Source organism: Peromyscus eremicus, chromosome X (genome assembly GCF_949786415.1).
Source record: "Peromyscus eremicus chromosome X, PerEre_H2_v1, whole genome shotgun sequence".
NCBI lineage: Eukaryota > Metazoa > Chordata > Mammalia > Rodentia > Cricetidae > Peromyscus > Peromyscus eremicus.
The window spans coordinates 13805849-13877937 of NC_081439.1; the positions used below are offsets into that span (position 1 = coordinate 13805849).

General features: G+C 42.2%; 2 protein-coding genes, 1 long non-coding RNA gene and 1 other non-coding gene across 6 annotated transcripts; 1 reads left to right on the plus strand and 3 right to left on the minus strand.

Moving 5' to 3' along the window:
• Positions 1–7647: 7647 nt before the first annotated feature.
• LOC131899794 (uncharacterized) lies at positions 7648–9149 on the minus strand. Its single transcript, XR_009376124.1, has 3 exons — positions 8789–9149; positions 8584–8697; positions 7648–7743 (listed from the first exon to the last, which is right to left on the minus strand). It is a non-coding gene; the product is annotated as an uncharacterized LOC131899794 (long non-coding RNA).
• Positions 9150–25130: 15981 nt separating this feature from the next.
• Trnaa-agc (transfer RNA alanine (anticodon AGC)) lies at positions 25131–25210 on the minus strand. Its single transcript has one exon. It is a non-coding gene; the product is annotated as a tRNA-Ala (tRNA).
• Positions 25211–26353: 1143 nt separating this feature from the next.
• Positions 26354–28156, plus strand: LOC131899005 (spindlin-2-like). 2 transcript variants are annotated; one of them, XM_059250336.1, is made up of 2 exons: positions 26354–26479; positions 27302–28156. In XM_059250336.1, exons 1-2 carry the CDS (start codon positions 26458–26460, stop codon positions 28102–28104), a joined length of 825 nt encoding a protein of 274 aa, XP_059106319.1. In that variant the 5' UTR covers positions 26354–26457; the 3' UTR covers positions 28105–28156. The 2 variants fall into 2 exon arrangements, with proteins under 2 accessions (XP_059106319.1, XP_059106320.1); XM_059250337.1 differs by lacking the exon at positions 26354–26479 and adding an exon at positions 26929–27173.
• Positions 28157–68215: 40059 nt separating this feature from the next.
• On the minus strand, positions 68216–70018 carry LOC131899094 (spindlin-2-like). Of its 2 annotated transcripts, none has more exons than XM_059250471.1 (2): positions 69893–70018; positions 68216–69070 (listed from the first exon to the last, which is right to left on the minus strand). In XM_059250471.1, the coding sequence occupies exons 1-2, from the start codon at positions 69912–69914 to the stop codon at positions 68268–68270; spliced, it is 825 nt and encodes a 274-aa protein (XP_059106454.1). In that variant the 5' UTR covers positions 69915–70018; the 3' UTR covers positions 68216–68267. The 2 variants fall into 2 exon arrangements, with proteins under 2 accessions (XP_059106454.1, XP_059106455.1); XM_059250472.1 differs by lacking the exon at positions 69893–70018 and adding an exon at positions 69199–69443.
• Positions 70019–72089: the final 2071 nt, after the last annotated feature.

The following is a 72089-nucleotide window of genomic DNA, read 5'->3' on the forward strand; positions in this document are numbered from 1 at the left end:
ACTGCAAGTCCTATATCTTTGTATCTGATGTCAGAGGGCTTAGATAGTGCTACCCTTCCAGCTTTGCTACCTGAAATAAGCTTCTCTCTCTTAGGCTGTTCCCACTCCCTGCGTTCAGCTCTCCCTGGCATGTATCTGAGGGCTTTGGTACCTTGAACATTTTAGAGTCTCTAACACAATCCAGGTTTCACTTTTATAGCTTCATGACTTCTTGTGGCCTCTATCCAGGGACTCCCCAGCCATATGCCTGCCCTCAGTGGTTCTCCTTTAACTGTGGAAGAAGATTCTACAACCCCCTTACTATGTATTCTCATGAATCTAAACCCAGAGCCATATATATGACAAGGCATTACCATGTTTAATTGCCTGCTAGGGGTGAACCCCTGGTTCCCCCAAATGATATATGCAGCAGCTTTGATTGCTTGTTGCTTTTTAGGAGCAAAAAATTCCTTAGACCTTTTCCTTTCACGAGTTGGAAACTTAGCTGGGTGGGGTCTTGTTCTGAAGGCACCCTTTCCTTTATTCCAATCCAGATTAGGCCTCTCCTTAATCTTCTCATCTTTTTAAGCACACACCTTGTCTCTGACATAAAATTTCGTGTTGTTCTTTTTCTTTTCAAACTTTACATTTTTTTTTTTTGCCCCACTTCGATACTAAACTTCTGTCAAAGATCTTACCACACTCTGTGGTCTTTCTCTTCACTTAATTGATGGTTTCCTCTGCTGTGCAGAGGTTTTTACTTTTATGAAGTTCTGCATGTCAGTTGTGGGTCTTTTTTGGGGCACACAGAATTCTATTCAGAAAGTTCTTTCCTGCACCTATATCTTGAAGCATATAGCAGTTAGACCACTTACCTTTAACACTGAGATCTTTGATTCATTTGCTGTTAAACTTTGTGCAAGGCACTAGATACAGCTCTAATTTCATTCTTCTATATGTGGACATCAAGTTTCCCTAGCACCATTTATTAAAGATGCCACATTTTCTCTAATGTACGTTTTTGGCCTCTTTACCAAATATTAGATGGCTTTAGTTACATGCACTCATATTTCAGCCTTCTCTTTTTTTTAAAAGATTTATTTATTATGTATACAGTGTTCTGTTTGTATGTATGCCTGCACACCAGAAGAGGGACCAGATCTCATTATAGATGGTTGTGAGCCACCATGTGGTTGCTGGGAATTGAACTCGGGACCTCTGGAAGAGGAGTCAGTGCTCTTAACCTCTGAGCCATCTCTCCAACCCTCAGCCTTCTCTTTTGTTCCATTGGTCTACATTTTGTTTTTCAATGTCTTTTTGCTTAATTTCTCATTAATGTCTTGCATTTTCCTCCTTATTTTATTGAACTGTTTGAAATTTCACAAGTTTTATTGTTCTATTAAAAATCATTAAGAGGTAAGTAATGCCTCCAGTTTGATATCCCTCAATCTATTGGGTGAGAGCTTAAAAGAGTGAACTTTTTATATGTCATATTACCTTTTTCTTGAATTCCTATATTGATATTTTCACATATGAGAAGATATTCTATTGACATGTTAAGGCTTTCTCAGTAAGTAGATTTCTCTTGGTGATATATTTGGGATATCACTTTGTTGTGTAATGATGATTTTATTTCCAATTAGACATTGTTGCCATTTCTCTGGCTATGGTTAGTCCTTCTATATACAATGCATGTTATATCAGAGTCTAGGAGACTCACTATCTTTACAGGTCTTTAAAGAATGAGGACACTAGTAATTCAGTAGATGGAATATAGACAGCATAGTGCTAACATCCAGCCTTGGCAACAATGCACAACCTGACAAAATGCAGCAGTCATAATTGGTCAAAGTGCCAAGAATTAATGACCGTGAATGATCAGTACTATATGGGAAATCTTGATTAATCCTTCTGCCAAGGCTTGGGTATGTAAAAGGAAGTCAAAAGAATATAAGAGCTGGAGGATGGGTAAAAGTGCTGTGAAATGCCACTATTGTCCACATGAACTTACAGCAACTGTAGTAACCTGCAAAAGACCAGCACAAAATAAAGCCATTCAAATTTTCAGCGTTGATGGTGGAGGGGTCACTTATACCTACCCTCTTGATCAGGAACTATTGCCAGTTGGTGATTGCACTGAGAGAGAGAAGTGTTGTTGTATTTTTTTTTTTTTTTTACTCTTTACTCTTTGCTCTTTGGGGGCCCACCACCCAGCTCCCAAAGATAAAGCTAGGTGGTAACTTATTATTACTTATAAATGCCTGGCCTTAGCTTAGATTATTTCTAGCCAGCTTTTCTTAGCTTAAATCATCCCATCTACCTTTTGCCTCTGGGCTTTTATCTTTTGCTATTCTGTATACCTTTGTTTACTTCTTACTCTGTGGCTTGCTGTGTAGCTGGGTGACTGGCCACTAACATCCTCCTCCTGCCCCCCCCATCCTCACTTTTTCTCCTCCTATTTATTCTCTCTGCCTGCCAACCCTGCCTATCCTTTCTCCTGCATTGCTACTGCCATTCAGTTCTTTATTAGATCAAGCAGGTGTTTTAGACAGGCAAAGTAACACAGCTTCCCAGAGTTAAACAAATGCAACATAAAAGAATGCAATACATCTTTGCATCATTAAACAAATGTTCCATAGCATAAATAAATGCATCACATTTTAACTAATATTCCACAACAGAGAAGATCACTTTTCTTTGGGTTTGGGGGGATGTGGCCATTGGTAGGCTGCCCATGCCCCATAGATAACCTCAACCTACCCATATATGGGCAGCACTAATTGGCTTCAGTGGATTATAAATATAAAATAGAAGACATGAATTTGAGAAGGAGATAGGTTGGGAAAATCATTGAGAGAGTTAGTTACAAGGGGGCAGTAGAGAAATGGATATAAATATGATACATATATAAAAATTTTTAAAGAATAAATAAAAATATTACAAAAAATAAATGCACAAAGATCATAAAATATTGTCAGACTAAGTTATAAGATAACAATAGTATGTACAATGAAATAAATTCCAAACCTTGAATTCAGCAAAGAATTTAAAACATAATAAGATATATAACCAATAGGAAAAACACTGAATTTACATGTCAGAAAAGTATTAAAAAGTTAAATGCATGAATTTAATAGTTCATTAAGTATGTTTGAAAATAATTGGTGAATGGGAAAATTTAAGAGGAATATTACATAGATGTAAGAATATGAGAGACAGAAGCAGGCATAACATGAGTGTAAATTGGAATCTCCGAATTACAGAGCAAATAGAATGACACAGGATTTGGCTTTTTTAATGACTCATAAGTTTTCCCAAATAAATCCCGGGAGTCAGTGCTGAATTCAAGATACCACTGTATTTTCTAATAATCTCCCGATGCTTCTTTGACATTTCTTCCCTAAAATTTACAAACATTTCAACTGAGTCTATAAGTGGCATAGAATGCCAAGAAATTGGCAGAGAATTTGAACAGAAATACGAGGAAGTAGGAGGACTCAAAAAGTGGTGTTGAAAGGACAGGTTTGGGTGGAAATCGAGATAAATATAGGAGGTTAATAGATGAGAGATCAGTATAGATTTGTGAAACTGTAAGTGTGTATGAGGTTACAGGATCTTTTTTGAGTGATGATGAGACAAGTTAAATGGTAGACATTTGAAAATATAACATCTATTCTCATAAATCTTAAAAGGTAGAGCAGTACTAACCCTGCTAAGTTCTGACTATGAAAGTGGGCTGCAGAATGAGAACGGACATAGATATTGTTTCACAAAATCCCGTCTATAAGGATATTAGTTTTACTCTTGAAAAAAGCAAGAATAAAGTGGAGTAGATAAATTAAGTAGAACTACAAAGGTCCCAATTGACTCTAAATAATAAACTGACATTCCTATACAATAAGTAAGATGACTGATTGAGTGTCAAAGTGACAGGATCTAGATTCACCTTGGAGACAAATGTTTGGGCATATCTGTGAAGAACTTTCTAGATGAGATTAATGGAGATAAGATCCTCTCTAACTGCAAGTGAATAAACAGGAAGCGAAGTGAGTATCAGTATTCATTTCTCATTGCTTCCTGACTGTAGATGCCATATTGCAAGCTGGTTTCTTGTTCCTTCCCTGCATACTGCTATCTCTTTCCTGTCATGAAGGAATCTATCCATTTAAACTGAAAGCTATAATAAAACCTTCCTCCCTTAAATTGCTGCTTGGGAGGTATTTTGTCACAGCAATAAGAAAATTACTAATAAAGAAAACTGGTATACAGAAATAGGTTTGCTCCTGTGATGAACCTTACGATGTGGAACATGGGAGAGTTTGGGACTTTGGACTAGAAAAATCCCTCAAGTGCTATAAGCAGTCATTAATGGTCTGTTCTGGTAGGAGTTTCAAAGACCAGAAGTCCAGCAGAAATACTGACAGTGGAGTCATAGCTCACGAGACTTCAGAAGGGATCAAAGACTATATTGAGAACCAGAGAATCTAGAAGCCATTTGTGTGGCATTCATGCCATTAATCTGTCTGTATCCTGTTCGTGCCCTGAGAATTTCAGTGAATCTGAATACAGTACTACTGGACTAATCTGTTTGGCAGAGGAAATATACCAAAACAGAACAGCATAGAATGGTTATTGCTCACTACTCTTATTAAGGTCTCCACAAAAAAAAAAAAAAAAAAACAAAAAACACCACAAGTGGCCCACAAAGATAGAAGAAATGTGGATTATCAAGGAAAAGTCCTTTATTGAACATGTTTAAAGTCACAGACGCTCAAAAAGAGGCTTTATGACAAAGAGAAACCTCTTCCTCTGCGTTGGTACAATAAGATACCCTATCATCATGAACCCAGCCATCAGAGGCTCTAACTTACACAACTGAGAATTCATGTGTAAAGGCAGCACCTAAACTGAGAAAGCTAATGAAAGAATTCCTCGCTTGGAAGTTCTTCCTTGGGAAAGTGCTGCCCTAAGATCAGTACACAGGGGCTAATGTGACTGTAACTCCCAGGGTCCAGGCTCCATCTAGAGATTGCAGCTAAACCTGGCAGTGTTGGCCGTGTGGTTCTGGTTTGGTGTGTATGACAGATGGAAACTCTGAGGGGGTCATGGAGTCTTACACCATGATTCCAGAGAGCTGCTGAGGCCAGACAATGTGTGAAAGGGTTGGAGTCCCGAAGAAGGTGCTGTGAGGCCATTGTATGAAGCTGTGAAGGTTAAACGTGTGACAATGGAGAGCCCACGATGTTAGAGATGTCAAAACCATGGGATAGGTACCAAGGAAAGCTGCAGACATAGAATGACTCTGGCTCAATAGAGAATCTGTATGTGCTTTTAGAAGCAGAGGCAGAGGAGTGGGACTACCTAAGTAAGTCCTTTCTAATGCACATGATTTCATCGTGAGCCCCAGCTAGCCAACACAGAGCTGTAGGACTTGGTGTCTGCCCTACTGAGTTTCTGTCTTGGTTTGGTGCCATCATTCCTTGCTATGTTCCCATTCTTCCCTTTGAAATAGGAACGTTTGTTCTATGGCACTGTATTTTTGAAGTAACCCATTTTTATTTTATTTGTTTTTAATTTACATTTATTTTTTTGTTTCATTTTTGTGTATGTACATGTACACACACACACACACATACACACACACACACACACACACACTGTTTGTGGAGGTTGGAGAAAAACTTGCAGAAATCGAGAGTTAGTTCTCTCCTTCCACCATGTAGTTTGCAGGATCAAACTCAGACTGTCAGGTATGGCAGCAATTGCCTTTACTCACTGAGCCATCTTATTGCTCCCCCCCCTTTTTTTTTTTTTTTTTTTTGGTTTTTCGAGACAGGGTTTCTCTGTGTAGCTTTGCGCCTTTCCTGGAACTCACTTGGTAGCCCAGGCTGGCCTCGAACTCACAGAGATCCGCCTGCTTCTGCCTCCCGAGTGCTGGGATTAAAGGCATGCGCCACTACCGCCCGGCTCTCCCTCCCTTTTTAATAGAAAGTTATAGTTAAGAAATTGCCTTGCATCTCAAATGAGACATGGACTTGGAATTTTAAAATAATGTTGGAACTGCTGAAGAGTATGAGAACTTTTGAAGTGACACTGAATGCATTTTATATTATGAGAGACAGCCAGGAGCTTAGGGGAACAGAGGGTAAAAGGATATTACTTAAAAGTAATGTTTGGAGGGCTTAAAAGATGGCTCACTGGTTAAAAGCACTAGCTTCTCTTCTAGAGGACCCAGGTTCGATTCCCAGCATCCAAATGGCAGTTCACAACCGTCTGTAACTGCAGTTCTAGGAAATCTGATGTCCTTTTCTGGCGAACTACCTGCGCGTGGTGCACAGGCACACATGAAGGAAAAACACTCATAAACACATACTAATCATTTCTTTAAGTAACATATTTGTGTGTCAAGTTGACAAGGGATGGACTTGTGATAGTCTATATTGATTTCTAATTTGACAGGATCTAGAAGCATTGAGAGGACAAATCTCTGGCCATGTCTGTGAGGATTTAATTGATTTGGTTAATGGAGATGGGAGGCCTATTCTAACTGCTTGGCTGAATGAAAAAGAGAAAGCAAACTGAGTTTCACAGTTCATCTCCTGTTGCTTCGTAAATGCAGATGCATTGTGACCAGATAGTTTCCTGTTTCGTCCATTTCTTGTTTTGTTTGTTGTTGTTTTTTTTTTTTTTTTTTTTTTTTTTTTTTTTTTTTTGGAGACAAGGTTTCACTGCATAGACCTAGCTGTCTGCTGTCCTGGAACTCGTTTTGTAGACTAGGCTGGCCTTGAACTCACAGAATTCCCCTGACTCTGCCTCCCTAGTGCTAGGATTAAAGATGTGGCCTACCACCGCCCAGCTGTTTCTTCCTTTTCTGTTGCCATGTTTTCCCTGCTATGATGGAATGTATTCCCTAGAACTGTCAGCCAAAATGATCTCCTTCAATTGCTTCTCGTCAGTTATTTTAACACAACTATGAGGAAAGTAACCAATACAGTGTGGAAAAGGTGATGACTTGGAGAAATTGTGGAGCTTGATGTGATGACCATGGGCTAACCAGAAGAGAGGTACAGATAGTCCACGTATCTGAGGACAAAAAAGTAAGCAGATGTGTCTTGGAGAACCTAGATTCCTGTATGGTTAACAAACAACTATGCCACACCAGGGCTTACAAATACTCTGTATGATCCATGTTTCACCCTCTGCCTTCCTTCATTATTACTTTTTTTTCCCATTGGGAAAAGATTAAACATACTACACACACACATGCACAAAAGAGTCAAACAGCATTTAATCCCTGAGTAGCAACATGGACATACTGTGGTTCAGTCTAGTTCAGGGATAGGAGAAGCAAAATGAGGCTTAGCCATTAATGGGGGGAAGGAAGGGACTCAGACGGATCTTTAGGCTTGGGAGATGAAGTACTAGCAACAGGACTTGAAAGAACACGGTGTCTTCCCTTTTGATGACCCTGGCCACAGAGTACATCACCACTGTCGTCGTCTTCATTTTCACTCTCTGATGAGCTCTCACCAAAGGCACGTGGCTTCTCATAAACACAGCATTTGGATGAGCGACGGCCCAAGTGCTCATTGTCAATAGTGTCACTTGACCACTCAACTCTCTTGCAGGACTTAGACTTCTCTAACGGCTTGGACAGATTGCTATTTTTGGGCTCCTGAATGGCTTCTGTCAACTTCGATGCTGACTCTTCCATCGCCGAATTGGAAGCGGGGCAGAGGAGAGGAGTTGATGTATTGAAGGAATCTGAGGAAATAGAAATTGGAACCCAGTCACGGAGTCGCAAATAGAATTGAATGTTACATGTGGTTTTGTCTTAGCATTCTCACCCATTAGATGCCCAACTCACTATTGTTTCTTAGTTGCTTGTTTGCTCAAAATCAAGTCTTGAAATCACAGAAAATGATTTGGTTACCAGGGAAATGGAAGAAAGAAAATCTAGGCCAGACTACTTCAATCTCCTGTCAGATTAAAAATTAAATGATACTTTAAAATGCATGTCTTTGTGAAAATTAGCTTAGAGAAATCACCACACAGATCTTAATTTCTGATTTGAATTTGAGTAATAACAGACACACACAGATCAATATTTATTTCTGTCTATAAGCGAGTATGCCTATGGTCTTCTGTGTGTACTGATGAGGGTTAAAGACATGGCCAGAAAGAAACTCAAGTGCCATGCTACTATGCGAATCTGAATTTCATACTGGAATCCTTCTAGAATTATTAATTTATTAGGCAAAGAATACAATTTACTGTGTACCTTAAGTTTTAGTGAAGTACCAATGTGAAGGCAGGAAATGAATAGTTTAGAGATTTAAGACTTTAGTTAGTAATATAGATGAGTAATTAAACATTAACTAACATTAGTACTGGTGATAAACAGAAGGAAGACAATCATCAATAACTTGATCATTTAAAAGGGGAAAATCACTTGTTATTAAGGGTGGACACGAATTAGAATGTGGACACCACCAGATCTGAGGAGGAGGACTAGACTGAGCCAGGGAAATTAGCCAACTCTAAACCATTGGGGCTATAAAATCAGAATCCCTGGTCTTTAAATGACCCACTTTATATACATACCCATTTAATTGAGATCTCCACCAGGTCTTTCTGGTCTTATCTAGGTATACCGTCAGCAGACATCCTTAGGAGACCAGCTTTGCTATTGCTTTGTTGTGCCTGTCTCCGTGACGACTAAAAGACACAGATGGAATGTATGTTTCTATCTCCTAAGAGACCTGATTTTGACTATTCTACCTACTGATTGACTTGAAAAATGGTTTACCTTATACATGTTTTTTTCATAAGGGACCAGATCTCATTTCAATTCCTGTCAGTACTTGGCAAGGCCTGAGAATTTCATTTACCATGTGGATCTGTTAAAGCTGTGTCAGAATTTAAGAAATGTTTTATCAGTGTATACTTATTGAACAAAGCAATGGGTTTCATAATGCTGTTTTTGTTTAAATATATCGCTTATTTCCACCCTCCATTGCTTTCTCCTATTTCTCTTTCACAAGTGCCCTTTCCATGTTTAATCAACTTCTTGAGATTATATATCCCCAGTTCCAACCCATAAGGTCTAAAATCCAAGCCCACCATATTTTAATTTTTCACACCCTATAGGTATGGTCAAAAAGTAGATTGAGCTGGGCGGTGGTGGCACACACCTTTAATCCCAGCACTGGGAGGCAGAGCCAGGCTGATCTCTGTGGGTTCGAGGCCAGCCTGGTCTACAAAGCGAGATCCAGGACAGGAACCAAAACTACACAGAGAAACCTGTCTTGAAAATACCCCAAAAAAGTGGATTGAAAATAGTGTGGGTCAACATTTGTTAGCCCACAAATCTAGCTCATGATCCAAAAGTGTGCAATCCCAGTAGACATTAAGTAAATTAAAAATGCATGTGAGTGACATCTTTGTTAACTCTTTAAACTATGTCTGTTTAAATAACTTAAAATGACACAGTTAAAATATTTAAAAATAGAAGTCCATTTACCCAGATTTCCTCAATGACAACATTTCATGTAGCCACAAGTTTATCCAATCATGGACATGGGCACAACATTATTAGTTAAATGACAAGCCTGCTTTAGATCTAACCACCTTTTACTTGTACGCATCACTGTTTTTTTTTTTCCTGTTGTATAATTCTATTCAATTTTATCAGGTTTCAGTTCATGCAGACATCATCAGAATCAGTACACAGAAGTATTTCAACCTCTCAAACTATCTCTTACTACCCATATTATTAAAAACCTCCTTGACCCCTGGAAATAAGCATTTGTGCTCCATCTGTATAAGTTTGTCATGTAGACAATGTTATGTAAAGGAATTATAGACATTTTGAAATTGGACTTTTTTTTTTACTCAGCATAACACCACTGAAATTCACTCAATTGCTGTTTCACCTTTATTATTGCTGAATAATGTTGCATTTATGAATTATCACAAGCTGTTTTACCCAGTCATCTGTTGAAAGATATTTAGGTTATTTTCATTTTGAAGCCGTCATGAATAAAGATGTGATAAACCTTCATATAACAGTTTTCAGAGGGCGTAAGTCTTCCTGCTTCTAGAGTGAATGCCTAGGGGAAGTGACAACACACATCTGTAATCCCAGCACTCAGGAAGCAGAGGCAAATGCTATGGAAACCAGGGTGGCATTTCCTCAAAAAATTAAAAATATGGCTATTACATGGCCCAGCATATATGCAAAGGACTCTATGTCCTACCACAGATATTTGCACATTCATTTTTATTGCTGAAGTCTTCACAATAGAAAGAAAATGGAACCAGCCTAGATGTTCATCACCAGATGATCATCATAAGGTGAATGGATAATGAAAATGTGGCCCAGTAAACAATAGAATTTTACCCAGATGTTAAGAAACATGAAATTATGAAAATTTCAGGAAAATGAGATGACCCAGGCTCAGAAAGATTAATGTTCTTTCCCATATGCATAGCCCAACTTTAAATGGTGATGTGTATGTAACTAAGGAGTTATGGGAGTGGGAACAGATTATGAGACTAGACAGAAGAGCATGGGAGGTGAATAGGATGTGCTGGGAAAGGGAGCAGGAGAAGGGCAGAAAGGAGGCTACTAAGTGGGAAGCGGGGAGAATCGGGAAGAATGAGAGAGAAGGACAACCCAATTTTGTTTGAAAATTGGTGGAATGAAATAATTCTCTGTAAGCGAATAATAAATAAATAATTAAAATAAATAAATAATCAAGAAAAGAAGAGGGGGAAGGAAGACTGGCACAAGATGACTGTGAGTTTGAGGCCCAGTACTGGTTACATAGGGAGAAGCTATATTAAAACATCAAAAACAGAAAGAGTAAATTCCCCAGAATATCTCTGTTTAGCTACACAAAAGGTACGTGTTTTATTTTATAAATAATGGCCAGGCTTTTTTTCTTAAACAACTGTACCATTGTACATTCCCAGTATGTTTTTTATTTTGATGATTTTAATATGTGTAACACAGTGTATTTAGAGACACATATATCATCATGGTTACAATAATCATTCCCTTTGTCTCTAGAATTTTTTACTTAAAATATAACTTATATAGTATTAACGTAAAATGATAAGATTTATTTATCATATTCTATTATTTAGTTTTTGTTTGTATTAATTTTTAAGTTAACACATAAAACAATTGGTTTAATTATGCTATTTTTATACATAAATGTCCGTATATTGTATACCTAGTCATCCCCCTTTCTCCCTGCTTTCTTTTATTTCCCCCTCTTTCCACCTCCTCCTTGTTGTTCCCACTACTCCCCATTGTTTTCTTTTTCGTATACCACAACTTGCATTTAAAGCCAATTTTCTATAAACAGAATACTAATGGGCAATATTTGTTTTTTGTCCCCTTTGAAAATGTCTTTCAAAATAGAAAACTCGGATGTTGAAAGAACATTTACACATCTTTCCAGTAAGCAGAGCATCAGATGTACACCTATGTGAGAACCAAAGCCTCATCTGAACTGAATCCTGCCTCCCCAGAAAAGAAAGCCTGAAATTTTGTTTCTAAAGGTGGAACGTGATACCATTGTATATATGTACTATGATTTTAACCCATTCATCCGTTGTTGGACATCTAGGCTGATTACATGACTTGAGATTCCATCTCATATCACTTAGAATGGCTGCCAGAAGGAAAGTTAAAAATACCAAGTGTTGCTAAAAATGTTGGGTTGGTGTTAGATAAGAATCCCTACATATGCTGGGCAGCAGTGGCACATGCCTTTAATCCCAGCACTCAGGAGGCAGAGCTGGGCAGATCTCTGTGAGTTCGAGGAAAGCCTAGGCTACAAAGTGAGATCCAGGACAGGCACCAAAACTACACAGAGAAACCCTGTCTCAAAAAAAAAAAAAAAAGAATCCCTACATACTGCTGATGGGAATGCTAGTGCAGCCACTATGGATATCAATATATAGATCACTCAACAGACTAAAATATAGAACTACATCACCCCATGTGTACATTTCTAGAACCAAAGGCTGCATGCGATAGAGACAACTGCATACCCAGGTTTCTTGCTGCATATTCACAATAGCTAGTTCATAGATGACTCATTTGGAGATAATAATAATAATGTCTCATTTAGTGATCTTCTATATATTTTTATATGATTTTTTCAGACAAATTATTTCCTGATAGATATTTTTATTGCATTCTGTATGTGGTCTCTTCATTGTATTGACTATTCCCAGATATATACTAGTTCAATTTAATGACATTTGACTCTGTCGGTTTTATTACTTATATTAATATCTTAAAGTATTTCCTTTGTCTATTCTTCTAGTGTGTTCCTACTTCATCAGAGAAACTTCTTAGGCAATGAACAGAAATCCATTACTGAACAAAATGCCAATAATAATTGATGGTGGAGTACTCAGCTTCCATCATCCCCTCCAAGGATCAAGGAACATCTGCAAAGGAGAATAGAAGAAGGTAAGTGACAAGACGGGAAGATATGGACCAAAACTCTGTCTTCTAGACACCAGAAAACCATTGCACTCATGAACTTACTTGTGGTTATCTGCACAAGATCCATACAAGACCATGTGTGTTAATATTTCCTCATGGACAGAGAAGGGACCAAGATGCCCCCACCCCTTCCTGGCAGTTAACTATTGGCAGTTGTTGTTGTAAAAGGGATTATCATTTTCTTCTGTGGTGTAAACAATGGTATATTATCCTTGCCCTATTAAGCTACCTCTATGGGAGGGGGGGTCCCAAAACGGCTTGACCACACAACTGCCATGACAGGTTTAGAGGCCCAGACACAGCTTATGTAACAGATTTACTGGCAGGCAACACCCAGATCCAGAAAAAGCCATGATCTGACGCACCCAGGGAGGGCCTGCATCTAAGGGGAAATATCTGACATTCCAAACATTCCCTACACCCCTAGACAAATATCAGCCAATCAGGGTCCTGAACCCTGGAAATCCCCTCACCCCAACCTCTGCTATGATAAGAACCCCACCCTTCCCAGGCTCAGGGCTCTCTGCTCTCACTGCTGCATCTGACAGAGAGTCCAAGCTCCGAGCTTGAAAATAAAGGCTCTTTGCTTTCACATATGGAATTGGGTCTCTGTGATGGTCTTTTGGGGGTCCCCACAATCTGGGCATAACAAACCAAGCATGGTGATCATGGGTCCCTATTTTCCAATACAACAAACCAATTAATATGACAGGCTTGGTATGATGTAATGGGGTAATGTCAGGGATACTTAGAGTAACATTCCCTTTCCCTCATTCTTAAAATCTCCTTAAATGTGTTTCCTAATAACTGTGCTTTAGAATGGAAAGGCTAGACCAGTAACCACAAAACACAGATGTGTTTTGTTCCAGATAAAATTTATACTACAATTCCTGTGCTTGGTTCTGGATTAAGTTTTTAATACAAATCCACACAATGCCATCATATACCCTTAGTCTGTAGAATGTAACTGAAATCTATCAACAGATATATGGCCAATTTAGAAAATGGAAATGAAGGAACTTCTGTAGAATTCTGAGGATTCTGGCCTGGCAGAAGTACAATGACTGTTTCAAAGAATGACAATAAGCATATAATTGTGGACAGTGGGAACCAAAGAACAGTAATGGCAAGATGATGCCAGTTAGTTTGAGAAAGGGATAAAGAAGGGTAAGAAAAGTGAATGTAAGGATATCATATTGACCTTAAAACCTATATGGTTTGGTGAAAGTAAAACGTGGAACAAGAGAAAAGAATTTGGGAAATTGATCCTTTTGTGGTCAGTGTCTAAGAGACCATCATTGGGCAATGAATAGTTTTCCAGATGTGATGGTAATAAAAGAAATACTTTATAGCATAAAAATCAAAGGCTTTATGTAATTGGCAAAATGACACATAGGCTATTATCCATCAGTTATTCCAGAATATGTTTGTATCAATAATCTTTTTTTTATCCTGGCATGATCAGACACCAGATGGCCTGGGAATTGAACCTGGATCTTCTGGAACACCAGTCAGTGCTCTTAACCACCAAGCCATCTCTCTTCCCCTCTAATAACCTTCAACAAAAGTTTAGAAGCTTTTTTCAGCACAGGAGATCTGTATGAGCTTCTAAACCCAATATGAACTTTGATGCCCTGAACAATTAGTATGCTAATCTCTCTCTAGTAGTTACCTTTATGATGTCTGACAACTCAAAATTATCAATGTGTCAGAATAGTCACAAATGGAGCAGATCCAAGTCTCTGAGGACTTTCAGAAGTGAACTCTCCAAAAGAACACAACACTACAAATCTTATAAGTACAATAATAGCTTGAAAATGGGATATTAAAAAGTTTTAAATAGACAAGCACCACCTATACCAGTTGGAAGAAGAGGTGAATGACTAGTCTCCCAGCTAAAATGCCCCAATGCCTAGGCTCTATGCCCCAAGGCACACCCCATGCCACTCCTCTTCCCACCTCAGCCCCAGCAGCAAGCCAGCAGGTAAGAGTCCTGCAGGCAGGCTACACTACCACAGCCACCACCCACTGGACTCTGTAACCTACAAGACCCACTCTTGCCCTCAAACCCATCAAACCCATCATCCTCCCTCTAGCCAACCATCCCCTTCAACATCAGCAGCCCCTAGAGGCACAAGCACCACCTGCACCAATTGTAAGAAGAGCAGCCTCCTCATGAACAGCCCTCTCCAGCAACATCAACAGACTCTATAGGCACAAGTGCCACCTACACCAGTTGGAAAAACAGGCACAGGCAAAACCTACACCAGTTGGAAGAACAGACCCCATAGGCACAAGTAAAGCCCAAACAAGCCAGAAGAACTGGATGATATGCTAGATCAATATACCCAAACCCCTACAAACCTCAGCTGAGACAACTCTAGTCATCTGACAACCAGCCAATCAGCAGAGCCCTTGGCCATCCAGGCCAAAAGGCAATAAAGGAAACAGAAAATAAAGGAACAAAAGACCCATACAACAAAGACATCACAAGAATCAACATGTGTACCTATAATTATCCCAAACCCAAATGGGTAAATGACAGTGTAAGAATAATTCAACAACATAAAGAGCAAGCACCACCAGAGCCTAATGGTTCTACAACAGCAAGACCTGAACATCCCAATGCAGATGAAGCAGAGGAAAATTACCTTAAAAATAACTTTATGAAGATGATAGAGGCCCTTAAAAAAGAAATGAAAAATTCCCTTAGAGAAATCAAGGAAAAGACAAAAATTGTAAGAAATCAATAAGTCCCATAAATAAAGCCAAGAAAAAAAATAATCAAACACATGAAGGAAACAGTTCAAGACTTGAAAACTGAAATAGAGACAACAAAGAAAACACAAACTGAGGGAATTCTGGGATTGGAAAATCTGGGTAAATGAACAGGAACTACAGATGCAAGCATAACCAACAGAATACAAGAGATGAAAGACAGAATCTCAGGCGTTGAAGATACAATAGAGGAAATAGATTCATTGGTCAAAGAAAATGTTAAATCCAACAAATTCTTAACACAAAACATCCAGGAATATAGCACAAATCTTAACAGGTCTTATTAATAAAATCAAACCTGAAGCCAGGTATTGGGGTGAATGCTGGAAGATCAGAGAAGCAGAACAAGCCACAGCCACCTCACCTCGCCAGTTCCTCAGCTGATCCTGTTTCCTCAGACTGGAAGCCTCTGAGTCCTCATCCAGAATGAATCTCAGCTGAACTGCTATTCAAAAGCCTAAAAGCTTAACCAGCCTCTAGTTCCTGGTCCTCGGGCCTTATATATCTTTCTGCTTCTTGCCATCACTTCCTGGGATTAAAAGCTTGTGTCACCATGCCTGGCTGTTTCCAGTGTGGCTTTGAACTCATAGAGATCCATTCTCTGGCCTCTATATCTAGTGGCTGTTCTGTTCTCTGACCCCAGATAAGTTTATTAGGGTGCACAATATTTTGGGGAACACAATATTACCACACAGGAAATCTGGGACACCATGAAAAGACCAAACCTAAGAATAATAGGGATAGAAGAAGGAGAAGAATTCCAGCTCAAAGGCACAGAAAATATATTCCACAAAACCATAGAAGAAAACTTTCCCAACCTAAAGATGGACATGCCTATAAAGATACAAGAAGCTTATAGAACACCAAATAGACTGGACTCCCCCACAAAAAAAGGCCCCTCGCCACATAATAATCAAACCATTAAATATACAGAATAAAGAAAGCATATTAAGAGCTGCAAAGGAAAATGGCCAAGTAACATATAAAGGCAGAACTATCAGAATTACACCTGACTTCTCAGTGGAGACTCTGAAAGCCAGAAGGTCCTAGACAGATGTTTTGCAGACACTAAAAGACCATGGATACCTGGCAAAACTTTTAATCACCATAGATGGAGAAAACAAGATAATCCATAACAAAACCAGATTTAAACAATACCTATCCACAAAGCCAGCCCTACAGAAAGTACTGGATGGAAAATTCCAACCCAAGGAGGTTAGCTGCACCCACAAAAACACAGGCAATAGACAATCTCATACCATCAAATCCCAAGGAAGGGACACACACACACACTACCACCACCACCACCAAAACAAAACAAAAAAAAAAAAAACAGCAGGAATTAACAATCACTGGTCATTAATATCCCTTAATATCAATGGACTCAATTCACCTATAAAAAAGACACAGACTAACATAACGGATATGAAAACAGGATCTATCCTTCTGCTGCATACAAGAAACACACCTCAACTTCAAAGACACACATTACCTCAGAGTAAAGGGTTGGGAAAAGATTTTTCAATCAAGTGGACCTAAGAAACAAGCTGGTGTAGCTATTCTAATATCTAACAAAATAGATTTCAAACTAAAATTAATCAAAAGACATAGAGAAAGACATTTCATATTCATCACAGGAAAAATACATCAGGATAAAAATCTCAATTCTGAACATATATGGCCCAAATACAAGAGCACACACATATGTAAAAGAAACATTACTAAAGCTTAAATCACACATCAAGCTCGACACACTACAGTGGGAGACTTTAACACCCCCACTCACACCATTGGACAGGTCTGCCAGGCATACACTTAAGAGACAAATAAGGAAACTACAGATGTTATAACTCAAATGGATTTAACAGGCATCTATAGAGCATTTCACCCAAACACGAAAGAATGTACCTTCTTCTCAGCACCTCATGGAACCTTCTCTAAAATTAACAAAGCAAATCTTAACAGATACAAAAAAAAAACTGGAATAACCCCTTGTATCTTATTAGATCACCATGGCTTAAAGTTAGAATTCAATGACAACACAAATTGCAAAAAGCCTACAAACTCATGGAAACTGAACAATGCTCAACTGAATCACCACTGGGTCAAGGAAGAAATAAAGAAAAAAAATTAAAGACTTCCTAGAATTCAATGAAAATGAATGTACTACATACCCAAACTTATGGGATGCTATGAAAACAGTGCTAAGAGGAAAACTCATAGCACTAAGTGCCTACATCAAGAATTTGGAGAAATTTCACACTAGTGACTTAACAGCACACCTGAAAGCTCTAAAACAAGAAGAAGCAAACTCACCCAAGAATAGATGACAGGAAATAATCAAACTGAGGGCTGAATCAATAAAATAGAAATGAAGAGAACAATACAAAGAAACAGTGAAATAACGAGTTGGTTTTTTGAGAAAATCAACAAGATAGACAAGCCCTTATCCAAACTAACTACAAGGCAGAGAGAGAGAGTATCCAAATTAACAAAATCAGAAACGAAAGGGAGATATAACAACTGACAATGAGGAAATCCAGAGAATCATCAGGTCATACTTCAAAAACCTGTATTCCACAAAATTGGAAAATCTAAAAGAAATGGACAGTTTTCTGGATAGGGATCACATATCAAAATTAAATCAAGACCAGATAAACAATTTAAATAGACCTTTAACTCCTATGGAAATAGAAGCAGTCATTAAAAGTCTCCCAACTAAAAAAAGCCCAGGGCCAGATGGTTTCAGTGCAGAATTCTACCAGATTTTCAAAGAAGAGCTAATACCAATACTCCTCAAATTGTTCCACACAACAGAAACAGAAGAAACATTGCCAAACTCTTTGTATGAGGCTACAGTTACCCTGATACCCAAACCACACAAAGATGCAACAAAGAGAATTACAAACCAATCTTGCTCATGAACATTGATGCAAAAATACTCAATAAAATATTGGCAAACCGAATCCAAGTACACATCAAAAAACTCATTCACCATGACCAAGTAGGCTTCATCCTGGAGATGAAGGGATGGTTCAACATATGAAAATCTGTCAATGTAATCCACCATATAAACAAACTGAGAGAAGAAAAAAACACATGATCATCTCATTAGATGCTGAAAAAGCCTTTGACAAAATGCAACACCCCTTCAGGATAAAGGTCTTAGAGAGATCAGGGATACAAGGAACACAACTAAACATAATAAAGGCAATATACAGCTAGCCAACAACCAGTCAAATTAAATGGAGAGAAACTCAAAGCGATTCCATTAAAATCAGGAACAAGACAAGGCTGACCACTCTCCATATCTATTCAATATAGTACTTGAAGGTCTAGCTAGAGCAATAAGACAAAAAAGGAGATCAAGGGGATACAAATTGGAAAGGAAGAAGTCAAACTTTCCCTATTTGCAGATGATATGATAGTATACATAAGTGACCCCAAAAATTCTACCAGGTAACTCCAAACCTGATAAACACCTTCAGTAGTGTGGCAGAATACAAGATTAACTCAAAAAAATCAGTAGCCCTACTATATACAGATGATAAATAGGCTGAGAAAGAAATCAGAGAAATAACACCCTTTACAATAGCCACAAATAATATAAAATATCTTGGGGTAACTCTAACCAAACAAGTGAAAGACCTGTATGACAAGAACTTTAGGGGAGCTGGAGAGATAGCTCAGAGGTTAAGAGCACTGGCTGTTTTTCTAGAGGTCCTGAGTTCAATTCCCAGCAACCACATGGTGGCTCACAGCCCTCTATGATGAGATCTGGTGCCCTCTTCTGGCATGCAGGCATACTTGGAAGCAGAATGTTGTACACATAATAAATAAATAAATCTTAACAAAAAAAAAAAAAAGAACTTTAAGTCTTTGAAGAAAGAAATTGAGAAGATATCAGAAAATGGAAAGATCTTCTATGTTCTTGGATAGGTAGGATTAGCATTTTAAAAATGGCAATCTTACCAGAAGCAATCTACAGATTCAATGCAATCCCCATCAAAATCTCAAAACAATTCTTCATAGATCTTGAAAGTACAATACTCAACTTCATATGGAAAAACAAAAAACCTAGAATAGCTAAAACAATATTGTACAATAAAGGAACTTCCAGTGGCATCACTGTCTCTGACTTCAAGCTCTACTATAGAGCTATAGTAATAAAAAATAGCTTGGTATTGATATAAAAACCAACATCTGGATCAACGGATTCAAATTGAAGATCCTGATTGAAGATCCTGATATTAATCCACACACCTATGAACACCTGATTTTTGACAAAGAAGCCAAAACTGTACAATAGGAAAAACAAAGCATCTTCAACAAATGGTGCTGGCATAACTGGACGTCAACCTGTAGAAGAATGCAAATAGATCTATATCTGTCACCAGGCATAAAACTCAAGTCCAAGTGGTTCAAATACCTCAAGATAAATCCAGTTACACTGAACCTGACAGAAGAGAAAGTGGGAAGTAGCTTTGAACATGCATTAGCACAGGAGACCACTTCCTGAATATAAGACCAGTAGCATAGACACTGAGATCAACAATTAATAAATGGGATGACATCAGAATGGGAAAAGATCTTCACCAACCCCACATCTGACAGAGGGCTGATCTGCAAAATATATAAAGAACTCAAGAAATTAGACATCCAATTACCAAATAATCCAATTTAAAAATGGGGGACAGATCTAAGCAGAGAATTCTCAACAGAAGAATCTCAAATGGCTGAAAGACATTTAAGGAATTGCTCAACATCCTTAGTTATCATGGAAATGCAAATCAAAACGACTCTGAGATACCATTCTACACCTGTCAGAATAGCTAAGATCAAAAATACTGATGACAGCCTATGTTGGAGAGGATGTGGAGTAAGGGGAACATTCCTCTAGTGCTGGTGGGAGTGCAAACTTACTTGTACAGCCACTTTAGAAATCAATATGGCAGTTACTCAGAAAATTGGGAATCAATGTACCCCCCAAGACCCAACAATACCACTCTTGGGCATATACACAAAGGATGCTCAATCTTATCACAAGGACACTTGCTCAACTATGTTCATATCAGCATTATTCGCAATAGCCAGAACCTGGAAACAACCTAGATGCCCCTGAACCAAAGAATGGATAAAGAAAAAGTTTCACATTTACACAATTGAGTATTACTCAGTGGTAAAAAAAAAAAAAATGACATCATGAAATTTGCAGGCAAATGGATGGAACTAGAAAAAATCATCCTGAGTGAGGTAACCCAGATCTCAGAAAGACAAACACATAGTACTCACTCATAAATGGATAGTAGATGTAATTCAAAGGATAACCAGGCTACAATCCAGAGAAACTAGGTAACAAGGAGGACCCTAAGAGGGACGTTTGGATTGCCCTGGGAAGGGGGAATAGATGAGATATCCTGAGTAAACTGGGGGCAGGGGAGAGAGGGGACCAGATGGGGAATGGGAACATAAGGGATCAGGATGGTCGAGTTGGGAGAGGGACACGGAAGAGGGAGAGCAATGAAAGAGATAACTTATAAAGGGAGCCATTATGGGGTTAGGAAGAAACTTGGTGCCAGGGAAACTCCCAGGAATCCACAAGGATGACCCCAGCTAAGACTCCTAGCAGTAGTGGAGAGGATGCCTGAACTGGCTTTCTCCTGTAATCAGAGTGATGACTACCCTAATTGTCATCATAGAGCCTTCGTACAGTAACTGATGGAAGCAGATGCAGAGATCCACAGCCAAGCACTGGGCCAAGTCCCAGGAATCTGGTTGAAGAAAGGGAGGAGGGATTATATCAGCAAGGGGGGTTCAAGATCATGATGGGGAAACCCACAGAGACAGCTGACCTGAGCTCTTGGGAGCTTAGGAATTCTCGACTGACAGCTAGGGAACCTGCATGGGACCAACCTAGGGCCTCTGCATGTGGGTGAAAATTGTATAGCTTCATTTGTTTGTGGAGCCCCTAACAGTGAGACCAGGATCTATCCCTGGCACATGAGTTGGCTTTTTGGAACTTATTCCCTATGGTGGGATGCCTTGCTCAGCCTTGATGCAGGGGGCAGGCAGAGAGCTTGGTCAGTCCTCAACTTGATGTGCCACGCATTGTGGAGTGGATAATGGGGGCAGAAAGGAGGTGTGGGGAGGGATTAGGAGGAGAGGAGGGAGAGGAAACTGTGGTTGGTATGTAAAATAAATTAAAAATTTAAAAAAAAATCAGGGAAAAAATGTGGCTCATTTTCACTTTCCAGTACATGTATGCATTCTTCTCCATCAGGAGGTATACAAATATTAGCTATTGTAAAAATAATCAAAACACAATTAGAAAACGGAATACTCTAAACAGAACATAGAAATAACTTAATGTTAGGTGATGCTAAAAGTGCAAATGTGCAATTAACAAATTCAATTGAACATATTTTATAGCTGTCTACTTGAATCCTCAGAAAAGCTTGCAATCATAGAAACACTAACACTTTCCTAGGATAGACATGCTGTGCTACCAGTATGAGGACTTTCAAGATCATGGATGATTTTACTAGAAATTCATGACTCCATGAATGTTTTCTGGTTCTACATTTGAAGATAAGCTGGAAAGGAACACATTCATTATGTGTGCTGTGGATATCACTATATGTAAATAAACTCTGATTGGCCAATAGCCAGACAAAAAGTATAGGCGGGACTAACAGAGAAGAGAATTGAGGGAACAGGAAGGGAGGAGGAGACTGGCTGGAGCCGCCGCCAGGACAAGGAAGATGTAAGGTACCAGTAAGCCATGAGCCATGTGACAAAGTAAAGATTAATAGAAATGGGCTAAATATAAGAGTAAGAGCTAAACAATGACAGGCCTGAGCTAATGGCCAAGCAGTTTAAATAATGTAAGAGTCTGTGTGTTTATTTTATAAGTGGGATCCGGGACTGGCGGGACTTGGTGGCGGGAGCTGGAGAAAAATTCTCCAGCTACATATGTGCCCTATTGTCTGTCTAATAATAGCAAGTTTTAACAAGTCACTAATAACTTCATCAAAGCTATTCTCAGGATATCATACATTTTTCTCGGAGCATCCTGTTTTTGATCTTTGAAACATTCTTATCCCTCTCTGGGCCAATTTTTCCCTTATGGCACATCCTAGAATATAAAGCCGTTCTGGAGTATATGTCTTGTTTTTCATAGCAGAGGAATGGTATTGTTTGTTTTGGGGCTAAGCCAGTAGATTATTAAATTTGTAGTTCCTCCTAAAAACATGCTGTATTAGTATGGTGTCCTTATTCTCATTTTATGCTCTTCCAGCTTATTCCACATGTATTCTGTAATTTGTTTGGATGCTGCAACATGCCAATATTTTATCATACATTAACATGTTATAGATGATATTTTATAATTGTCTAGATGATCTCATGTGTTCTTTTCCATATCTGTATCACCGTTGGTTGGACAGGGAACATCCTCTGAAACCCCATTAGTTTCCAACCCACTATGTGAAATGTTCATTGATAACATGTTTCAGTCAGGATGCTTTGGCTTTCTAAGAACACAACCCAACTTCTCATATTCAGAAAATAATACTTGCTAAATATGTGAAAGGTATAAGCAAACATAGAGTTTAGCATGGAAAATCTCATCTTCCCACTCATGTTATTCTGTCATTTCTTTTAGCTCCTTCTTATGTGAGACAATCAACCAAGAGTTCTACCTGATGTGTACATATTGACCAAGACAGGACAAAATTCTCTGGAATAAAATGAAAAAGAAACTGCAAAACCAAATCTACATTTGAAATTTTACAAGAACATAGGATGAATGGAGACAATGAATACCGTGAAGTTGCTTTCTAGATTTTTGCAATTGTAAAGACAGACAGGAAAACCAGACATCACTGTCCCTTTCTCCAATAATGCCTCCCCATTAGACATTCAGGGAATGGACACACTCTTAAGACATCACTATCTCACCTCTTCCCTTAATGTGAGAAAGAACTCTGACCACCAAATTCCATCCTCAATCCCACCATGATGCAAGTGCAATTTTCCTTAAATTTCTCCATAGGCTGTTTATCTGTCTCAAAAAAGAGGTTTTAAATAAGTAAAATTTTAGAAATGGCACCAGAGAAACAAATTTTGCAAGAAAAACAGGAAAATTTTCAATTATCTTTCAAAATAATAATTCAGAGATGCTATGAATATTGTTGATGACCTTAATAGCCCCCCTATCAATCCTTCTTTGTTGTTTAATACCCAATTTGTGTGGGTTGATTGCCTCCAAATTTAGAGTGGGCTTTTGCTGTGATAAACATATTAGCTAAAGGAATCTATATTATTAGCTAAATGTGCTTAGTTCTTAAATCAGCATATAAAATGGATCTAAAATAACTGGGCACAGCATTTTGGGGGGAATATGTTACAATGGGAGGCAAATGACCTGTGATTTTTGAAAGAATTTTTTTTTGATTTCACAGTGAAATGATTCTTTGTCCCAGTGTCTGTGAATGAGAAAGCATTTATCTGCTAAACTTGTGGACAGCTCTAAGTTTTTAGGGTGAAAGTACAACACAAAATAGAAGACAAAGGAAAATTTGGCTGTTGGTGGCATAACAGTATATTTGCATGCCTGGGCTGCTTTGACAAACAGCTTAAACAACAAATACTTATCTTCTCAAAATTGTAAACTTTGTAAGTCTAAATAAAGGGTTTATCTTTATTCAGCACATTTCTCTTGGCTTCTTAAATGTTGATCTCTGCTTCTGACTTCAGATGACCTTATCTGAGTGTCCCTGCATTCTAATTTCTTTCTTTCTTTCTTTCTTTGTTTATTTATTTATTTAATTATTATTATGTATACAGTATGCCTGTTTGTCAGAAGAGGGCACCAGATCTCACTATTGATGGTTGTGAGCCACCATGTGGTTGCTGGGAATTGAACTCAGGACCTCTGGAAGAGCAGCCAGTGCTCTTAACTTCTGAGCCATCTCTTCAGCCCGTAATGTCTTATAAAAATTCCAATATATAGGACTTGTGTGCACGCACAGGCATACCCAGAGACACATAAATACATTTTTGAGATTAAACTAAATGTACAATAAAATAACAGAATAAATAAGAAATTAAGCTGGGTGGTGGTGGCACATGCCTTTAATCCCAGCACTCAGGAGACAGAGCAAGGTGGATCTCTGTGAGTGCGAGGTCAGCATGGTCTACAGAGTGAGTTCCCAGGATAGGCTCCAAAGCTACAGAGAGAAACCCTGTCTTGAAAAAAGCTAAGGGGTTGTGGATTTAGCTCAGTGGTAGAACCCAGGTGCACACCTTTAATCCCAACACTGGGGAGGCAGAGGCAGGCAGATCTCTGTGAATTTGAAGCCAGCCTGGGCTACAGAGTTCCACAACAGCCAAGGCTACACAGAGAAACCCTGTCTCGAAAAACCAAAATAAACAGACAAACAAACAAATAAGAAAAAGAGAGAGAAAGAAAGAAAAAGAAAAGAAAGAATGAACTAAAGACACAGCAGGTGTGTTTGTCAGTATGTTATACAAAGCATTATGCCTTGCCTAATGTAACTTAACTGAGCAGCACGCTGGGATTATGTGACACTGGATATCCACATCATCATAGGTAAAAATTATTAGTAGTGAATATTAATAATTGTATATTTATAAATGTGCACATAGTATGTACATAAAATGATCTATTGCCAAAATGTATTTATGACCAAACTTTGTGAATTTTGTGTTTATACGTAAATTTGACAGTATAAGCAAGGGGCACAGGAAAGAAACTGCTGAGGTGGCTGCTCCATGGTAAGGAGGGAAGGGTTTTTGTTTTGTTTTTGTTTTTTTCTTTTTTTCCTGGAGCTGAGGTTCGAACCCAGGGCCTTGTGCTTGCTAGGCAAGCGCTCTACCACTGAGCTAAACCCCAACCCCGGGAGGTTTTTATTGTAGGTAAGAGACAGAATATCCAGAGGCATCTGGAAGAGTCCAGAGCAGCGAAAAAAGAAACAGACTGGATATAGCCAACGCTAGGAAAGCAGGGCATGGAACAATTATGTGTGTTATAAGGAAGATGAGTAGCTGAGGGTAGGTTAGCCCATGATCTGGAGCAGCCTGGGAGTTTAGAACAGAGGAGGAAGTGAGAAAGGCCAGGATCCAGGGACATGGGCTTTAAGATGTTTAACAAAAATGTATGAATAGGGAAGGAAGTACCCTGAAGGCCAACAAGGGCTTTGATAGGCAATCACAGGTATACGTCAATAGCAAGCCATTTGACCCTCCAGGCAGAGAGGCAAAGTAAATGACTCCTTTTGGCTGACAAACCAGTTTCACTAGTTCCTGAGGACCACTGACTTTTATCTGACCACCAGGAATCCTACTACAGTTCAGTTTGAGCATTCCTTGGACTCAATTCTGGACCAAGTCAGTGGCCCTTACTTTTTGGGGGGAAAGGGGTATACTCTGGACCTTACTTTATGACAAATAATTTAAAGAATGTCAGAAAGAAATTATCTCAAGCAAGAAAGTAGAAAGATGGAGATAAAGAGTGTGAGAAAACCAAGAGAAGACTTAAAAAGACTGTACAGGATCCACGATAATGAACACTGGCTATAAAAGAAATGCAAGAAGGGCTCCAGATCCAAAAAAAAAAAAAAAAAAAAAAAAAAACTACCACCAACAAAATAGCCCTGCAAAATTTAGCATAAAAGGGAGGAAAAGAAAATAAGACGCAAATAAATATTAAGAATGAGAGATCAGCAGCAGTTGGAATCCCAAGGTGGCAGGGCAGGAGAGGAAGGCGGAGGGACCCACGAGCCCACCAAAGGCCGGACACCCCCAGCGCCTGCCCCACACCACCCTTCCGGACAGCCCTAGCGCGCGGGCCGGCGGATCCTCCCCTCTCGACTTTGGGGAGCAGTACCTAGGCTGGGCGCCTTCGCCGCCTGCTTTGAACGAAGGCAGCCTCAAGGTGTCCGATCCCCGCGCGCGGAGCCCAGGACCCCCGCGACAGGACAGCAGGCAAGACGAGTTCCTAGGTGGGCGCCGGGCAGGAGCGGTGGGGGAGGGGACGGAACCGGCAAGAGAAACAGAGTAGCGCTGGGCACGCGGCGCACACGGGGAGGAGGTCCGCCGCGGGCTGCAGGGACGGGCGGCGTTAGGAGGGAGCCGGGACAGAATCCGGAATGAGCGCGGAGAACCCCGGAGGTCGGTACCGAGAAGCGGCTGGGTAGACAGCGGGGGGCTGTAGCCAGAGGCTGAGACCCCTCAAGGCACTGAGGTGAAGGGAAGGTGCAGGGAGGAGAGGCGCTTTGCCATGCTTCTCTGCTCCGCGTCCAAACAGGTTTGCGCCGGTCGCCGCGGGGGGCGGGAGGCGGAGGCCAGGGAACTTGTCGGAGGGAGGGGGGCGCGGGGCGCGGGGCGCGGGGCGCGGGGCTTGAGCACAGCAGTCGCTAATTCCGACGGCGCAGGGCACAGGGCGAGGGGGGCGCGAGATGCGGGGGGCGCGAGATGCGGGGGACGCGAGATGCGGGGGGCGCGAGATTCGGGGGGGGCGGGGGGGGGGCGGGGGCGCGAGGCGCGAGGCTCGAGCATAACATTCGCTAGTTGCCCTGGCGGGGGGCGCGAGGCTCGAGCATAACATTCGCTAGTTGCCCTGGCGGGGGGCGCGAGGCTCGAGCATAACATTCGCTAGTTCCCCTGGCGGGAGGCGCGGGGACTCGGGGCTTGAGCCTAACGGTCGCTGGTTCCTCCGGTGTGGGGCTCCGGGGCTCCGGGCGTTCCTCTGTCCCAGAGGATCTTGTCGAGTATCCCCTGCCTGGCTGCCGCTTTCGAAGCCATCCCAAAAGACCCAGGGAACCAAGGAGAACACAGCACAGCACATCAGCAGGCTCCCAGCCAGGTTTGAGCACTGTCCTTAGGCTCCTTGGGGGACAGTTAGGGACCAGCCCCTGGCGTGGACGCTGCAAACAGGGAGAAGTTGGCCACTGCTCCTTAGCTAACTGTTTGTTCTGTTTCCCCCCTCCACAGCCATGGACCCAGGACCCAGCGCCCTGAATTCTGGGACCCTGGAGGAGGCCAAAGAGCAACAGACCTGCACGGCTGCAGGACTCCCCAAGGACACCACCGAGACTGCAAATTTGACCAAGAAAAAAGCTACTCAGAAGAGGCAGAGGAGCAGATCTCCGTCCCCTGCCAAAAGGAACATCGTGGGCTGCAGAATCTCTCATGGGTGGAAGGAAGAAGACGAGCCCATCACCCAATGGAGAGGCACTGTTCTGACGCAGGTGCCCATAAACCCCTCTCTCTATCTGGTGAAATACGATGGAGTTGACTGTGTCTATGGACTGGAACTTCATAAAGACGAGAGGATCTCGTCCCTTAAAATTCTGTCTGACACAGTAGAACCATTCCAAGTTCCAGATCCCAGCCTTGCTGATAGCATAATTGGCAAGGCAGTGGAACACATGTTTGAGAGTGAACGTGGCACTAAGGATGAATGGAGGGGGATGGTCCTGGCCCAAGCGCCTATCTTGGATGCCTGGTTTTATATTACCTATGAGAAAGACCCCATCCTGTACATGTACCAGCTTCTGGATGATTATAAAGAGGGTGACCTCCGTATCATGCCAGAGCTCAATGAGGATCCTCCACTAGACGGAGACCTGGAAATGGATGGTCTGATAGGCAAGCTTGTGGAATATACCAAAGATGATGGTTCCAAAAGGGTGGGCATGGTGATTCACCAAGTGGAAGCCAGACCTTCTGTGTACTTCATCAAATTTAACGATGATTTCCATATCTATGTCTATGACTTGGTGAAAAATTATTAATTGTTTGGCAAAGTTTTGCCACAAATGTGGAAATAAACTTGTAATTTCTAGACATGCAGTGGCTGCTTCTTTTGAGTGTATAGGAAGTTCACTGTGGGCATAACGGTTGTCCTGACAAATACGCATTTCTGTGGGAAAGCTGTCTGTAGGCATTTTGCCTTGTGGAAAAGACTGGGTGTGTTTGGTGGGTGGAGCAGGGAAGGGTGGAACAGCTGTCCATTCAGCCAGTGAGAGAAGTGAGCTGGTATCACAATCAGTCATCTAAAAATGGAATGGGACTTAGCTGGTCTGGTTTTGGGGGGGTGGGGGAGAAGGAACTGGAGATGGGCTGTGGAGGAGGGGACAGGAGGAGGGGACTGCCTAGGGAGAGGTGGAAGGGATCCAGAATGAGAGAGGGGCTCCCTGGGGGAGGGACAGAGTGAAGGAAGAAACATGGATTGGGAAGGGAGGGAGGGATAAGAGAGGGAAGCCTTCTGGCACCTTCTGGCTTTCAGGAAACCCGAAGAACTCGTGGAGAAGAAAGCACACACACAGTAGTGTAAGAGGTACACAGGAAGGGAGGCGAAGTCTGCCAGGCAGGGAGGGCCCTGAGAAGAGGCTCTGGGACTCGGGAGGCCAGAGGATCCATGCACAGGTGAATGAGACACTAAAGGAGGTAACTGGGGGGAGAAGCAATTCCAAGGGGAATGACCTCCTGAGGCATCCACATTCTTCTGGCTGGCTGTCCACAGTGGCGATGGTTACCTGTCAAACAAAGCACATGCTTTGGAGGGTCACCGAAGGGCCTTTCGGCAGGGACTACTCAGACAATAATACCAACGGTCAACTTTGTATCTACCTGTCAGGCTTGTCTGGTTTCAGAGAGTCGGACACAGTCTGAAGTCTAAGCAAACTAATAAGAGTTCCTGGCTAGCTCTGGGCAAAGGGCAAGCTCTTTCTTTGGGAAAATGGATCCTTGGTGAATCCAGGAATAGCAATCCTGTCACTGTCCTTCCTCTTGTTGGAATAGTCCTTGCCTTCCTGGGGGGAGGGGCATCTGATGATTGTGCCTCTTGTCTCCATGGTATAGAGAGAACTTGGCTGTCCATGCACTGTCACAGCTGCCTGAAGCCACAGGTGGCTCCATTCAGTGTCCAGGCAAAGGGACACTGCCCTTCCTTGGGCATCCCGTTCTAGACTCAGCAGAGCCTTTAGCAACTGACACCTTCTAGTACCTCCTACCCAACCTAGCTCCTCCTGCCTTCTTAAACTCACAACTAAGCCCGATGGAGGTTTTTGCACCTCTCTTTTGGGAGAGGGTGGTATAACCACCAAGGGCAGGGCATAGGGCTGGGGATTGTGGCCTTTGCCTAAGTAATTCCTTTGGCTGTGCACTGCCACTTGGAAGGACTGTGCTTTGCAGAAAGAGGAATTGGCATTGCCAGTAAAGTGCTTCACAAATGTGGAGTCGAGGACATGGGTCCTTGACCTCCTCTTCTCTGTGTTGTCATTCTCCTTGCTTCCAAAGTCCCTCTGAGAACACTGTGTGTCTTCTGCCTCCTCCTCCTCCTCAGCTGCTGCCTCCCAAGAGAAGAGTGTTTCTGGTTCCTGCTGCTGAGGTCTTCCTAAAGCCACACATGGAGGAAGCAAGGATCTCCCAGACATTGAAAGAAGGTGTCAAATCTCATTGATGCTCACCACCTAGCAAGCATTGACTGTAGGCTGATTGCCTCAGGAATGACACAAGACAAGCACACCTCACCAGGGCAGCTTTAGTTTTCTTTCCTACATCATGTGGTTTTGCTCAGCCAACACCAGCAGGTCCTGCGGGGACCATTTCCCCTTGCTTCCTTGTTTTGTTTTGTGTTTGTGTTTCTGTTGTGTTCCTCAACCAGTTAGGCTTTTGATAAGTTCATATCACATAAACGCCTTGGAATAGGAACCACATCCCAACAAGGATACAAGCATCCTGGTGTGAAAAAGGGTTCATGTCCTTTTAACCTTGGAAATGTCTGAGTTGGCCAGGCCTCCAGTTGTCCTGCTTCACTGGAAAAATGCAAGTCCGTGTCCTGGTGGGAGCTGCATCTGTAGCTGTATGGCTAGATCCAGGGATACTTGTCTGATTCCACATGCTTGATCCCACAGATTCTCCGATCGTTTGTTTTACCTTAGTCCCATAAGCACTTTGGGTGGGTGGGCTCTGCCAGGCACTGTTCTGGACACAGCTGAGAGCACGTGCAGCTAGTCAACCGATCTTATCCTCATGGAATTTTCTTTGTACTGCAGGGGATGTGCAGTAGCCAGGGAGTTCATAAGTCAGTATGAAGCATTTTCATATTGATAAGTGATAAGAAAGGACACACCAAGGCTAGTTTGGAGAAAATGAATTTCCGGGGAGAATGCTCTTTTTAGAGAAGCAGAGTGGCCAGGAAAGGCCTCGTGGAGCCTCTGGGTTTGGAATGAAACCGTGAAGGTGGTGAGTGTGGCCCTTGAGCAGCAGTCAAGGAAAATGTGCGTTCCAGGTAGAGTGATGGCAGTTGCTGAAGCTCAGTGGCCAGAGAAGACCTAGTGTGTTTGAGGAGAAGCAGCCAGGATGGCAGCATGGTTGGAACTGCTGGAGGGAGGTAGAGAACTGTGGGAGGTGATCTCAGAGAAGTCACAGGGGCCTCAGAGAGCCTAAAGCCCTGCAGGTTACAGCCTCTACAGGGAAGTTTGCTTTTACCTTGACTGAGAGACGGAGATCGTTGGGCGTGTAAAGCAGAAGTACAGCATGGTTTGTGTTATATTTTAACAGGCACACTCTGGCACCACCAGATAATCGTCTCTAAGCTCTTGGAAATTGGAGCACAAAAATCAAATATACCAATTTGAAGTTGTGAGTAGATGAGAACACATTTTACACATAAGAATCTTGTGCCATAATGGACCTTAGATATTCTTTTTTTTTTTTTTTCTTTTTTCTTTTTTCCGAGACAGGGTTTCTCTGTGTAGCTTTGCCCCTTTCCTGGATCTTACTACGTAGACCAGGCTGGCCTCGAACTCACAGAGATCCTCCTGCCTCTGCCTCCTGAGTGCTGGGATTAAAGGCGTGGACCACCACCACCCGACAGATATTCTTTTTTTGTTGTTGTTTTGTTTTTCGAGTCAGGGTTTCTCTGTGTAGTTTTGGTGCCCTGGATCTCGCTCTGTAGGCCAGGCTGGCCTTGAACTCACGGAGATCCTCCTGGCTCTTCCTCCAGAGTGCTAGGATTAAAGGCATGCGCCACCACCCACCGGCGGACCTTAGATATTCTTGGAGATAGCAATTACTCAAAGGTTTTTCTTTCTCAGTGGCATTTAGGGTTCTTGGCTCACTCAGCGAGGTCTTTATGTCAAATATAATCCTGTGTGCACTAGTGATGAGTCATTTATTAGTATTTAGATGCTTACTTACTCAGAAGAGCATTCCATGCTGACAGTGTACCCTTGGAGGAATGGAAAGCTGAGCCAAAGTAATGTAAATTCTCTGGAGCAATATGACCTTTGTGAATACACTGCTAATCCTAGTGTCTAAAGCCTGTGAGAAAATTAAAGATCCTATCTTGCTACCCCAAGTGTGTTAGTGGAAATGGAATTGGCTCTGATAAACTCATGAGGAGTGGCACTACTAGGAGGTGTGCCCTTGTTGGAAGAGTAAGTATGTCACTGTGTGGGTGGGCTTTGAGGTCTCATATATGACCAAGCCACGCCCAGTACCTCAGTCCACTTCCTGTTGCCTTGTGACCAAGTTGTAGCCAGCACCATGTCTGCCTGCACAGAGCCATGCTCCCTGCCATGATGATAATGGACTGAACCTCTGAACTCTAAGCTACCACCTCAATTAAATGCTTTCCTTTGTAAGAGTTGCTGTGGTAATAGTGTCTCTTCACAGCAATAGAAACCTTAACCAAGACACCAAGTTATGATTAATATCTCTAATACATTTTCTGCTGTGTCAACCAAGTCCATTGGAGGATAAAAATCTTAACATTCAGCCAGGCTTGGTGGTATACGACCTTAATCCCAGCACTTGGGAGGCAGATGCAGGTGGATCTCTGTGATTTCGAGGTCAGCCTCATCTACAAAGCAAGTTCCATGACAGCCATGACTGTAACACACAGTAAGCCTGTCTCAAAAAAACAAAAACAAAAACAACAACAAAAAAAAAAACCTACGTTCTTAATGGGAAGTATTTAGCTATGGCTGCTGAATGAAATCCTTTTCTAAAGTTAAACTACATGCTGTCAGCCATTAGGACTTTACCTCCTGCTATAAAGTAATAAGTAATATGGAAAATATGTATAGTTCTGTCTGATAAGGCACACAGAGTCAAAAGGAATCGTCAGGTCCTTCCTTCCAAAGGCCCAGAGCTTTTTGCCCTGTATGTCCTCTGATTCCATCCTTTCTTCACCTCAACCACAGTAGCTGTCAGGGGGAAAACGGTTATAAATTGGAGCCTTGGGCCCTTTGTTCAATGCCATATAAACCCTTTAAGTAGGTTGGGCTTTGACTCTCATGGCTCTGTTAGGCACGGATGCCCAAAATCTCTAGCTACCAGACTTTGGAGGCAAAGGCTACTGGAGGCATGTGGAAGTTGTGCCACATTTACAGTGAGAGTCAACATGATGTTAGGCAGTTATACACACATTAACTGACACTTCCACATCAGAATGCATCTTACACAAACTAAGAACTGTTGCCTATATTTCTTGCCCTGTGAGCATAGTGATTGTGGAACCTTGCTTAAAGCCTTCCTGTCTCTTCTTGGTTGGTCCACCACAAAGAAAACCGAATCTCGGGAAGAGAAAGGAAAAAATCAAATCCTTTATATAATACTCAATGAAGGTACTGGTAGTAAGAATAAAGGTTTTGACTCTTCTAAGCTTTATCAAATCTCTAACAGGAGCTGAAGCCTTGTAGCAGATTGCCAAATTCATGCCTGCTGTGGCCTGAGCTGTTGCAGATATCATGACCATAAGTCCGTTCTAGAAATTGATGGCACATGAAACACAGTTTTGAGCATTCATCATACATTCCTTTTTATACTATTGCCTCCTGTGGATTAATTGTTTTCATTCACATAACAAGAACTGTAATATGACTCAATTGGCCTTGTTTTTTTAATTGCCTTAGTGGAAGCATGCTTTAAAGAAAACGTGTTTGTTGTCCCTTTCAAGGAAATTCAAACCCAGGCTCTTCTATTTACAAGACTACTGGCTAGATCACAGTCGTTGACTCACAAAATTTGGGCTAAACACTTGAGTCTGGCTCATTGATGTCCAGTCTGAACTGAAACCTGAGGGTGTCCATTGGCTTGTGCATGCCAAATCTCATTAGGGTAATGTATGTAGAGTCAAAAGCATTTTCATAACTGAGTGTTCTCAGTGGCCACAACTTAAGGCTGTTTTCACAGGTCTGTGTCATATTCCACTGGATCAGAGGTTCTCAAACTGTGGGTCATGGCCCTTGGAAGTCAAATGACCCTTTCACAGGGGGTCAAATATCAGATATCCTCCAGATCAGATATTTACAACATGATTCATAACCGTAACAAAACTACGGTTATGAAGTAGCAATGAAAATCGTTTTACGGTTGGAAGTCCCTACTACATGAGGAATTGTATTAAAGGGTCATAACATGAGGAAGGTTGAGAACCACTGAACTAGATGAAGTTTGGTTTACTTTGGCTGACTCACAGAATATTGGAAATGGACTAGTTATTGGGTCTGCCATTTGGGGCTGAAAAATCTAGAAAAGGAGTTCTGCTGCAGCTACTGCCAAAACTGAGTTATTCATGCATGTCATCACCACACTAATGAAAAACTTTGTGTTGAGACTGAAAGAAAGCCCCAGAACTGGTATGCACTATCTAAATGGTTAGATTTGTGGCTGGGTACGTCACTGTACTGTACATGGCAACAGTGACTGTCAAAATAGAGATCCAAGTGCACAGTTCTACTCCTGTTGCAGTTTACTGCTAGATGCCAGACTATTAATCTTTCCAAACCCTGTCTACAAGGGAGAGTTGCCACCCTGCATGAGCCATTTCCTCTCCCATAATGACTAGCACATTGACTATGCTAGATTTTATTTTATCTCCTCTAGCGCTTTGCTGGATGTGCCTTACCGCCAGTAAAGTTTCTTTAGATCAGTGTTGTTGGTCCAATCTACTGAGTCAACTCTGGATACAATACCAAGGTCACCACACCATTGATACCTATTCAGGATTTCAATGGGCAATTACTCTGAGTTACAAAAAGGCTGATTCTGTAATCACACATTTACTAGAAGTTATGGCCTTCATGGGTATACTTGCACAAATTATAACTGATAGTGCTCCAGCATATGTTTCTGGTAAAATGAAAGGTTTTTTTGCTTATTAAAATATAAAACGTATTAGAAGTATACCACACAATCCTACAGGCCAAGCAGTCATAGAAAGATCAAACAGAACTCTAAAGGATATGCTTAGTAAACAGAAAGTGGTAGCAATTCCCCCCCAGAAATCGATTACATAATGCTCTATTAAAATTGTATTTTCTCCATGCTAATGAGAAAGGAACAACAGCTGTGGAGAGACATTAGATAATAGCAAAAACTACAGAATTAAATCAGCCTGTATATGTCAAAGATGTGCTGACCGCAGAATGGAAACCAGGATATGTATTACATTGGGGATGAGGTTTTGATTTGTTTCTACGGCAGAAGAAAAGCTATTTAAACCATCAAAATTGATAAAGGTTCGATTTGAACAAGAGGGAGAGCTCTTAATTAGAAGAGGGGATAGTTCATCAACCAGCATGACCATTCAATTTAAACTAACTTATACAACTAACACATGCCTTTTCATTTAGTCAGATATAACTTGCAAAAAGGGAACCTCCCCAAAGTTAGGCTTGGGGAAGGGTTTTTGTTTTTGTCTTTCAGGAGAATGAAGGCTAGGGAATCTGAAGAACACTGGACAAATGAGACATCTGAAGAAAAGGAACAAACCATCCAGAAAAAAATGTCCCAGGAAATAGAGTAAATTGGCCTATTGGTATATCACATATAAAACTTCATAAGTCTTCCTAAATGTTTGTTTCTGCTCTTCTCTACAAACACTTAACACAAATGGTCTTTAGGTAGTCCCAGTTCAATTAAAAATTAATGCTGGCTGGGCAGTGGTGGTGCATGCCTTCAATCCTAGCACTTGGGAGGCAGAGACAGGTGGATCTCTGTGAGTTCGAGGCCAACCTGATCTGCAAACCAAAGCTATGCAGAAAAAACTCTGTCTCAAAAAAAAAAAATTAAAGCTGGCTTTGGAATTGGAGAATGGCTTTTTCTTTTTCTAAACCAAAGCATATTTGTTAAAAAGAAAATGCAAAATGTCTGTATTATGTCTGAAGAGCCATCTGATATGGGACAGAAGAAAACCAAAATTAAAGGACTAGTCTATTGCCACTAATCTCACAATCCTTTGGTTCTATTTTGATTCTTTAAACTTTTCTTAAGGTAAGAATTTTGTATAAAAATTTATAAGATATGTATATATATAATATATTTTAAACTTTTGTTATGATATTAATTGTCATATAGAGTACTAACTAATTCTAGAAAAAAGGCTTCATTTAGCTGCGTGTACATGTTTTTGTGTTGGAGTCTCTATCAGTTTTCTACAGGGAATTATGACCAGGACTAACAGCAAATATGAAGTCTCCAGAAACAATGGGGCCTCATAAGGATGATTCCACATGGACAATAATAATACCACTAAGCTGACAAACATCACCCAAAGATAAGCTTTGGACTACAAACTGCTCAGGACAGTTTTGAGATGGCTAGCATCCAGGTATACCTGTCTATATTTTAAGGACCACTGCTACCTCAAGGGTTATTATCTGTGGTGGACTTTAAATTTCTCTGCTAGGGACTGAACACAGGGCCTTTGGCATGTTAGGTAAGGGCTTTTCTTCTGTTTTATTATCTTAACCTAACTTGGATTTTCACTTTTATTTAATGTTATGCTGTTTAGTCATTATTTTATTATCTAGTGTGTGCATGTGAGGGATATGTATGTGTGTGGTATGTGTTCATGTGTGCCTGTGTGTGCAGGAAAAGGCCACAGGAGGACATCTGCTGAGACAGCAGCCTCACAGACTACTCAAACAAGGACTTGAGATAAGCCCTGCATTTTCACATTATGCAGAGACTGCACAACAAATGATATAGCTACCTCTTTCAGAACTTGACAATTAACCCAATTTTTTTTTCAGGATCCTCTAAAGATGCCTTTGCCCTCAAACAGCAGGAAGTAATTTTAAGAACACGATGCTCATATTCCCAAGAGGTGGGGCAGGTGGTTTTTGGTCTTTCAATGGGTTTCGGGTTTTCAATAATTGTGATTGTTTAGGATTGTTGGTTTCAAGTTGTTATTGTTAATTATTGGGAAAAAAGACTGAACAAAGGAGATTAGATTTAAGGTCCTTATTTGAAAAAAAAAAAGAAAAAGGAAAAAAGGATATAGATAAGCGGTAGATTATTGAATGTACTCTGAAAAGAAAAGAGAAGATACAGATATGATGTAGATAAAAAGGTTGATTATTGAAAGCAACTACTAGTTTTAAATATTTTACATTGGATTGGATTTTTGTATATTGTATACAAATTATATATATTGATACAAATTTGAGATTGATTTTATTAGAAAATACTGTATGTATATTTCTAATCTTGTTCAAGGTATTGTACCTATACAGTTCATTTAACAATGTAATGCAAATTACTAATCCTTGAAAGTTATTATTACCAACTATTAGGATATAAAAAAACAAAAGTTAGTAGTTAGACATTACAATCGAACTTGTAGTCATATTAGGTATGTTTTCAAGGTCAAGCAGAAATATATTTTAGATAGAGAGGTCATCTTCAAACCCTTCAGAGACCTACAAAATATGGCATTTAAGATATTTTAATAACATAGATTTTTTTTTCTTTTTTTTATGACCATGAGACATGTCTGCTCCTGGCAGCACCAATCTACTTCAGAAAAGATATAAGCATTGAAGAAACTACATATGGAGTTAACTTTCACTGTGGCAAAAGTTAGTCACTGGGCAAGAAAGTGCCCTTGCATTGACTGCTGACAGTATGCTGTCCAAAATGGACAAGCAGGACACAGAATAAAGGATTCTTACCAAGACAAGTGTGGTTGCAGCTTTGGCAACAGGCGTCTTCTGAGGCCAGGACAATATGGCACCATCCTTGAAGTGGCTATGCAATCCAAAAAAGGTACAGTGCCCCTTTCTTTGAAGGCAGCTGAACAGGCAATGGACCAATGGCTTCTGGTGTACAGTGGAACAGTAGCTGGAGCAGCTATTCTTGGAAGAGTAACTAGGCTGACAGAGTCTGGCTTCTCAATGGTAGACTGGCATTTAATAAAGGAGATGAAGCCATCCACGAGCCAAGAAGAATGGGAAGCCAAATTCCAAAAATACTAGCAATTTCCAGAATTTATAATCCTGAATCATGACACGACACTGACAGAATTCAAGTTTATCTGGTACATGGAATACTCGCACTGAATATGAGGTCGAGCTGTAGGCCTTGCATACATCCTGCTTCACAAATGAGTCTGTCAGATATGCTAAGCCTATAGGCTGAAGATGATGCCCCAGCATTGCAGAGAAACCTCAGGTAACTGTCCAGACAGCTGGCTGTTTCTGTCATAACTCATAATTTTTTGGAAGTCGCTTGTTTGCACTTCCTGTTTTACTAGGTAATATTATTTCCTCCTCGAGTGTCTGAGGAAGTTGAAGATTAGATAGTTATACTTTCCCTTGTTAAAAAATTCAGAAAAGAAACTCACTAAAGAGGTATGAAGTGTATAAGTTTGGAAGACATCAAAGGATAGTTTGGGTTATGCAAATTAGGATAGAAGGTAAATTAGATACAATCCTTTGGATTCACAAAATAGGATAGATAATGGAATATTTTCTCTGAATTTGTCAAATGCAAATGGACTAGACATTGTTGATGTATTTATTGCTTGTATATATTGTATATAGTTATTGTACATAGTTTTTCTTTATTAGTTATAATTTTTAAATTTTTTATTTTAGACAAAAAAGGGGAAATGTGGTGATATATTGTGTCCCCCAAAATATTGTGCACCCTAATAAATGTGATATTTTGTTTGTGTTCTGACAAATAAAGCTTGACTGAAGATCAGAGGGTGGAGCTAGCCACTAGTAAGCCATAGAGGTCTGGAGGTCTGCACAGACAGGAGATAGGAAGTGATATGGCTGGGCAGAGAGAAGAAGTGATAAGGTGGGGCAGAGACAGGAGCTCGGCCCTTTATGGTCTGAGGAGTTGGTGAGGTAAGAGGTGACTATGGCTACTCCTTTGCTTCTCTGATTTTTCAGCTTTTACACTGATATCTGACTCCAGGTTTTTATTAAGACTAATTAGGATTGCGCTTCAGGGGCCTTGCTGTCAGTTTGTGGAGAACAAACTATAGCCTTGGCAACAGCACAGATTGTTTGGAGATTCCCATGGGACTCTTTTGGCAAACAACTCAAGTAGATGTAACCAAATCCCAGTAGTGGGAGCTTCATTTGGTGACAAGAGATGGCCAGCAGGGACTCTGTTTCCCCCATTATTTTGAGATTTCATTTAGATTTCCTTCATATATGTAAATATTTTAGGAAACTTCTACTGTATTAGGTTTCTGAACTTCCCCTCAACTGGCCCATAATTTTAGCTGTCTCTCACTTTATTCCTCCCTCATCTCGATTTCCTCCCCCTCCTCATTTGAGCCTCCTGATCCAGTCCCCCACCACCCATTCACAAATATCTATTCCATTTCCCTTTCCTAATGAAATATATCTGTACCCCCTGTCCCTTAATCTGTACCTAACCTCTGTGGTTGTATGTATTGTAGCTTGGTTATCATTTATTTAATGGGCAATATCTACATATAAGGAAATACATACCATATTTGTATTTCTGAGTCTGGGTTACCTCCCTTAGGATGATTCATTCATAGTTCCATCCTTTGCCTACAGATTTCATGATGTCATTTTTTATGGCAGATAAATGTTCCATTGTACAAATGCACCATATTTTCTTTATCCATTCCTCTGTTGAGGAATGTCTAGGTTGTTTCCAATTTCTGGCTATTATGAATAGAGCAAGCAGTGAATATGTTGAACAAGTGTCTCTGTGGTAGAATGAAACATCCTTTGGGTATATGCCCAAGTGTGGTAGTGGTATAGCTGGATTTTGAGATTGGTCAATTCCCATCTTCCTGAGGGACCACCACACTGATTTGCACATGACTGTACAAGTTTGCAGTTAGCTAGAATTGAGGGGCATTTGAGGGGTGGCATGGAAACCTAGTCCAGTGGAAACTTCCTAAAATATATGAAGGTGATCCTGATGAAGACTCCAAATAATGAGGGAGACAGTGTCCCAGCAGGCTATGACTTTTCACCAAAGGAAACTTCAAGTACCAAGACTGTAGTTGGCCAAAGGGGTCCCATGGGAATTGCCAAAGAACCCAGGCTGCTGCCAAGACAATGGGTTGCTCTCCAGAAACTTACAGCAAGGCCCCATTGCTGAAGACAACACTCACACAACTCATTGAACATGGAAAGGTCAAGTTGGTGCCTACATAGAACCTTCACCCCAAAGTTCTGGTGTCTTTGGTGCAGGAAGGGACTCTGCAGGCTACCAAAAATAAACATAAACCCAGCCACATAACCTTTGATCTACAATCCGTCATGCCAGCAAAACATGCTAGGGCAATGGTGGCAAGAAGCTTGTGGGAGTAACCAACCAATGTCTGATGAGACTTAAGGCACGCTCCATGAGATGGGACCCATATCCATCACTTCTTGGGTGACCAGAACCCGAGGCTAGATAACCCAAAAACCTAGGGTAAAACCAAATACTAGTGTTCTAAAAACTAAACCAAAAACAAAAACCAAGTAACAAAATGACTCTTAATAATATTCTGCTATGCTCATAGATCAGTGCCTCATTCAGCCACCATCAGAGAAGCTTCTTCCTGCAGCAGATGGGAACAATGCAGAGACCCACAGCCAGACATTACACACACACACACACACACACACACACACAGAGAGAGAGAGAGAGACAGAGACAGAGACAGAGACAGAGAGACAGAGACAGAGAGAGATAGAGATAAAGAGAGAACTTGGAATACACAGGTCTAAATGGGACATCTGCACCAAATCCCTCCCTTCAGAGCTCAGGGAACCCCACAGAAGAAGAGGTGGAAAGATGTAAGAGCCAGAGGAGAACAAGGACATCAGGAAAACAGGCCCTCTAAATCAACATGATCAAAGCTCATATGAACTCACAGAGACTGAAGCAGCATGCATGGGGCCTACACCACTCTGCACCAAGTCCTCTGTCTACATTATAGCCTCTGGTTTTCAATATTTTTATGAGACCCTTGAGTGTGTGAAGGAGTTGGTCTCTGAGTCTTGTGCTTCTCTTGTGGCTCTTTTCCATTGGTTGGGTTGCCTTGTCCAACTTCAATGGGATTGTTTTTGTTTTATCTTGTTATATTTCATTTTGTTGTTCTGTTGTTATATCTTAGAAGCCTATTCTTTTCTAATGAGACAGAAAGGGAGTGTATTTGGAGGAGAGGGGAGGTGGGGAGGAATTGGGAGGAGTAAAGCAGGGAAACTCTAATTAGGATATATTGCAAATAGAATTTATCTTTCATAAAATGGACAGGGAATAGGAAGGAGGGGGGATGGAGCTTGGAGAAGTGAGGAACAGGAATGGGAGTGAATATTATCAAAATAAAGTGTATGAAATTCTCAAAGAGTTAATACAAATGTATTATTTAATAAAAAAGAAAGAAACAATTTCACATTCCAACTAGTGATGGCAGAGGGTTCCTCTTTCTCCACATCTTGCCAACATGATCTCTCACTTGTTTTATTGATCTTATCAATTCTGACAGGTCTACGATGGAATCTCAAAGTAGTTTTGATTTGGATTTCCTTGATGGCAAACGATGTGGAACATTTCAAGTGTTTCTCAGCCATTTGAGTTTTCTCTTTTGAGAATTCTCTGTTTAGATCTGTACCCCATTTTTAAATTAGGTCATTTGTTTTCTTGACATCTGCTTTTTAAAATGCTTAATGTATTTTGGATAGTGGCCCTCAATTGGATGTATAGATGGGCAAACGATTTTCCCATTCTTTAGGATGCCACTTTGTCTGAATGACAGTGTCTTTTGCTGTGCAGAAGCTTCTTAGTTTCATGAGTTCCCATTTATTAGTTGTTGATCATAGTACCTGTGTTGTGTTTTGTTCAGAAACTATTTCCCTGTTTAAAGCTCATATGAACACACAGAGACTAAAGCAGCCTACACGAGTCTACACAGGTCTGCACCAGGTCCTCTGCATATATATTATGGCTTACACTTTAGTGTTTTTATGGGACTCCTGAGAGTGTAAAGGAGTGGGTCCGATTCTTGTGCCTTCTCTTGGGTTCTTTTCCTTTTGTTTCTTTGTCTTGTCTCTTCCTCCTTCCTCCCCCCATCTACTCCTCCTCCATTTCTCTTAAGAAAAGGGCGGGCCTCCCATGGATATCAGCCAGCAATGGCATATCAAGTTGCACTTCAACTAGGTACCTCCTCTCCTATTAAGGCTGGACAGAGCAACCCAGTAGGAGGAAAGGGTCCCAAAATCAGTCACCAGAGTTAGAGACATCACTTACTCCTGTTGATAGGAGTCCCACAAGAAGACCAAGCTATACAGCTGTAACATAAATGCACAGTACCTATGTCAGTCCCATGCAGGCTCCCTGGTTGTCAATTCAGTCTCTGTGAATCCCTGTGAGCCCAGGTTAGTTGATTCTGTGGATATTCTTGGGATATCCTTGACCCTCTGGCTCCTACAATCCTTCCTCTCTGTCTTCATCAGGATTCCCCAAGCTCTACTAAGTGATTAGCTGTGGGTTTCTGCATCTGTTTCCATAAGTTGCTGGGCGAAGTCTCTCTGATGACACTTGGGCTATGAGTACAGCAGAATATGATTAGGAATCATTTCATTGACTTATTTTGGGAAACCAAATGCCCTGGCTGGCAGGAGAGAACCACCCAGGGTTCTTAAGGCCCTGGATGATGAGCGACAGCCACCCAGGGTCCCCAAGGAAAACAGCTAACCTGCCTGATGTTTAACTGTTCAAACAGGGCCTGGGACCGTCATATCTCTGGCTGGGGGAAAGACAGCCAACCGGGGTCCTCAAGGCCCTGGGTGGTGAGATGACAGCCACCCAGGGTCATCGAGGAACTGGGCAGTAGGATGACAGCCATCTCCACCTGATGCTTAACTAACTACTCAGACAAGGGCAAATTGACTGGGAACCCCAAGGTCCCCTTGATGGTATGACAGCCACTTAGGGGCCTCATGGCTCGGGCTTTTGGGATGACAGACACCCAGGTTCGTCAGTGCCACAGCTGGTGGAATGCCTGCCACTCGGTGTTCTCAGGGCTCTGGCTGGTGGGAAGACAGGCACCCCTCACCTGGCGCTTAACACCTAGTCACTGCTCAGACAGATGCTAGCTGGCCTGAACCCGGAAGAAGCCGGCTGGTGGGATGAATGACACCCGGGATCCTCCAGCCATCCATGCATGATGAGTAACTGCTGAGTTGCTGGCTAACCTTTGGAATACCAGAGGCTCTGGGAGGCAGGAAGACGCCACCCGTGGTTCTCAAGGCTCTTGGTGGTAATAAGACAGCCTCCCCTGCCTGATGGTTAATTGCTCAGACATGGGTGAGCTGACCGTGACCCACAAGGCCCCGGCTGGTGGGATGAATGACACCTGGGATCCTCAAGGCTAGGGCTGGCAGGAAAACAGCTACCCTGCCTGATGCTTAACTGCTCAGACAGGTGCCGGAACCCCCATATCGCCAGGTGGCCGGGAGACAGCCACCCTGGTTCTTCAAGGCCCTGTTTGGGGGGATGTCAGGGACCCGAGGTCTTCAAGGCCCTGGTTGGAGGATGACAACATCCAGGGGTTCTTAAGGCTCTGCCGCACAGGAAAACAGCTACCCTGCCTGATGCTTAACTGCTCAGACAGGTCCCGGAACCCCCATATCTCCGTGGGGCCGGAAGACAGCCACCCACCCAGCTTCCTCAAGGCCCTGTCTGGGGGGATGTCAGCCACCCGACATCTTCAAGGCCCTGGCCGAGGAATGAGAATATCCAGGGGTCCTCAAGGCTCTGCCCGGCAGGAAAAATAGCTACCTTGCCTGATGCTTAACTGCTCAGACAGGTGCCGGAACCCCCATGTCCCCGGGTGGCGGGAAGACAGCCTACTCGGGTTCCTCAAGGCCCTGTCTGGGGGGATGTCAGCCACCTGGGGTCTTCAAGGCCCTAGCTGGAGGATGAGAATATCCAGGGTTCCTCAAGGCTCTGCCTGGCAGGGAAACAGCTACCCTGCCCTATGCTTAACTGCTCAGACAGGTGCCGGAACCCCCATGTCTCCAGGTGGCAGGGAGACAGCCAAGCGGGGTCCTCATGGTTATTGCCAGTGGGAAGACAGCCACACCTGTCTGATGAATAAATCCTCGGACAGTTGATAGCCGGCCGGAACGTCCAAGGCCCAGTCTTGCTGAAAGACGGCCACCCCAACCTGAGGCTTAAGGTCTCAGACTCGGCCACCCTCTGGGACCCCCAAGGCCCCATCAGCCTGGAAGATAGCCACCCGGGGTCCTCATGGCTCTGAGTAACCTTGAGACAGCCACCCACCCTGATGCTTAACTGCTCAGAGGGGTGCTACCGGGTCAGGTATTGCAAAGCGCAGGCTGACTGGAAGATAGCCACCTCCACTTGTGCCATCAACTCTCAATTTCGGCCACCCTCCGGGACCTCCAAGGCCCCATCAGGCATAAAGAGAGACACCAGGGGTCCTCAAGGCTCCGGCTAGCGGGAAGACAGCCACCCATGCCTGATGCTTAACTGCTCAGAAGGGTTCTAAAGGTTCTGGAACCCCAAGGCCCTGGCTGGTGAGAAGTGAGCCACCTGGGGTCATTTAGGCTCTGGAAGGTGAGATCACAGCCACCCCGGGTCTTCACGGACCTGTCCGGTAGGATGACTGCCACCTCCACCTGATGCTTAACTGCTCAGACAAGGGCCAGCTGGCTGGGAACACCAAGGCCTCCGCTGATGGGATGACAGACACTTAGGGTCCTCAGGGCTCTGGCTGGTGGGAAGACAGCCACCCAGGGTCTTCAAGTCCTCAGCCGGTGGAATGACTGACACTCGGGGTCCTCAGTGCTGTGGATGGCGGGAAGACAGGCACCCCCCACCTGGTGCTTAACCCCTAGAAACTGCTCAGACAGATGCTAGCTAGCCTGAACCCCTGAAGAACCCGGCTGGTGGGATTCCAGCCATCCATGTGTCATGAGTAACTACTGCGTTGCAGGCTAGCCTTTGGGACTCCCGAGGATCTGACAGGCAGGAAGTGGACCACCCGTGGTCCTCACGTCATTGAGTGGTAAGAAGACAGCCTCCCCTGCCTGATGGGTAACTGCTCAGACATGGGCGAGCTGACCGTGACCCACAAGGCCCTTGCTGGCATGATGAATGGCACCCAGGGTCCTCAAGGCCCCTGGCTTTTGAGAAGACAGCCACCACTGCCTGATGCTTAACTGCTCAGACGGGTGCTAGCCGACCGAGACTTTCAAGGCCCAGGCTGGCTGAAAGACAGCCACCTCTACCCAAGACTTAACGTCTCAAACTCGGCCAGCCTGCAGGACCCCCAAGGCCCCATCAGGCAGGAAGACAGCCACCCGGGGTCCTCAAGGCTCCGGCTAGCAGGAAGACAGCCACCCCTGCCTGATGCTTAACTGCTCAGAGGGGTTCTAGTGGTTCCGGAACCCCAAGGCCCTGGCTGGTGGGAAGAGAGCCACCTGGGTCCTTAAGGCCCTGGGTGGTGAGATGACAGCCACCCAAGGTCCTCAAGTACCTGGCTGGTAGGAAGACAGCCACCTCCACCTGATGCTTAACTGTTCAGACAAGGTCCAGCTGGCTGGGAACACCAAGGCCCCTGCTGATGGGATAAGAGCCACTTAGGGTCCTCAAGGTGGAACTTCTTGGGAAGGATTAGGAGGTTTGGCCTTGTTAGAGGAGATGTGTCACTGGGGGTGGGCTTTGAGGTTTCAAAAGCTTCATGCCATTTTACTATTTCAAGCTGTTGTGTTTTTTTTTTTTTTTTTTTTTTGTGTGTGTGTGTGTGTGTGTGTGTGTGTGTGTGTGTGTGTGTGTGTGTTTGAGACAGTTTCTCTGTGTAGCCCTAGCTGTCCTAGAGCATGCTGTATAGATCAGGCTGGCCTCGAAATCAGGTATCTATCCACCTGCCTCTGCATCGAGTGCTGGGATTAAAGGTGTTCGCCACCACCAGTTGGCAGATCATTCTTTCTTAACTAGAATGATGCTGTTTCTAGGATTAAAAACTAAGCCTTCTTGTGGGAAGTGAAAAAATAAAAAACTTTGTTTCATGGCCTAAAGTTTACTGTATTTGATGAAACCTTATTCCTTATGATTGAATTTCTCTTACATTTTCTTGGATATTATATGAACAGCATTGCCAGTGACTTCATGCATTACACACAAAATAGATGAAGCAACAGTACTACCAAATAATGGCAAATGGATGAATGTACCTTTGTGATGAGGCCGGACAGTGCAGAGGTTTCTCCATCTTGTAGCCTTGCTGAGGCCATTCTATGTTTAAATAGAATCTGGTTTCCTTCATGGAGAATCCCACAGAAAACTCTATTCTAGGAACCAAAGGTCAGGATGTCCCAGCTAACCTATCTTAGCTTCTGTTAAACTGCCTGTTTGTGCCAGGACTTAGTTTCTGTCTTTAAAAATTCCATGTTCTGAACACTTGGGGCTATACCCAGGTGGGCCCAACAGGCTGGAATAAAGATTGGCTGTACACTGTGTCTGGGTGGTCATCTCTGGTGAGCTCCCCATAACACCTGGAGGATTTACTGTTCAGTGATGCATTAATAAGTAGCCTCTGTATGTCTACTGGCTGTCATCACCATGCTTCATGTATTATAACTCACAGAGATCCGCCTGGCTCTGTCTCCTGAGTGCTGGGATCAAAGGCATGCACCACCACCGCCCGGCACAAGTTCTTTTTAAAACTTGCCATAGTGGTGCATAATTGGAATCCTAGTACTGGGGAGACAAGAGCAGGAGGATCAAAAGTTCTTCAGATATGGCTACATAGTGATACCCTCTCAAAAAGAAAAGAAAACAAACCCAAAATAAGAAGGTCCTAAATTATGTTTCCAAATTGTTTCTTCATGAAAATTTAATACCACTAGTGTGCTCTACATCTATTAAATACATGTATATGTGTCTGTGATGAATAATAAAATAGTAAATTTTACCTAGGACTAAGAATGAATAAAATTTGAAAGTATAATTTAAAAAATAATTGAGAATAAATGTTAAACATTAGAAAGTTGTTATCTAACAAGTATATTTCACACATGACTTTACTGGAAATTATATAAATTATGACATAAAATTATATGTACAAATTATAAATTTATAAAAGTATATAATAGATATTTAATAATTATTATTTGATAATTTTGCACATAAATACAATGTGTTTAGAGAAGGAAATTAAATGAACTTCCTAGATATTATTTTAGCAAATTTAACATTTAAATTTTGCTTAATGTGAGAAAATGCATTGCTAGATATTCATCTATCAATATATTTTCTCAATCACTTATCATAAATAGTGATGTTAGAAACCTTCTGTTTGATAAAATGTAAACTACATCTAATCTAAAAATCCTGGTCTACAGAGGGAAATCCAGGACAGGCATCAAAACAGAGAATCCCTGTCTCAAAAAAAAAACAGAAAAGAAAGGAAGAAAGAAAGGAAGGAAGGAAGGAAGGAAGGAAGGAAGGAAGGAAGAAAAGAACTTGTAGTTGGGAGAGCACGATGATGAAAATAGTTGTAAAATATTGCTCCTCCAGTAGATTTTCTTTCTTTTGAGTATCTATTACAGCCACATCAATGTTCTCTTTTCATTCTCAAAGGCACACAGTATGATCACGTAATCTATGCACATGTGTGGGGGAATCCATAAAAAGCGAGTCACAGACTCCTCCCCCCTCTTCCTCTTTTTCTTTCTCTCTGTCCTTGCATGACCATTTCCGTAGGTCTAAGCACATCTTTCCTTAATAAACTCTTGTAGTGGGTTTTGTTGTGCTTCATAGGGAGTGGCACTATTAGGAGGTGTGGCTTTGGAGGGGGCATAGCCTTGTTGGAGGAAGTGTGTCACTGTGGGGGTGGGCTTTGAGGTTTCGTATGCTCAGGATACTGCCCAGTGTGTCAGTTGATTTCCTGTTGCCTGCAAGATGTAGCACTCTCAGCTCCAGCACCACCTCTGCCTGCACGCTGCCATGCTCCCTGCCATGACAATAATTGACTGAACCTCTGAAACTGTAAGCAAGCCCCCTCAATTAAATGTTTTCTTTGTAAGAGTTGCTGAGGTCGTGGTGTCTCTTCACAACAATAGTAAACCCCATGTAAGGCACCTACCTAACAGACCTTCAGAGTCAGTCTCCTTTCCCCACTTGCTAGCCTACCACTTACCACTGCACTGATTTGGGGCAGCTTAGCATCTGAACACAGAGTTAAAACCAGAAATTTAGATCTGGTACAAGTTGGAATCTGAACCTTGAAATCCAGAGTAACCCCAAGACTGAGAACCAAGTATCACTCTGCTGGTCTACAACCTGTCAGATGTGGTAATAGCAACCAAAGAATCAAATGCCCACCTAACAAAGGCAAGATTAGATATACACATACCAAGGAACATCATAAGTGTCGTAACTCCAGATATTTAGATCCCAGTGCAAAAAGACAAACATGAACACTGAAGACAATATGCCTCCAACAGAAATAAGCCCTCCTACTATAATATTCCCTGAGAAAAAATAATTTAGCTAAAGCACAGGGTAAGTACTTCAAAATAGCAATTATGAGTATGTTCAAGGACATTAAAGAGGATATGAATAAATGTCTCACCAAAGACTGTGAAAATACAGTAGTGAGATAATGAAAACAATTCAAAATGTAAAATCAGAATGTAACAAAGAAATAGAATGACTAAATAAACAAACTGAAAAATGATGTGAAAAGAAACACTCAGGAAGTCAAACAAAAAAACTCAGAGGAAAGCCTCACCAACTGACTGAATGAAGTGAAGGAATTTCAGGTCTGGAGGACAAGGTAGAAGAAATGGATAGCTCAGTCAAAAGAAATATGAAATCTAAAAAAAATTTAAGCACAAAACATCCAGACAATCTGGGACACTACATAAAGACCAAAATCTGTGAGTGATAGGCATAGAGAAAGGAGAAGAAACTCAGGTCAAAGGCACACAAAATATGAAGAGTTGGCTCTCTTTTGAAAAAATCAACAGGACTGACAAACTTTTAGACAAATTAATAGAATAAGATTGTGAAAATAGAGATATTATAACAGCCACCATGAAAATACAAGGAATCATACGGACATACTTTAAAAATGTATATTCCACCATAGTGGAAAAACCTTAAGAAATGGATGAATTTCTTGATACGTATGACCTACCAAAGTTAAATTAAAATGAGGTAAATAATTTCAAATAGATCCAAACCAACCATAGTAAAATAGAATAAAGAAATCTTCCAACCAAAAAAGCCCAGAGCCAGATGGTTTTAGCTCAGAATTCTACCAGACTTTCAAAGGAGAATTAATGACAATACTCCTCAATTATTCCACAAAACAGAAAATGAACGAACATCTATTAATTCTTTTTACAAAACTACTATTACTCTGATACCAAAACCACAACAAGGCTAAATAAAAAACTATAGGCCAATATCTTTTATGAACATAATACAACAAATCTCAAGAAAATACTTCTAAAACGTATTCAAGAATACATCAAAAAAGATTATCAATCACAATCAAGTTGGCTTCATCCCAGAGATGCAGGGATGGTTCAACATATGTAAATCAATATTCATATTCTACCACATAAACAGACTAAAAGACAAAAGATGCATGATCATTTCATTGGATGCAAAAAAAGGGATTTTTTTGGTTGTTGTTTTGTTTTTGATTTTTAGAGACAGGGTTTCTCTGTGAAGTCCTGGCTGTCCTGGAACTCCTTTTGTACATCAGGCTGGCCTTGAGCTCCGAGATCTGCCTGCCTCTGCCTCCTGAGTGCTGGAATCAAAGGCATGCTCTATCACTGCCTGGTTGCAGAAAAGGATTTTGACTAAATTCAAAATTCTTTCATGATAAAAGTCCTGGAGAAACTAGGGATAGAGGGACATACCTCAACATAGGGCAGTTTACAGCAAGCCTATCGCCAATATCAATTTGTATGGAGAGAAACTCTAAGCAACTCCACTAAACACAAGAACAAGACAAGGATTCTTTCCATACCTGTATAATATAATACTTGAAGTCTTAGCTGGAGCAATACAACAACTCAGGGAGATCAAGGGAACACACATTTGAAAGGAAGAAGTCAAAATATCTTTATTTGTAATTATGTGACCTTAAAAAAAGACCTTAAAAATCCAACAGGAAATTCTAGGGCTGATAAACACTTTCAGCACAGGAACAGGAAGAAAATAACACACACAAATCAGTAGTCTTTCTTCATACAAACATGCTAGAAAGAAATCAAGGGAACAATACCTTTCACAATGGACTCAAAATGTATAATAACTTCAACTAAGCAAGTGAAAGACTTGTACAATAAAAATTTCAAGACAGTGAATAAAGCAATTGAAGACATCAGAAGATGAAAAGATCTCCCATGCTTATGGAATAATAGCATCAACATAGTAAAAATGGCCATACTACCAAGAGCAATTTACAGATTCAATGCAGACCCCATCAAAATTCTAACACAATTCTTCACACAAATTGAAAAAAAAACAGCCTTCCACTTCATGAGGAAATACACAAACCCAGGATAACTAAAACAATCATGAACAATAAAAGAATTGGAGGACTCACATTTCCTGGTTTCAAGTTGTGTTACAGAACTATAGTAATAAAAACAGCATGGTATTGACATAAAAATAGACAAATTGATCAACAGAATTGAATCAAAGACCCCAACGTAAGTCCACACACATATGGACACCTGATTTTTAACAAAGAATTCAGAAAAACACAATGGGGGGAAAAGAAAGCGTCTTCAACAGATGGTGATGGTCAAATTGGATGGTTGCTTGTAGAAGAATCCAAATAGATCTGTATCTATCAGCCTGCACAAAACTCAACTTCAAATAGATCAAGGATCTCAACATAAGACCAGATGCTCTGAATAAAATAGAAGCAGGAGAACTGCCCCCCACCCCTTGCTCATCTCTGCAAAGGGTGACCTTGCCAAGGCAATGCAGAAGAGCTCACCCTGGTGGTGAGGACAGGGAGAGCTGGCAGGCTGACCAACCCTGTAACTACCCAGGGCCAAGGCTTTGAGTTGGCCCACCCCAATATCCACCCCATCTGTGATCTGCTAGAGCACGTGAAGTGACCAGTCCTGCAGACTCTAAGCTGCAGGATTTCCACAACATAGAGCAATAGCAGATAACCAAGAGGAGTTCCAATGAGGGTCCAGCATTGATAGTGTAGTAGAAACCAGAGGCCTCGAACCAGACCAATGACTCTTTGAAATGAACACTTGCAAGTAAAGATATATGGACAAAGGGGTTTACCGTGTGACTCACTGTGTCACACTACAGCTTCCATGATGAGATTTTTTTCTCCTTCTTTTTTTTCTTTTTCTCTTAAACTTTTTTGGGGGAGGCTGCAAGGGCAGAGGGTGTATATACAGGGATGAGAAATGAATGAGACTAAGATGCATGATGTGAAAGATGCAAAGAAAAATAAAAAGAGTCTGGGCGGTAGTGGCACACACCTTTAATCCCAGCACTCGGGAGGCAGAGCCAGGCGGATCTCTGTGAGTTCGAGGCCAGCCTGGACTACAGAGGGAGTTCCAGGAAAGGCGCAAAGCTACACAGAGAAACCCTGTCTCAAAAAACCATAAATAAATAAATAAATAAATAAATAAATAAATAAATAAATAAATAGAAAGTTAAAAAATAGATCAAGGACCTCAACATAAGACCAGATACCCTGAATTAAATAGAAGAGAAAGCCGTGAATAAAATTAACGAATTAGCCCAGGAAAGTACATTCTAAACAGAACTCCAATAGGTTGGGCATAATATCACTTACTTAATGAAATCTCATAACAACAAAGGGCTTCTAAAAAGCAAAGGATACTGTCACTGAAGTAAAACATCAGCCTATAGAATGAAACAAAAAGCTTTACCATTTATACACTTGAGAGAAGGTTTCTATCTAGAATATATGAAGACCTCCAAAATCTGAAAATTAATAAAAAAATAAAAATGAGGTTTAGAACTAAACAGAGAGTTCTAAAAATATTTAATACAAATTGCTGAGAAGCACAAAGTTTTTTCAATATCCTTAGCAATTAAGGAAGTACAAATTGAAACTACTTTGATATTTCATCTTACCTCGGTTAGATCAATAAAACAAATGACAGCACATCCTAGCAATGATGTGGGGAAAGGGGAACTAATTGCTGGTAGAAGTGTGGTATAGCTACTATGGAAATCAGTGTGGCATTTCCTCAAAAACATATCTGTCACAAGATCCAGGTATACCTCTCTTGGACAAATACCCAAAGGACTCTGTATCTTACTACAGAGATACTTGTTCATCCATGTTCATTGTTCTCTTTTCAGAATAACCAGAAATTGGAAACAGCCTAGATGTCCATCAGCTGATAAATGAATAATGAAAATGTTGTACCTTTACACATGCAATACTATTCAACTGTTAAGAAAAATGAAATTATGAAATTTTCATATAAATAGATGGAGATAGAAACAATTATTCTATGTAAGATAACCCACTCAGAAAGGGTAACATTATATGTTTTCCCTTGTGTGTGGATGTTAGCTTTTAGACTTTGGATAAGTGTGTTTCATTCAGAATACTCTCAGAGGTTATATAGCTAGTAAGGGATCAGAGGGAAGGAGAGACTCTTCCAAGGATGGAGAACAGAATATAATGTTATAAATGGGTAAAGGGGAAATTATAATGGGATGATTAAATTGGGAGGAAGGTGAGAGGGCAAGGTAGAAGAGGGAATATGGGGAGCAATAACAAACAGTAAAAGCCTTTGAAAAGGCATAGCAAAACATACTGCTGTAGAAGCTTCTAAAATATATACATTTATAAAAAGAATTTAACTGAAATTACTATATGATGGTCCATCTGACATTATATGCTACAAAATAAACTCTCCAGTACCAGGAATGGGTTACATCTTGTTGAGTCATTGGCCCAAGTTATTAAAAGGTAACATAGTTTACTGTGATATTTATAACAATAAAATACTAATATGAAACTAGAATAATAATCTACTTTCTTCTTCCTTTGACAGCATCTCAGAAGAAACCTTCAATGTTTATTTCACCTCCAATCATACTCACCAATATTAAGTTCCTAGTAGGAATTCTTTTAAATCTTATTATATTAGAAGCAATATTCACTTTAAAATACACATATTGAGATTTTTAATTCTTAATTTTTAACATTTGTGAGATCATAGTATACACATTAGTTTAGAATTACAAATTGATAAAATAGATGTAAAACATCCTTCTTGTAATTATATAATATTTTATATTTCACACATCATGTACCATGATGTATGCAACTAGTATTTTGTATGATATTGTAGTTTTTGTTCAGCTATTTTGCTATTATAACCAATGCTGCAATAACAGGCAAATGAACCCTAATTTTAACACTTCTTACTCCATTGATTGCCAGAGATGGTGGTGTGTATTTGGTTAACAAGACAAAAACTCTGTACTCTCTCAGTGCTGCCCAATTCATATACTTTGAATTTACATGAAGGGACATGAAGCATTATTTTTCAATAATGTAGACTGTCTTTCACTTAAGACTGTGAAAGTTCTTCCTTGTCTGGTCTTCTATTTAGTATTAATATCAACATTCATCTGAAAAATCTCTTGTATCAAAAATAAATTATTTAAAAATTACAGGAAATTCGAAACATGAAGCACAGTGGTGGGGATGAAGTCTGGGGTTGAACAGGCTTAAAGGGGTTTAACAGGTGGTGGGTGGTGACTTGCCTGGAGTTCCTAGGACCAACCTGGCATCCTGTAAGACTGCCTGGGCTTTGGGCCCTAGTAGGGAGCTCAGGGGAGGGGGTACAGTCTGGGTTATTGGGTGAGTTTTAATGGAGGACTCTCAAAGGGATGAGAAACAGTTAAGGAGATGTTCAACATCCTCAGACATCAGTGAAATGCAAATCAAAACAACTCTTAGATTCTATCTTTCACCTGTCAGAATGACTAAGATAAAAAACATGAGTGACAGCTCATGATGGGGAGGATGTGGAGCAGGGGGAACACTCCTCCATTGGTGGTGGGAATGCAAACTTCTACAGCCACTTTGGAAATCAGTATGGCATGTAGCTGGAGTTTTTTCTCCAGGTCCTGCCAAGCCCCGGCAGTCCAATAGCCCACTTATAAAATAAACACACAGATGCTTATATTATTTAAAAACTGTATATTATTTAAAAACAGGCCATGGCATGCTTCTTGCTAACTGTTCTTATATCTTAAATTTATTCCATTTCTATAAACTATACCTTGGCATCTGGCTTGTGGCTTACCAGCATCTTCACTGCTGCTTGTCACAGCGGTGGCTGGCAGTGTCTCCTCCCACCTTCCTGTTCTCTCAATTCTCCTCTCTGTTAGTCCTGCCTATACTTCCTGCCTGGCCACTGGCCAATCAGTGTTTTATTTATTGACCAATCAGAGCAACAGATTTGACATACAGACCATCCCACAGCAATGGCAGTTTCTCAGAAAATTGGGAATCAATCTACCACAAGACCCAGCTATACTGTTCTTAGGCATATACCCAAAGGATGCTCAGTCATACCACAAGGACACTTGCTCAACTATGTTCATAGCAGCTTTATTTGTAATAGCCAGAACCTGGAAACAACCTAGATGTCCCTCAACCTAGGAATGGATAAAGAAAATGCGGTACATTTACACAGTGGATTATTATTCAGCTGCTAAAAATAAGGATACCAGAAAATTTGCAGGAAAATGGATGGAACTAGAAAAAAAATCATCCTAAGCGAGACAGTTGTTTAGCTTGAACTGTTTAGGGGGCCCCCAGGCAGTGGGACCAGGACCTGTCCCTAGTACATGAGCTGGCTATTTGGAACCTAGTTTCTATGGTGGGACACTTTGCACAGCCTTGGTGCAGGGAGGAGGGGCTTAGACCTGCCTCAACTGAATGTACCAGGCTCTGCTGACTCCCCAAGGGAGACCTTGCCTTGGAGGAGGTGGAAATTGGGGGTGAGTTGGGGGAAAGGCTGGGAGGGTGGGAGGAGAGACGACAGGGGAATCTGTGGTTGATACGTAAAATGAATAGAAAAGTCTCTTGATAAAATAAAATAACTAATTAAAAAAATGAGATGTCTCCATCAAATCACTCCCATTTAGAACTCAGGGACCCCTGTTGAAGAAGAGACAGAGGATTAGGGAAGATGGAGGGGACTGAGGATACCAGGAGAACACAGCCATCTAAAACAACTGAGCAAAGCTCAAATGGGCTCACAGAGGCTGAAGCAGCAATCACAGGTCCTACACAGGTCTGCACTAGGTCCTCTGCAGATATAACTAGAGCTTTTAGAAGAGATTTTAAATTTTAGATTCCCGTGTCTTCTGTTGGGCTCTTTAGTCTTTCTGTTGTCTTGTCTTGTCCAATGTAAATACGTTTTATTTCTTAAAAAGAAAAAGAAAAAATCATCCTGAGTGAGGTAACCCAGACCCAGAAAGACAAACATGGTATGTACTCACTCATAAGTGAATATTAGCTGTAAAACAAAGAATAACTATGCTACAATCCACAGGCCCAGAGAGACTAGGTAATAAGGAGGGTTCATGGGGGAATGCCTTGGAAGGGGAAATAGAAGAGATTTAGTGAGTGTACGGAGGGCAGACGGTTATGGGAACATTAGTGATCAGGTTGGAGGGGCATTGGGGGAGAGTACTGAAAGAGACTAATGGAGATGGGGGGACATTTCAGGTTTAGGTAAAAACCTGGTGCAAGGAAATCTCCCAGGAATCTACAAAGATGACCCCAGCTAAGACTCCTAGAAATAGGGGATAAGTAGCCTGAACTGGACATCTCCAGATTGGTGCCTAGCTCAATTATCAGAGAAGCAACATCCAGCAACTGATGGAAACAGATGCAAACCCACAGCAAAAACATTTAGTGGAGTTTGGGGAATCCTGCAGAAGAGGAGAAAGGATTGTGGGAGCCAAAGGGGTCAAAGACACAACAAGAAAACTCACAGAATCAACTAACCTGGGCTCATTAGGGGCTCACAGAAACTGAACTGACAACCAGGGAACCTACAAGGGACTGACCTAGACACTGCTTATATGTTACAGTTGTATAGCTTGGTCCTCTTGTGAGACTCCTAACAGTGAGAGCAGGGGCTCTCCTTAATGCTTTGGCTGGCTTTTGGGAACCTGTTCCTCATACTGGGTTGTCTTGTCCATCCTTAATATACGGGGAGGTGCTTAGTCTTACTGCACCTTAATATGCCATGTTTTTTTGATACACATGGGACCCATGGGAGACCTGCCCTTTCCTGAACAGAAACAGAGAAGAAGTGGATTGGGCTGGTGGTGGAAACAGTGGGGTTGTGGGGGGAGGCACTTGGAGGAGAGGAGGGAGGGGAAATTTTAGAAAATAAAGAAATTAAAACAGAAAAGAAAAGAAACACACACAAAAAATAAAAAATAAAAAAGAATGAAATGGAAAAAAAAAGAATCTAACATGAGTCAGGCCACGTTGGTGCACGCCTTTAATCTCAGCACTCAGAAGGCAGATGCAGGTGGATCTCTTTGAGTTTGGGGCTACACTGGTCTGTATAGTGAGTTCCAGGACAGTCAGAGATACACAGTGAGATCCTGTCTCAAAACAAAACAAAACCCACAAAAAACAAAATACAAAACAAAACAACAATAAAAAAAAACCTAACATGCTAAAAAAGTGTTTGTAATAGCCAGCACTCTACTCAATGGGAAATGTCTATGGCTATTCCCATTAAAATTTAACTAGAAATTATTGTCTGTAGAAACTTAAAAGGAAGCAACCAGAATTTGCAGAAACTAATGAAGCAGAAAACAGATTAGTAAGACATACAGCAAAACCTAAATCCAAGTTTTGTTAAAAACAAAATAAAAGAAACAAACAAAAAAAAAACAGAGCAAAAGGACAGCCAAGGCTGTACAGAAAAAAACTTGTCTTGGAAAAAATAAAAGGGAAAAAAGAACTTCTGACAAATACAGAAAAAATAGAGAAGTATTAAGTGTATTTATAGTAAGTTTTCCATTTCTTCCTCATATGTTAGCTAGCATTCACTAGTTCTATTACCATTTTTAAGGCCCTGTAGTTCTGATCTTTGAGTACAGCCAGATTATAATCCTGAATGATTTATATAGAAATAATAGTTTCTTAAAGTCATATAGTACCTCTTTGGTTCTGCATAAAGAAGGTCAAGTGTCTTATCTTATTGCAGAACCATTTTAGTTAATAAATCCATTAACTGACAATATTGGGTCCAGTTTCCTGGTATATCAGTTGGCATTAGGTAGCCACTTTGTCCCCTCTGTCAGGGGTTTTACCTTTAACTTAGCCTTTAGGAACAGGGAGCACAGGATGACATAGTCTCTTCCATAACTGCTTCAAGCTGAAACAGGGCGCAGGTAGTCAGAGCCCAGGGAGGCTGAAAGTCCAGTTAAAGGTAAAGAGGAACCCAGGGAATGGAGTATTTATCAGAAGCATGTGGTCATCTGACCTGGCTTGTAGAGACAGGGAACAATTACATTTGCTTGGGCTGGTCCACATCACATCAGCCTTCAGCAAGACTAGAGCTAGTGATCCTTTGGAGCAGATTGCAGCAATTGACACTTGGATGTGTCTGCCAGCCAAGTGGAAACCTGCTGAAGCAGATAGACTAGACAGAAAAGTTAACATTTATGAAATTGTTTGGAGCCTTCAGGCCCATAGTCTTAGTAATTGGGAAAGGGACACCACAAGATGGAAAAAATACAATCCTCAGGAATAGACAGGTGAGGAAAACTCCTTTATCTGGAGCAGGGGTGGGACATCTGAAAAACAGCAGTGGACTTGTACCTATAAGTTTATATTTGGAAGACAACCAAAGAAAATCCAAAATCCTGAGTTTGTGACCCAAACTGCATCAGAATTCTATTAATGTTAAAATTTGAAATTTTAAAATCTTAATATATAGAAGGGGAAGTAATTTGAAACATTCAAGTCATTAATTTATATCAAGAGACCTAGTAGCTTTAGGAAAAGTAAGGCTTGAAATTTTTTATCTATAAAATGAGCTGGCAAGTTGGCCATATTGCCAGCATGTGGCACTGCTGATGCCCTAGAGCCCTAGAGTCCAGAAAGGAGAGGACAGGTCTCTGGGCCCTTCCCACATGAGTACAAGAGTGATAGCTGAGGAACACCAGGCCACAACTGGAGGCTCAAGTCCTTGGCCCTGTAAAACAATCATAAAACAATGTGTCAGCATGAGGCAGAGATTTCCTGACTGCCCCCCCCCCCCACATACAGATGGCCTGAGCATTGGGTACCCTGCTTGAGCCATGGACAGGAAGTGCATTTTGCTGCCCTTGGTAAAGATGGCAGTGAGGTGATATGACCTGTCCCTCTTGACCTTAGCCAAGATGGCATCTGCCTGATCATGTGATTGACATTACCAAATATGGCGATGGAGCCATATGACCTGTCTGCCTTTGACCTTAGTCAAGATGGTGCCTGCCTGACCACGTGATGGGAGGTCAGAGGCAGGTAGCTCTGCCAGAGACCCAAGTGGCAGTATTGAATGAAAGGCAAAGCTGTCAGTGAAATAGAAAGCAGGCTTCTTACAGGCGGGAAGGAGCAGAACTGCCACAGATGGAGAGGCAAGTAAGTAGGTACCTTTTGGCAAGCCCTGCCAAGGTGTGCTACCAAGCAGACACACCACATGCAGCAGAGTTAGTGGAAGAGGTTTGAGGGAAGAAAGGAAAAGAGTGAAAGACCATGCCAGAGTGGGAGCAGGCCCTGATCACTCACTGAAGTCATACATGTTCTGAAAATACATGGTTCCCATGGATGAGATGGGGGAAAGGAATTCCTACAGCCTGTAGCCATGAGTGTCCTCAAGGCTAGAGGGGAGACAGAACGAGGACCAAGCCGTCAAAGAGGATTGTTGCCACTCTCAACAGGGGTTGACTTAGCCTGGCTAAGCCAGAAGTCTTGGCACCTAATACTAGAATTTTTGAGGAGGCAAGAACGAAAACTGAGCTCCAAGAGCAAATGACATCCATAGGAAAAGGTCAGGTATCATGTTGCAAAAGCCAGAAAGGCATAAAGAAGTTGTGTGCAGCTCCAGAGGGAGTGTAAAAACTCAATTGAAACTTACAAGATTGCTGCTGGTGAATGGGGTGGTGAGCCATCCAGTGAGCTAGAGCCTGTTGTGGGTAGACTGTGTCCAGAATCCTGGCATGCGACGGGCTGCCAGGAGGGCCTATCTGAGTTATGACACCAATGTAATGATGTGGCACTTAGGAGGCCTTGGTGGGTTTTGCAGCCAAGGTGCCCCGCAGTGGTCAGACGGTGGGCATTACTCACACAGCAGACATAACGTCCACATGGCAAATTTATTTTGGAGGGAGGGTAGAGCTAATGGAGGGAAGGAGAAAGGAGAGAGAAAGAGAGAAGGAGAGAAAGAGAAAGAAAGAGAGGGGTGCATGCTACCTCTGGTGAGAGGAGGGGAAGGGTTTTTTCCTCTTAAGGGGGCTTTAACATGAGATGACATCAGGATGCCGGGTGGGTCTCCATGGGGTGGGTCAGAATACTAACAATAGTCAGAGGACAACTTACAAGAATCCTTCTCTTCTTCCAGCACATGAGTCACGGGGAGGCGAATGCCTTTACTCACTGAGCCACTTCTTAAGTCCATGAAGTCTAATAGTTAAGCAAGAACTTCACAGGTGTTTGTTCCCTAAGAAACTGTAACCATTCTAAAGGGAAATGTTTAAAGAGTAAAAATCAGAATAAGCTTACGACTTTTTTTTTTCTGGGGCAGGGTTTCTCTGTGTAACCCTGGCTGTACTAGAACTTGCTCTGTAGAGCAGGTTGGCCTTGAACTCACAGATATCTGACAGCCTCTGACTCCCTAGTGTTGGGATTAAAGGCATGTGCCACCACCACCCAGCATGACTTATTTTTTAAATGATAGTTTAAGGCCCTGGTAGACCTTCTTTCACTTTTTTTGTGTGTCTTAGTTAGGGGTTTATTGCTGTGAAGACACACCATGACCATGACAAATCTTATAAAGGAAAACATTTAATTGGGGCTGCCTTACAGTTCAGAGGTTTAGTCCATTATTGTCATGGTGGGAAGCATGGCAGCATGCATGCAGACATGGTACTGGAGAAGGGGCTGAGAGATCTACATTTGGATCGGCAGGTAGCAGGAGGAGACGAAACACTAGGCCTGGCTAGAGCATCTGAAACCTCAAAGCCTATCTCCAGTGGCACCCTTCCTCCAACAAAGCCACACCTACTCCAACAAAGCCATACCTCCTAATAATACCACTCCCTATGGGCCTATGGATACCATTTTTCAAACCACCACATTCCACTCCCTGGCCCTCATAAGATTGTAACAATATCATCATAATACAAAATGCATTTAGTCCAACTTTAAATTTCCCCATAGTCTATCACAGTCTCAACTCTGTTTAAAAGTTCAAAGTTCAAAGTGTCTTCAGAGATTCATGCAATCTCTCCTTTTTTTTTAAAGTTTGATTTTTATAGCCATAAAGCTACAATTTCCAAGAGTTTCTCTGTGGAGCCGTGGCTGTCCTGGAACTTATTCGGTAGACTATGCTGGCCTGGAACTCAGGGTTCTATCGAGGACTATTGGGGTCCAGCCCCTCGATAGCCCTTTCCCAGGGTCTTTGCAAGAATCTTCAACCAGCTGAAAATCTAATTTTTGATGATATTAAATGAATCTATGTACACAAAACTCTTTAGTTCATTCACTTTATTTTTCTGAGTCAGCTCTCTTGCTACACAGCTTCTATTCTGCTCTCTTACTTAGCTCCTTTCCCTCTATGTGCTATCTTAATTCTTTCATCTTAGTTCTGCCCCACCTTGATCTTTCACATCTAATTCTTACCCATCTAGTTCTTCCCCATCTGGCTCTTCCTCATCTTCCATCTCATCCTTCTAGTCCTCGTCCTCCAAGTCTCTGAGGTTTACAGTTATACCCATGCAGTAGCAATGCTCTGGCTAAGACAAGGTCACCAGGCTTGAATTCTTACAGGGTCATCAAGGCAGGTAAGAGTTTTCCTCAGGCAGTGACTGTCAGGCTTTCTTTTACAACCCAAAAGGGGAGTGGTAAAGGAGGAGGTCAACTAAGAGCTAAAATCGGTTAATAAATCAGAAAAGGGGATTTTATGTGCTCAAACTACATTCCTAGAAGTGGTTAGGTAAAATGTTAGTACACTATAATGTTAGTATAAATCATGAGTAAAATAAAACTGTTTATATTTCTTTGGGGCTTTAACTATGGCAGTAACTCAGCTGTGTCGTTTACTGGCAGGGCAGGGATCTCTAGACAGCTGTGTTACAACTTGATGTACCTGGCATGCAAAAAAACTCTTTTGTTCTAAGTTAAATGTCAAAAGGGAAGCTCTAGACTGAGCTTAATTTGGACCATAAACAAAGCTATGTACCTAACTTATGCCTGACGTAGGTAGTGTCTCCTTAACTCAGGAGATTAGCAGTTGGTCTGAAATGCTTATTCTGTCTGTGATTTTGGCCTTAGATGCTTGAGAGGTATTTTGGATAAAATATACTGTTAGAAATTCTTGGGGAAGTCATGAAAGCACACATGAAATTCATAGTAGGATATAGCTGATATATTAAAAGCCTAAAAATACCAAAATAATTCCCTGAGATTTGGCTTTTCCTCTAGAAGAATTCCTTGATTCTTCTAGGTATAACTTTAAAATAGTCGGCTGAATTCTTACTCCATTCCTGTAGTTCATAGGAGGGATTCTTCTGCCTCTGCATCCCAAGTAGTGGGATTAAAGGTGTGGGTCACCATGGCCCTGCCTTATGCAGTCTCTTAACTGTAATACCCTGTAAAATCAAAATCAAAAAGCAGATCATATACTTCAAACATATAATGGCACAGAAAACACATGTGGCATTTAAATAAGAATGTGGTGGTTAGCCGGGCGGTGGTGGCGCACACCTTTAATCCCAGCACTCGGGAGGCAGAGGCAGGCGGATCTCTGTGAGTTCGAGGCCAGCCTGGGCTACCAAGTGAGTCCCAGGAAAGGCGCAAAGCTACACAGAGAAACCCTGTCTCAAAAAACCAAAAAAAAAAAAAAAAAAAAAAAAAAAAGAATGTGGTGGTTAAAACTTTTCCCTAGAGTCTCAAGCATTTGAATACTGGGTCCTTAGTTGGTGGACTTAAGACATGTGGCCTTGCTAGATGAGTTGGGCTGCTTCCAGACATAAGCTCTCAGTTGCTGTGACCTCCATTTCAGTATCATGGACTCTATGGAATCATAAACTCAATTTTTTTAAAATTAACTTTATTATAATGTTTTATCACAGCAAGAGACAAGTTACTAATATAAAAGCTACACCTTTGGAAAATGACATCAGAGTATAAATTGATGACGGTGTTAGCATTAATGACCTTGGTATTGTATCCAGAGTTGACTCAGTAGATTGGACCAACAACACTGATCTAAAGAAACTTTACTGGCGGTAAGGCACATCCAGCAAAGCGCTAGAGGAGATAAAATAAAATCTAGCATAGTCAATGTGCTAGTCATTATGGGAGAGGAAATGGCTCATGCAGGGTGGCAACTCTCCCTTGTAGACAGGGTTTGGAAAGATTAATAGTCTGGCATCTAGCAGTAAACTGCAACAGGAGTAGAACTGTGCACTTGGATCTCTATTTTGACAGTCACTGTTGCCATGTACAGTACAGTGACGTACCCAGCCACAAATCTAACCATTTAGATAGTGTATACCAGTTCTGGGGCTTTCTTTCAGTCTCAACACAAAGTTTTTCATTAGTGTGGTGATGACATGCATGAATAACTCAGTTTTGGCAGTAGCTGCAGCAGAACTCCTTTTCTAGATTTTTCAGCCCCAAATGGCAGACCCAATAACTAGTCCATTTCCAATATTCTGTGAGTCAGCCAAAGTAAACCAAACTTCATCTAGTTCAGTGGTTCTCAACCTTCCTCATGTTATGACCCTTTAATACAATTCCTCATGTAGTAGGGACTTCCAACCGTAAAACGATTTTCATTGCTACTTCATAACCGTAGTTTTGTTACGGTTATGAATCATGTTGTAAATATCTGATCTGGAGGATATCTGATATTTGACCCCCTGTGAAAGGGTCATTTGACTTCCAAGGGCCATGACCCACAGTTTGAGAACCTCTGATCCAGTGGAATATGACACAGACCTGTGAAAACAGCCTTAAGTTGTGGCCACTGAGAACACTCAGTTATGAAAATGCTTTTGACTCTACATACATTACCCTAATGAGATTTGGCATGCACAAGCCAATGGACACCCTCAGGTTTCAGTTCAGACTGGACATCAATGAGCCAGACTCAAGTGTTTAGCCCAAATTTTGTGAGTCAACCACTGTGATCTAGCCAGTAGTCTTGTAAATAGAAGAGCCTGGGTTTGAATTTCCTTGAAAGGGACAACAAACACGTTTTCTTTAAAGCATGCTTCCACTAAGGCAATTAAAAAAACAAGGCCAATTGAGTCATATTACAGTTCTTGTTATGTGAATGAAAACAATTAATCCACAGGAGGCAATAGTATAAAAAGGAATGTATGATGAATGCTCAAAACTGTGTTTCATGTGCCATCAATTTCTAGAACGGACTTATGGTCATGATATCTGCAACAGCTCAGGCCACAGCAGGCATGAATTTGGCAATCTGCTACAAGGCTTCAGCTCCTGTTAGAGATTTGATAAAGCTTAGAAGAGTCAAAACCTTTATTCTTACTACCAGTACCTTCATTGAGTATTATATAAAGGATTTGATTTTTTCCTTTCTCTTCCCGAGATTCGGTTTTCTTTGTGGTGGACCAACCAAGAAGAGACAGGAAGGCTTTAAGCAAGGTTCCACAATCACTATGCTCACAGGGCAAGAAATATAGGCAACAGTTCTTAGTTTGTGTAAGATGCATTCTGATGTGGAAGTGTCAGTTAATGTGTGTATAACTGCCTAACATCATGTTGACTCTCACTGTAAATGTGGCACAACTTCCACATGCCTCCAGTAGCCTTTGCCTCCAAAGTCTGGTAGCTAGAGATTTTGGGCATCCGTGCCTAACAGAGCCATGAGAGTCAAAGCCCAACCTACTTAAAGGGTTTATATGGCATTGAACAAAGGGCCCAAGGCTCCAATTTATAACCGTTTTCCCCCTGACAGCTACTGTGGTTGAGGTGAAGAAAGGATGGAATCAGAGGACATACAGGGCAAAAAGCTCTGGGCCTTTGGAAGGAAGGACCTGACGATTCCTTTTGACTCTGTGTGCCTTATCAGACAGAACTATACATATTTTCCATATTACTTATTACTTTATAGCAGGAGGTAAAGTCCTAATGGCTGACAGCATGTAGTTTAACTTTAGAAAAGGATTTCATTCAGCAGCCATAGCTAAATACTTCCCATTAAGAACGTAGGTTTTTTTTTTGTTGTTGTTTTTGTTTTTGTTTTTTTGAGACAGGCTTACTGTGTGTTACAGTCATGGCTGTCATGGAACTTGCTTTGTAGATGAGGCTGACCTCGAAATCACAGAGATCCACCTGCATCTGCCTCCCAAGTGCTGGGATTAAGGTCGTATACCACCAAGCCTGGCTGAATGTTAAGATTTTTATCCTCCAATGGACTTGGTTGACACAGCAGAAAATGTATTAGAGATATTAATCATAACTTGGTGTCTTGGTTAAGGTTTCTATTGCTGTGAAGAGACACTATTACCACAGCAACTCTTACAAAGGAAAGCATTTAATTGAGGTGGTAGCTTAGAGTTCAGAGGTTCAGTCCATTATCATCATGGCAGGGAGCATGGCTCTGTGCAGGCAGACATGGTGCTGGCTACAACTTGGTCACAAGGCAACAGGAAGTGGACTGAGGTACTGGGCGTGGCTTGGTCATATATGAGACCTCAAAGCCCACCCACACAGTGACATACTTACTCTTCCAACAAGGGCACACCTCCTAGTAGTGCCACTCCTCATGAGTTTATCAGAGCCAATTCCATTTCCACTAACACACTTGGGGTAGCAAGATAGGATCTTTAATTTTCTCACAGGCTTTAGACACTAGGATTAGCAGTGTATTCACAAAGGTCATATTGCTCCAGAGAATTTACATTACTTTGGCTCAGCTTTCCATTCCTCCAAGGGTACACTGTCAGCATGGAATGCTCTTCTGAGTAAGTAAGCATCTAAATACTAATAAATGACTCATCACTAGTGCACACAGGATTATATTTGACATAAAGACCTCGCTGAGTGAGCCAAGAACCCTAAATGCCACTGAGAAAGAAAAACCTTTGAGTAATTGCTATCTCCAAGAATATCTAAGGTCCGCCGGTGGGTGGTGGCGCATGCCTTTAATCCTAGCACTCTGGAGGAAGAGCCAGGAGGATCTCCGTGAGTTCAAGGCCAGCCTGGCCTACAGAGCGAGATCCAGGGCACCAAAACTACACAGAGAAACCCTGACTCGAAAAACAAAACAACAACAAAAAAAGAATATCTGTCGGGTGGTGGTGGTCCACGCCTTTAATCCCAGCACTCAGGAGGCAGAGGCAGGAGGATCTCTGTGAGTTCGAGGCCAGCCTGGTCTACGTAGTAAGATCCAGGAAAGGGGCAAAGCTACACAGAGAAACCCTGTCTCGGAAAAAAGAAAAAAGAAAAAAAAAAAAAAAGAATATCTAAGGTCCATTATGGCACAAGATTCTTATGTGTAAAATGTGTTCTCATCTACTCACAACTTCAAATTGGTATATTTGATTTTTGTGCTCCAATTTCCAAGAGCTTAGAGACGATTATCTGGTGGTGCCAGAGTGTGCCTGTTAAAATATAACACAAACCATGCTGTACTTCTGCTTTACACGCCCAACGATCTCCGTCTCTCAGTCAAGGTAAAAGCAAACTTCCCTGTAGAGGCTGTAACCTGCAGGGCTTTAGGCTCTCTGAGGCCCCTGTGACTTCTCTGAGATCACCTCCCACAGTTCTCTACCTCCCTCCAGCAGTTCCAACCATGCTGCCATCCTGGCTGCTTCTCCTCAAACACACTAGGTCTTCTCTGGCCACTGAGCTTCAGCAACTGCCATCACTCTACCTGGAACGCACATTTTCCTTGACTGCTGCTCAAGGGCCACACTCACCACCTTCACGGTTTCATTCCAAACCCAGAGGCTCCACGAGGCCTTTCCTGGCCACTCTGCTTCTCTAAAAAGAGCATTCTCCCCGGAAATTCATTTTCTCCAAACTAGCCTTGGTGTGTCCTTTCTTATCACTTATCAATATGAAAATGCTTCATACTGACTTATGAACTCCCTGGCTACTGCACATCCCCTGCAGTACAAAGAAAATTCCATGAGGATAAGATCGGTTGACTAGCTGCACGTGCTCTCAGCTGTGTCCAGAACAGTGCCTGGCAGAGCCCACCCACCCAAAGTGCTTATGGGACTAAGGTAAAACAAACGATCGGAGAATCTGTGGGATCAAGCATGTGGAATCAGACAAGTATCCCTGGATCTAGCCATACAGCTACAGATGCAGCTCCCACCAGGACACGGACTTGCATTTTTCCAGTGAAGCAGGACAACTGGAGGCCTGGCCAACTCAGACATTTCCAAGGTTAAAAGGACATGAACCCTTTTTCACACCAGGATGCTTGTATCCTTGTTGGGATGTGGTTCCTATTCCAAGGCGTTTATGTGATATGAACTTATCAAAAGCCTAACTGGTTGAGGAACACAACAGAAACACAAACACAAAACAAAACAAGGAAGCAAGGGGAAATGGTCCCCGCAGGACCTGCTGGTGTTGGCTGAGCAAAACCACATGATGTAGGAAAGAAAACTAAAGCTGCCCTGGTGAGGTGTGCTTGTCTTGTGTCATTCCTGAGGCAATCAGCCTACAGTCAATGCTTGCTAGGTGGTGAGCATCAATGAGATTTGACACCTTCTTTCAATGTCTGGGAGATCCTTGCTTCCTCCATGTGTGGCTTTAGGAAGACCTCAGCAGCAGGAACCAGAAACACTCTTCTCTTGGGAGGCAGCAGCTGAGGAGGAGGAGGAGGCAGAAGACACACAGTGTTCTCAGAGGGACTTTGGAAGCAAGGAGAATGACAACACAGAGAAGAGGAGGTCAAGGACCCATGTCCTCGACTCCACATTTGTGAAGCACTTTACTGGCAATGCCAATTCCTCTTTCTGCAAAGCACAGTCCTTCCAAGTGGCAGTGCACAGCCAAAGGAATTACTTAGGCAAAGGCCACAATCCCCAGCCCTATGCCCTGCCCTTGGTGGTTATACCACCCTCTCCCAAAAGAGAGGTGCAAAAACCTCCATCGGGCTTAGTTGTGAGTTTAAGAAGGCAGGAGGAGCTAGGTTGGGTAGGAGGTACTAGAAGGTGTCAGTTGCTAAAGGCTCTGCTGAGTCTAGAACGGGATGCCCAAGGAAGGGCAGTGTCCCTTTGCCTGGACACTGAATGGAGCCACCTGTGGCTTCAGGCAGCTGTGACAGTGCATGGACAGCCAAGTTCTCTCTATACCATGGAGACAAGAGGCACAATCATCAGATGCCCCTCCCCCCAGGAAGGCAAGGACTATTCCAACAAGAGGAAGGACAGTGACAGGATTGCTATTCCTGGATTCACCAAGGATCCATTTTCCCAAAGAAAGAGCTTGCCCTTTGCCCAGAGCTAGCCAGGAACTCTTATTAGTTTGCTTAGACTTCAGACTGTGTCCGACTCTCTGAAACCAGACAAGCCTGACAGGTAGATACAAAGTTGACCGTTGGTATTATTGTCTGAGTAGTCCCTGCCGAAAGGCCCTTCGGTGACCCTCCAAAGCATGTGCTTTGTTTGACAGGTAACCATCGCCACTGTGGACAGCCAGCCAGAAGAATGTGGATGCCTCAGGAGGTCATTCCCCTTGGAATTGCTTCTCCCCCCAGTTACCTCCTTTAGTGTCTCATTCACCTGTGCATGGATCCTCTGGCCTCCCGAGTCCCAGAGCCTCTTCTCAGGGCCCTCCCTGCCTGGCAGACTTCGCCTCCCTTCCTGTGTACCTCTTACACTACTGTGTGTGTGCTTTCTTCTCCACGAGTTCTTCGGGTTTCCTGAAAGCCAGAAGGTGCCAGAAGGCTTCCCTCTCTTATCCCTCCCTCCCTTCCCAATCCATGTTTCTTCCTTCACTCTGTCCCTCCCCCAGGGAGCCCCTCTCTCATTCTGGATCCCTTCCACCTCTCCCTAGGCAGTCCCCTCCTCCTGTCCCCTCCTCCACAGCCCATCTCCAGTTCCTTCTCCCCCACCCCCCCAAAACCAGACCAGCTAAGTCCCATTCCATTTTTAGATGACTGATTGTGATACCAGCTCACTTCTCTCACTGGCTGAATGGACAGCTGTTCCACCCTTCCCTGCTCCACCCACCAAACACACCCAGTCTTTTCCACAAGGCAAAATGCCTACAGACAGCTTTCCCACAGAAATGCGTATTTGTCAGGACAACCGTTATGCCCACAGTGAACTTCCTATACACTCAAAAGAAGCAGCCACTGCATGTCTAGAAATTACAAGTTTATTTCCACATTTGTGGCAAAACTTTGCCAAACAATTAATAATTTTTCACCAAGTCATAGACATAGATATGGAAATCATCGTTAAATTTGATGAAGTACACAGAAGGTCTGGCTTCCACTTGGTGAATCACCATGCCCACCCTTTTGGAACCATCATCTTTGGTATATTCCACAAGCTTGCCTATCAGACCATCCATTTCCAGGTCTCCGTCTAGTGGAGGATCCTCATTGAGCTCTGGCATGATACGGAGGTCACCCTCTTTATAATCATCCAGAAGCTGGTACATGTACAGGATGGGGTCTTTCTCATAGGTAATATAAAACCAGGCATCCAAGATAGGCGCTTGGGCCAGGACCATCCCCCTCCATTCATCCTTAGTGCCACGTTCACTCTCAAACATGTGTTCCACTGCCTTGCCAATTATGCTATCAGCAAGGCTGGGATCTGGAACTTGGAATGGTTCTACTGTGTCAGACAGAATTTTAAGGGACGAGATCCTCTCGTCTTTATGAAGTTCCAGTCCATAGACACAGTCAACTCCATCGTATTTCACCAGATAGAGAGAGGGGTTTATGGGCACCTGCGTCAGAACAGTGCCTCTCCATTGGGTGATGGGCTCGTCTTCTTCCTTCCACCCATGAGAGATTCTGCAGCCCACGATGTTCCTTTTGGCAGGGGACGGAGATCTGCTCCTCTGCCTCTTCTGAGTAGCTTTTTTCTTGGTCAAATTTGCAGTCTCGGTGGTGTCCTTGGGGAGTCCTGCAGCCGTGCAGGTCTGTTGCTCTTTGGCCTCCTCCAGGGTCCCAGAATTCAGGGCGCTGGGTCCTGGGTCCATGGCTGTGGAGGGGGGAAACAGAACAAACAGTTAGCTAAGGAGCAGTGGCCAACTTCTCCCTGTTTGCAGCGTCCACGCCAGGGGCTGGTCCCTAACTGTCCCCCAAGGAGCCTAAGGACAGTGCTCAAACCTGGCTGGGAGCCTGCTGATGTGCTGTGCTGTGTTCTCCTTGGTTCCCTGGGTCTTTTGGGATGGCTTCGAAAGCGGCAGCCAGGCAGGGGATACTCGACAAGATCCTCTGGGACAGAGGAACGCCCGGAGCCCCGGAGCCCCACACCGGAGGAACCAGCGACCGTTAGGCTCAAGCCCCGAGTCCCCGCGCCTCCCGCCAGGGGAACTAGCGAATGTTATGCTCGAGCCTCGCGCCCCCCGCCAGGGCAACTAGCGAATGTTATGCTCGAGCCTCGCGCCCCCCGCCAGGGCAACTAGCGAATGTTATGCTCGAGCCTCGCGCCTCGCGCCCCCGCCCCCCCCCCGCCCCCCCCGAATCTCGCGCCCCCCGCATCTCGCGTCCCCCGCATCTCGCGCCCCCCGCATCTCGCGCCCCCCTCGCCCTGTGCCCTGCGCCGTCGGAATTAGCGACTGCTGTGCTCAAGCCCCGCGCCCCGCGCCCCGCGCCCCGCGCCCCCCTCCCTCCGACAAGTTCCCTGGCCTCCGCCTCCCGCCCCCCGCGGCGACCGGCGCAAACCTGTTTGGACGCGGAGCAGAGAAGCATGGCAAAGCGCCTCTCCTCCCTGCACCTTCCCTTCACCTCAGTGCCTTGAGGGGTCTCAGCCTCTGGCTACAGCCCCCCGCTGTCTACCCAGCCGCTTCTCGGTACCGACCTCCGGGGTTCTCCGCGCTCATTCCGGATTCTGTCCCGGCTCCCTCCTAACGCCGCCCGTCCCTGCAGCCCGCGGCGGACCTCCTCCCCGTGTGCGCCGCGTGCCCAGCGCTACTCTGTTTCTCTTGCCGGTTCCGTCCCCTCCCCCACCGCTCCTGCCCGGCGCCCACCTAGGAACTCGTCTTGCCTGCTGTCCTGTCGCGGGGGTCCTGGGCTCCGCGCGCGGGGATCGGACACCTTGAGGCTGCCTTCGTTCAAAGCAGGCGGCGAAGGCGCCCAGCCTAGGTACTGCTCCCCAAAGTCGAGAGGGGAGGATCCGCCGGCCCGCGCGCTAGGGCTGTCCGGAAGGGTGGTGTGGGGCAGGCGCTGGGGGTGTCCGGCCTTTGGTGGGCTCGTGGGTCCCTCCGCCTTCCTCTCCTGCCCTGCCACCTTGGGATTCCAACTGCTGCTTCAGTCTTAGCCCCTCCCCTTTCCCGGAGATCAGCTTCCTGCTGTATACCCCCACCCACTGTTTTAAACTTCTGTTCCTAAGAGATTCTTAGGGTGATCAATTAGTTCTGCCTCCACGTCTTTGCAAAACCATTGTCAACCTGGCCCAGAACCCTCTCTTGATTCCTTCTTCAATTTCAATCCTTTCAGTGACTCTTTCCATCTGCTTTTCATCTTTGAGCAGTTTACTTTTTCTCTTCGCTATCGTCCTCATGAAGTTATTCTGTGTACTCGAATATGCCTTCCTTTTCATTGGAGAAACTTTGAAGGGAGATATGTGCTAGCACATAGGCTGTGGTTTTGACCGAGTCTCTACCTAATTTTTACTGCCTGACCTTTCCCCACCTTTAATTGGGTGGGCTTTTCTCTTTTTGTTCCCCCCTCCCTCTTTTCCACTTTACTCTATGGAAAAATAATCATGGTTATAGCTAGAGCACTAAGTAAATTTCTTGAAACTGACAAGAAGAGCATAATTTCAACTCTTATCTTTCATTTCCTAGTCCTCACAGCAAAATATTAAAATTATTTCATTTTCTTTTTTTCCTAGTAGTGCTTTCTAAGGACATTCATGTTTTTAAATTAGTTTTTTTTATTTAATGTATGATTATTGCTTATTCAATTGTGTTATCATTTTCGATGTGTAAAATTTGATTTTGCAGTGATCTGTAGTTTTCTCTCAATCTCTGAGTTTTGGGAGAATAGTTTCTCAGTAACTAGTAATAAAATTTATTCATCAGAATGTAAATCTTCGTGGAATATCTTAAGTTCTCAGAAGAAAAATAACCAATTTATAATCCGTGAATTAAGACTAGGTCTCTTTAACAAATATAGGAATAATAATTTAATATTTTTATAAAATTGTACATCATCAAATCTGTTCTTGAATTGATATTTGATTAGTGAAAACTATAAAATATAGCAAAATCAAGTAGCAAAAAAGCTAATAAATAGATTCAACACCCTATAAATAATATGAATATTTAATAAGTACTCATGGTATCTGAAATACAAGATATTTATTTTAACGGCACAGCTGGTTTTAAGTCAATACAATAATGACTAAATAGTAAAAGAAGAGCAATAATTTTGATTCAACATTTAAAGTACAAGAGGATATTAACCTACTGTTTATTTTTTTTAAAGAGGTCTATACCCAATGGCAATGTTAGAGAATGTTAATTCTGTCTTTATAGACAACAATCAGCAGTTATGCCGTACTTTCTCTAAGGTCACACACAGCTAAAGCTCATACCTGAGATGATTATCCTTGCAGTCCTAACTGTGGTGGTTTGAATAAAAATGACCCTCATAGAGAATGGCACTATTAGGAGGTGTGCTCTTGATGGAGTAGGTGTGGCCTTGTTGGAGTAGGTGTGGCTTTGTTGGAGTAGGTGTGGCTTTGTTGAAGGAAGTGTGCCCCTGGGGGCAGGCTTTGAAGTTGTAAATGCTCAAGCCTGGCCTAGTGTTTCTGTCTCTCCCTGCTACCTGCTGATCCTGGAACTCTCAGCTCGTTCTCCAGCACCATGTCTGCCTGCATACCACCATGCTTCCAGTCACATGTCAGGACAGACCATGTTTTTGTTTGAAGAAATGTGGACTTTGGGACTATGGATTAGAAAAACAGTTTGAACACTTTAAGATGGTGAAGATGTAATTGAATGAGGGGGCCATGTTCCAGCCACAGCAAGCAGAAGAACTTGGCAGCTTTG

What these genes read in the sequence shown, in the direction of transcription:
- LOC131899094 (XM_059250471.1), bottom strand. Translation starts at nt 69,914, where the DNA reads ATGAGCGCGGAGAACCCCGGAG. An exon ending in GAGCGCGGAGAACCCCGGAG is followed by an intron (nt 69,071 to 69,892) that starts GTCGGTACCGAG and finishes CCCCCTCCACAG; the next exon opens with CCATGGACCCAGGACCCAGC.
- LOC131899005 (XM_059250336.1), top strand. Translation starts at nt 26,458, where the DNA reads ATGAGCGCGGAGAACCCCGGAG. An exon ending in GAGCGCGGAGAACCCCGGAG is followed by an intron (nt 26,480 to 27,301) that starts GTCGGTACCGAG and finishes CCCCCTCCACAG; the next exon opens with CCATGGACCCAGGACCCAGC.